At 45.7% G+C, this 72089-nt stretch overlaps 1 protein-coding gene across 1 annotated transcript; it reads left to right on the top strand.

Annotated features, from left to right (window-relative positions):
* Positions 1 to 1015: 1015 nt before the first annotated feature.
* Positions 1016 to 51085, top strand: LOC147100389 (lachesin-like). The gene is made up of 8 exons (XM_085968234.1): positions 1016 to 1081; positions 2574 to 2808; positions 39518 to 39865; positions 41796 to 42146; positions 44900 to 45217; positions 47775 to 47858; positions 48992 to 49016; positions 50801 to 51085. Exons 1-8 carry the CDS (start codon positions 1016 to 1018, stop codon positions 50898 to 50900), a joined length of 1527 nt encoding a protein of 508 aa, XP_085824360.1. The 3' UTR covers positions 50901 to 51085.
* The last annotated feature ends 21004 nt before the right edge of the window (positions 51086 to 72089 follow it).

Here is a 72089-nt window from a genome sequence, read left to right on the forward strand (position 1 = left end):
ACACGTCAGGGAATGCTGGACTGATGTAGGTGCTGTCTTTCAAATGAGATGTTAAACCAAGGCCCTGGCTGCCCTCTGTAAGGTTCTCAAAATTCCCACATTCCCCCAAGGTTATTAATAAAAGGGACCCTGTATGGACAATTTAAAAAGGGTACCCAAAAGATGGCGTCCGCACCTCGTGACCAAAAGCCTGTAAGATTTTACAAGCTTGGACTCTGCAGCACAGAGCAGGCAGTTTTGGGAAATCGGGCCAGGCGACGAGACGAGACGAGACGAGATGAGATGAAATCAGACGAGATGATTTCAAAGAAGATTGAAGAACGCTTCGAATAATCGGGCCTTCAATCCAGCCGACCTTCGACTATCTTCGTGCAACATTCAACCGCCACCCGAAGAAGAAGAACCATCATCCCTGCGAGGTAAAGTACCCAAGCAAAGACTTTAATCTCGGGGTACTTTACCGGGACGACGCCCTTGCCGCGCCCTGAGACCACGTGACGACGGCAAGCTCCAGAGAGCACAAAGAGCGAACCCCAAAACCGCACAACCGTTATAACTCAGCAGATTTTGACTTGGTGAGCATGAATTCCTGGCCCCTCATAGCTTAATCTAATTAGGTATTATAGGTGGGATAAGGGTTAAGGGATTTTGTTAATGTATGTTGTTCCCTCGATGTGCTGTGTGTTCCCCATTCCCATTTGAGTATATTCTTTTGATAAGCTTGTAACTACATAGTGATTTTTTTCCAGTATTTGTAATTCTTATTTCTGTTTTAATAAAATCTTGGTTTTCTCACATCCAAACCACTTGTCTACTCGTTTTTCTGTATCGCCGCCTGTACCTAAGTCTGGTGTCGAGAACCCAGGGGTGTGGGAGCGATTCGAACCGCTCACAGGCAGTCAGGGGCATAACTGACTGGGCACACGCCACCCCCTACACCTTTCAGTGGACATAAAAGACCCCATGGCACTATTCAAAGAGAAGAGTCCTCTTGGTGTTCTAGCCAACATTTAGTATGTACATGAGCAGTAATTACATTGTTAAAACATCGGAAATAGTCAAACCAGAGCAGATACAATTGGTAAACTATAGAAGTTCTCCTCCACCACACTCAAACATAAAAATACACATTCAGAATTGAGTTCAAGACTTAGGGTAAAAAATGTTAATAACAGAAAATATTTTTGTGTCAACAATAGAGATAAAAAGACAGGCTGCAAATGCTGTTAATCAAAAAGAAATGAATATAAAATGCTGGAAATACACAACAGATCAGTCACCATTTGCAGTGAGAAAAAATAGGGGGAAACATTTGGTGGTGCCCCCTTTGGGCGTGAACTTCACCAGCGCGCTACTTTTAGTGCACCGTAAAAGTTAGCACCCCGTGCCGTAAATTCAGTGGCAGCGCCCGAAGTAGGAGGCAGGGCGCTACTGGAAGCGCTCCCCCTCATTCCTGGGGCGCTACCATTTGATATCGCGCGCTAGGTGCAACAGCGCCACGTGCGTCGGCAAGTAGCTCCGCGGTATTACAGGGCTCTAGCGCTGAGCGCACCGGGGCCCTGCTGGACCACTGGGGAGCAGGGTGCTGGGAAAACAGCTCGGCACTCAAGAGGAGTGCTGGGCTGACGATCACGGTCGGCACCCCGAATAAAAATGCGGAAGGGGGCAGGTGCTGGCAGTCGGCCAAAAAAAAAGGCCGCCCGACACCTACCCTTTAATTAGCGCCGCTGCAGCCGCAATAGCGCCGCCTTGACCCTGTCGGACATATCACCTGAGAGGAAGTGGAGTGCCCGAGATTGCGCTCTGCTTCCTTGCCGGGGCGGTAAGCCCAATTTATCAGCCGGGACGGTACTCCTGCGCCGGGCGCTAAATGGCTGGCGCTAATTCAGTTACCGCCCACAAAAGGGGCATAGCTGAATTTCTCCCCCATTGTGAATTAGAACTATTTCGTCTGGTAGGGGAGTCCAGAATGAGGGGTTATAATCCTAAAATTAGAGCCAGGTCATTCAGGGGTGATGTCAGAAGCACATCTTCACATAAAGGGTAGCGGAAATCTGGAACTCGCCCTCAAAAAGTTGTTGAGGCTAGGTCAATTGAAAAATTAAAATTTGAGATAGATAGAATTTTGTAAGCTAAGGTTATTAAGTCATATGGAGTAAAGGTGGGTAAATGGAGTGGTGGTACAGATCGGCCATGATCTAATTGAATGGTGGAACAGGCTCAAGGGGCTGAGTGGCCTACTCCTGTTCCTAGCCTGTAGTCTGTCTAAACCTTTGTGTTCTGTGCAAAGGGGAAACATTCGCACAACCAGAGACTAGGAACTGCATCGTGTGAAAGAAAGGCGAGCATCAATCCCCTCAGTAGTCATGAGGTGGAAACCCTGCAACTCCTGGGAGCCTGTGCGAGATTGAGGAATTGGGGGAAAGCTGTCGGGTTTAGATGGGAGCGCTTGCACAACTGTGAATCCTTGCTGTGTGTAGACATTCTGATGACTTGAAAGGCCTCCTGCTATCTGCTGATTCACAAGTCTGAGAACACCTTCCTAAAATGAGTGTTCTTTGTGTCCTTTGCAGGTACTGAAAATTTACAGAACAAAGCACCTGATAGACACCGCCAGAGAGATCCTTGCTCCACCTGATTTATCCACTCCATCAAGTCACATTACTTATTCAAGCATCAGCCCATATATACCTATTGAGGATGAGGACATTACTGAGACAGAGGGGATATCACTGGATGAATCACAGAGCACCAGTGAGCAAGAAGAGCTGGGAGGAAATGATGATGAATCAATCACCTGTCTCGAAAGCAAGCAGAGACAGCTGCCTTGCCTTGGCTAAGGTGCCCAAGGACCAAGATCTTGGGCCCAGTCTTTAGGAGATGTATGATTCAAGAGCAGAGATGTCATGTGCAGACAGTGGAGATGGCCTCCTCTCCTGTGATGCAAATGGTGGAGGAGTTGGCGAGGTCTCCAACCCACATCTGTAATACTATTTGTCATGTGCCTTTTCCCTTTTCTCTCTCCCACATGGCAGCTGTCTTTCACTCTACCAGCGCATTTCACACTTCATCTCGAGCCATTGTCTGTTTCTTTACCTGTCCTATTACCATCTCGTCTCACCTTGAATATCTCTTAATGTCTCTTCTTTCATCCCCTCCCCCATTTCCCAGCCCCCAAACTGCCTTTTAATCTTTTCATTTCCTGCCTTTTTTCTCAGTCCTGACGAAGGGTTTCAACCCGAAACGTTGACTCTGTTTCTCTCACCACGGATGTTGCCTGGCCTGCTGAGTTTTTCCAGCGTTTTCTGTTTTTATCTCTATTGTTGACACAAATTTTTTTTTCTGTTTTTAACATTTTTTACCCTAAGTCTTGAACTCAATTCTGAATGCGTATTTTTATGTTTGAGGGTGGTGGAGGAGAACTTCTATAGTCTACCAAATGTACCTGCTCTGGTTTAACTATTTCCGATGTTTTAACAATGTAATTGCTGCTCATGTACATACTAAATCTTGGCTAGACCACCAAGAGGACACTTCTCCATGGGGTCTTTTATGTCCACCGAGAGGGCAGCCAGGGCCTTGGTTTAACATCTCATTTGAAAGACAGCATCTACATCAGTCCAGCATTCCCTGATGTGTCAGTTTAGATCATGTGCTCAAGCCTCTGGAGTGAGGCTCAAACCCATGCCATTCTGATTCAGATGCAACGGTGCTACCACTGAGCCAAGGCTAGCCCCGAAGTTGTCTAGGTACATGATCTATTTGGGTGGTAGCTGTTAGGGTACCAGCTAGTGAGGGAAAAGAACACAGAAAGATTAGGTTCAAGTTTTGCAGATTTTGTACAGTAGCATATTGGGTGAAGAAGATGTTCTGCAAATAGCCCTTACATTGCATAAAGGATCCAGTGAAAGAGATTCCTGCTTGATTTCCCACATACCCGTTCCGATGCAGCTAATTAGATATTCTACTCTCTCGTGTTTTCATAGTAAGGACTACAAGATAAAGAACACGAAAAATGTAATTCAGTGCACGTCAAGTATGATTTTCTGATCGCAATTCTTAATCAGAAAATCATGCACACCAACACATTTTCTGAACTTCTGACACACAGTCCCAGCATTAAGCCTCACTGGCCAGGACCATGATTGGGAAACTGCCCCTTAATTGGCTGCCTGTTTTTTTGCATATAGCCAATGCAGAGATCGTTTCATGTCTCAAATGCTTAAGTTTTTGCTTAATTAGCATAGCTCAGCAGAGGTACAACTGGTGCTTAGTATTAGAGTGAAATGGATTATTTTATGCTTCAAACTATCACAGACCAAAAGAAACAGTATTGCCAACTACTCCACCCATTATTGACTAAATAAGGGCCATTTAAAAAAAATTCATACCAATCATATCCTTTCATGGAGAGTTCTCCCCAATGATCTATCTAATATTTATCCCTCAACAAACATCACTAAAACAGATGATCTGGTCATTATCACATTGCTGTTTGTGGGACCTTGCTGTGCACAAATTGGCTACTGTGTTTCCTACATTACAACAGTGACTCCACTTCAAAAGTACTTTGAGACATTTTGAAGTCGTGAAAGGCACTATATATAATTTTTTGTCTTTCTTTTTTATACTTTTGACCAAAGGTTATTTTTCAAAGAAGAGCACTTTTAGATCAGGGGTGTGTGTGGATCAGCAGCCATGTTGGTGTACAACTATTCCATTTGACCTGAAACACAGCAACTCACTGATGAAGTAAATTAAACCTTTGCAGCTTAGTCCTTTTCTGCTGGATTATGGCCTGAAGATGAATTAATTTCTACTAAGAGTCGATCTCAGGGTTCTGAAAATAGAGCAAGTGTTGATAAAACTGCTTTGTGGTCACAGAGACCAGTGGACAAGGAAAAATGTGTAATGAGTAATTTGGCAGCTTCAGTGATCTAAGGATGTTCGAGACATTATGGTCGGAAGTACGAGCTATCAGCTCTGCTGTGGACAGGGAGCTTTTTGATTTGCACTGATAGCACAATCTTGAGAGGAATTTGTTTCATATCTTTTGCATCACAGTTATTTTTGACTACAGTAAGATGAGTAATGCTTCAGTTAGAAGACGTTCTCCTGTGGTCTAACTATCCTGATAATAATGACATTTTATCTAAATATTTTAGGTATTTGCATGCTATTGTCTGAAACAACTTATATTTCAGTAGTACTCACAGAAAGCCATCTGAAAGCACTTTACAGAGCACAGAAAAATAGGATGCCAAGCAGGGGGGAAAAGGGAAGAAGAGAAAAGGAGCTTGGTGGAGGCAAAAGCACAGTTTGGGAGGGTTTTATTAGAGGCTTAATAAAACCAGGATAGGAGGTGAGGAGCTAGAGGGGCTTCAGAATGAGGTTCCAGTGGACAAAGGCATAATGACGTAAAGGGTGGAGGAAAGGAAGTAGGGGGTGAGGAGCAGCCTGGTGTCTGAGGAGTGTGGGAGCGTGCAGGGCACATAGATAGAGGCGCTCATGGGTGAAGGGTGGGATGAGGCCAATGAAGTTGAAAGTGAGGATGAGGATCTTAAAATCAATGGGAACCAGTGAAGCTCGGCAAGGACAGAGGTCAGGCAATGTGGAATTTTGTGCAGATGAGGACATGAGAAGTGGTTTTCTGATTGAGTCAGAATTTATTGAGGTGGAGGCTAACTTGGAGACCAATTGAGACATTGAGCAGCAAGGTGATGATTAGGGTTTCAGCGATGGTGGGGCAGAGGTAGAGCAGCGGCAAATAATGTTGCCAAGGCAGAAGAAAGTGTGCTTGGTAAAGCAATGGATGTAGGGATGGAAATTCAGCTTGGGATTAAGCAGTATGTCAAATGTCTGTAAACTCCAGAGTTATCCTGAAGTGGTAGCTAGACAAATTAATGGAGTCAACTCCAGAGGCACCCAGCATTCGGTGGAAGCTGAAGAGGAGGACTTTGATTTTGCTGACATTTAGCGGAAGGAAATGTCAACTCACGCATGCCTTAATCTCGATTGGGCAATCGGAGAGTTTAACAATAATCTTAGGATTGATGGGGGAGGTGCATTGTTAAAGTTGAGTGTCATTGTCATATATGTGGAAGCTGACACTGTACTCCATGTACTATTGTTACCATATAACTGATGAACAGGAGGGGACCAATAATGGAAAGCTAGGGTGCGATGGAGGTGACTGTAGGCATGGAAGTAGAAACTTTTGAAGGAAATATAGTGTTTTTACTGTGCGAGATATGAATGGAACCAAGAACAATATCATGGGGGTGGACTGACCCATACTGCAGGGTAGCACCAGCAATGCACAGAAGAAACAACAGTAACATTTGCCATTGCCCCATGACATATGAACAGTGAAGTTCATATGAAGAATGTGGCTGTGATCTGTTGACACAGCTGGCTGCCATGAAGTAATGCCTTATCCACAGCAGACACATACTTGGCCCCTCTTCATCCTGTTTATCCTCTGAAATCTGAGCTCGTCAGTAACACACCATTACTATCTTGGACATCTTTGCTGGAGCAGGGTCTAAAGTGCCACTGGTCTTCATCAAGTCAAACAAGGACAGACGGATTCTTCCAGGAACCATCCGACCAGCCTACTATCTTCATAGAACTGATCTTGAATGTTCTCTCAGGATGCAGGAGTCCTGGCAGCTCCAAGTACACTTGGCATTAATGTGGAGGAAGCTCAGTCTAATTTCACACTCTAATTACATATTGATTAATATCCTTTTTAATTTTTGTAGAACCTGTTTGGTCTGATGGAGCCCAATTGGTTACGGGTGTGCAATTGATGTTGTCCTACTCCCTTGGAAAACTATCAAAAGAGCCTTGCATCCTTGGTCTCTGGTACTGTAACTCGGTACTAAAATGCGGTCATGCCTTGGTAACATTTTGAATGCACCGAGGAACCTGGCAAAACCTTTGGAAGGACCCTGAAACCTAACAATTCAGGGCGATGGCCATTTTAAGAACCATAGGCAGAGCTGTGCTCATGGTGAATTCACACTCCACCTGGGGTGTTGTAAGATTGGACAGCTCAGTCATTATCTCCTGAAGTCATAACATGGCGCATTAATTGCTTTGCTGTCTTATCCTCATGGATGTCTGATGCCAGGGGCTGTTACGAATCTATGCAGTCAAAACTTTGTTTCTGCATCTATGCACCAAGTACAAACATTAGCAGCTCTGTTCATTGTGGTAAATTGTGTAGCATTTGCTGCATTCTCATTATTTTAACTCCAGTTTACAGAGAGCAGACAACAGGAGCAGTTAAATAGAAGTCAGCAAGGGCAGTACCAGTGGACCCACTTATATAACAAGTTTGACAGTGACAAAAAAAATCCCACAAAGGATTTTAGCTCAAGATGGAAGCAACAGAGCAATCAAACTAATCAGCAGCAGATGTTACTACCTCCGTTTTTGGTTGGGATAATAACCTATGGGTTGGGCACTAGCCAAAAACACAGCAAGAAATGAGCCCTTGATAGATCACTGTGTTCTCTTATTCTTTAAAAATTATAATAGCTCTAAATCCGTATCCCTCCTATAATGAAGCAGCCCATGCCTGCCTGCAGATGGACCTGGATAGCAATTAGGCTTGGACTGACAAGTGGCAAGTAACATTCACACCACATCATTGTCAATTAATGACCATCTCTATTAACAGAAAGCGCAGCCATCTCACCATGACCTTCAATGCAATCCTTCTCCTAATCCCTCACCATCAACACCTTGGGGATCATCACTGACTAGAAGCTTAACTGGAGCAGCCATACCAACATCGTGACTACAAGAATAGGACAGAGGCTAAGTACTCTGCAATAAGTGACTCACCTCCTGTCTTGACCCCTCAAAGACACTTCATCATCTAAGTCAGGAATGTGATGGAATACTCACCACTCAAGCCATAATAACACTCAAAAAGCTCTAGCCTATCCAGAATAGTTCATTTGAGCAATGCCCCTATCACTGAACTCAATATTCAACCCCTTCATCACCAGCACACTGCTATTGCAGTATTTAGGATCTACAGGAAGTGATGTGCCTCAATAATTCCGAGACTCGATGTTAGCGAAACAAAACAAGGCTTTTATTAACTTAGAAAGTAACACGTAAGAGAGAGAGGTATCTTCCTTCTGGAGACTGAGGCCAGACTGAGCTAGCTTACAAAAGGGGCCAGGTATGGGCGGAGCCCTACACACAGCACATTCCAGCACATTCCAATAAACAATACAATGAGGACTGGGGGAAGGGAAATGACACTGAAACCGACCACAGTCACAGGCAGTGATGAATGGAATATTTCATCACATTCACCCCTTCTATAGATTTAGTCTGTTCGGGGGTTTGATAGTCCTCTGCGACCGACGTGGCTGTTGTGGTGCCGCGGGTGTCGGCTGGGTGTCCCCGGTAGCCTCCTGGGTCTCTGCCGGGGGTGCCGCCAGGGTTGTTGAAGGGGTAGTTGGTGGGGGTGCCGTTGGTCGATGTTCTTCCGGGGGTGATGAAAGAGTAGTGGGTGGGTAAGAGTTGCTGTGATCGTTGTTGCTGCTATTGCCGTGGTTGTTGTCGATGCCGGCTGGGGCGACGTCTTTTATGGACACGGTGTCCTCCCTTCCGTCGGCGTGCCGGACATATGCGTATTGGGGGTTGGCGTGGAGTAGGTGTACTGGCTCCACGAGAGGGTCTGTCTTGTGGCCCCTCACATGCCTTCGCACGAGTACCGGACCTGGGGTGGAGAGCCATCACGGCATGGATACGCCTGAGGTGCATTTCCGGGGAAAGACAAACATTCGTTCATGAGGTGTGGCATTAGTGGCCGTACACAATAGTGACCGTATCGAATGGAGCACATCCGAGAGGACTTCCTGCCAGCAGGAGATAGGGAGGCCCTTGGTCCTTAGAGCTAGAGTGACTGCTTTCCATACTGTCCCGTTCTCTCGCTCCACTTGGCCGTTACCCCGGGGGTTGTAGCTGGTGGTACGGCTCGTGGCGATCCCCTTGGACAGCATGTACTGGCGTAGCTCTTCACTCATGAAGGACGCCCCCCTATCCGTATGGATGTAGCTCGGCATACCGAACAGGCTGTTGAGGCGTTTAATGACCGTGGCGCTGGTCATGTCTGGGCAGGGGAAGGCGAATGGGAACCGGGAGTATTCGTCCACAATGTTCAGGAAGTAAACATTGCGGTCGACGGACGGGAGGGGGCCCTTGAAATCTAAGCTGAGCCGCTCAAAGGGCCGTGTAGCTTTGATTAAGTGGGCTCTATCTGGGCGGTAGAACCGAGGCTTGCACTCAGCGCAAGTGCGACAGTTCCTGGTCAGGGACCGAACTTCCTCAATCGAGTAGGGTAAGTTACGGGACTTTATGAAGTGGAACAGCCGCGTGACCCCTGGGTGGCAGAGGTCGTTGTGGAGGGTCTGTAGCCGATCCCCGGTGGCGCTGGCACACATCCCTCGTGAGAGGGCGTCAGGGGATTCGTTATGGGCCCCTGGCCGGTAAATGATGTCGTACTCGAAGGTGGAGAGCTCGATCCGCCACCTAAGAATCTTATCATTTTTAATCTTCCCCCTCTGTTTATTATTGAACATAAACGCTACCGACCGCTGGTCGGTAAGTAGGGTGAAGCGTTTGCCGGCTAGGTAGTGGCGCCAGTGGCACACTGCCTCCATGATGGCTTGGGCCTCCTTTTCCACGGAGGAGTGTCTGATCTCGGGCCCTTGGAGGGTCCTCGAGAAGAAAGCTACGGGCCGCCCCGCCTGGTTGAGGGTGGCCGCCAAGGCGAAGTCAGACGCATCACTTTCCACTTGAAATGGAGTGTTCTCGTCCACTGCCTGTAGCGTGGCCCGCTCAATATCCTGCTTAATGCTTTTGAAGGCGGCGTGGGCCTCAGCAGAGAGCGGAAAAGAGGATGCTTTCAAGAGGGGGCGGGCTTTGTCGGAGTAGTTGGGGACCCATTGGGAATAATAAGAAAATAACCCCAGGCACCTTTTCAGGGCTTTGGGAGTGTTGGGCAGGGGCAGCTCCCGTAGGGGGCGCAATCGGTCGGGGTCTGGTCCGATTTCCCCATTCTCCACCACGCTGCCTAGTATGCAGAGGCGCGTGGTGTTGAAAACGCACTTGTCCTCATTGTAGGTGAGGTTGAGTTTTTGTGCGGTTTCCAGGAACCTCTCGAGGTTCGAGTCGTGATCCTGCTGATTGTGGCCGCAGATGGTGACGTTGTCGAGGTAGGGGAAGGTTGCCTGCAAGTGGTGGTCATCGACCATGCGGTCCATCTCCCTCTGAAAGACCGAGACCCCATTCGTCACCCCAAAGGGGACTCTGAGGAATTGGTAGAGGCGTCCGTTCGCCTCGAAGGCGGTGTACGGGCGGTCCTCTGGTCTGATAGGGAGCTGGTGGTACGCTGACTTGAGGTCGATGGTGGAGAACACCCGGTATTGGGTGATTTGGTTCACCATTTCTGATATGCGGGGTAGCGGGTAGGCGTCTAGTTGGGTGTACCTGTTGATCGTTTGACTATAGTCGGTCACCATCCGTTTCTTCTCGCTACCCCTTACCACTACCACTTGGGCGCGCCACGGGCTATTGCTGCGTTCAATAATGCGCTCTTTCAGGAGCCTGTCTACCTCGGTCGCGATAAACCGCCTGTCCTCCCAGCTGTACCTCCTGCTTTTGGTCGCTATTGGCCGGCAGTTAGGGGTAAGGTTCGCGAATAGCGAAGGTGGCTTTACCTTCAGGGTAGCCAGACCGCACACTGTGAGGGGCGGCTGGGACCCACCGTACTTGAGCGTGATGCTTTGGTGGTTGCACTGGAAATCCAGGCCCAAGATCACGCTCACACATAGGTTCTTCATGATTAATACTTTAAAATTATCGTATACAGTTCCGTTAACGCCCAATTGTACCGTGCAGTAACCCAGAATGGTCGATGTCTGGGTTTTATCAGCCATAGAGATGGTACCCTGAGCAGGGACCACCTTTAGGGAGAGTTGTTGTGCCAGTTCAGGGTGGATAAAACTCTCCGTGCTTCCACTGTCAATTAAACATTTAACCCGGCACCCGTTTACCTCGATGTCCACCATTGATTTGGATAGCGGGTGCGGCCTGGTCTGGTCCACTGTGACCGATGCCACTGTAGGGCCCTGATCGATACAAGATGGCGTCCACGCTGTCTGCTCATAAGATGGCGGACCCCACGAGGTCGGGCAAGATGGCGTCCAAGATGGCCGCTCCCACGGCGCACACGCGGCGGTGGCGGGTTTTCCGGCGGTTGGTTTTCTGGCGGGGTTCCCTCTGCACACCTTCCCGAAGTGCCCCTTCTTACCGCACTTAAAGCAGGTGGTGCCTTTCGCCGGGCACAGGTTTCTGGTGTGTTTTGGCTGCCCGCAGAAGTAGCAGTTGGGTCCCTGACGCGTCGTGGCTGTCGTAGGGCTTCTGGGGGGAGAGCGGGGCCCCGCCGGTGTCGGGCTGCCGGGCGGGGAAGATGCCTTCCAAGATGGCGGCGCCCTCGGTGCACACGTGGCGGCGTGGACGGCGCGGGCTGAAGAGTAGGCGTCCGAGTTTCTCTGGGCCACATCCAGGGATCGCGCGGTGTCCGCAGCCTGTTTCAGGTCCAACCCCGTTTTTTCCAGCAGTCTTTGCCGGATGTAAGTGGAGCTGAGGCCTGTGATAAAGGCATCGCGAACAAGCTCGTCAGTGTACACTGCGGCTTTTACATCTCGGCACTTGCAGTCTTTGCCAAGCATTTTCAGGGTGCTTAGGAACTCCTCCACCGATTCCCCAGGTCGCTGTGCGCGAGTAGCGAGCAGATGCCTAGCATACACCTCATTCGTAGGCTGCTGGTAATGCGGCTTTAAGATGTCGCAGGCGGCCAGGTATGTATCGGCGTCTTGGATGAGGGGGTAAACCCGGTGGCTTACCCAATTCCGCAGAATTCCGAGTCTCATCCTCGCAGCGTCCGTAGCGTCTTTGACGGCTGCGGAATTGTCCAGGAAGAATTCCATACACTCAAACCAGTGTCCGAAGCGTGCTGATGCGTCCGGAGCATGTTGATCCAAATCCAAATGTTCGGGTTTCAGGAGTTGATCCATAGTGTTGAAAAATAAGTTAATAAAATTGATGTGCCTCAATAATTCCAAGACTCGATGTTAGCGAAACAAAACAAGGCTTTTATTAACTTAGAAAGTAACACGTAAGAGAGAGAGGTATCTTCCTTCTGGAGACTGAGGCCAGACTGAGCTAGCTTACAAAAGGGGCCAGGTATGGGCGGAGCCCTACACACAGCACATTCCAGCACATTCCAATAAACAATACAATGAGGACTGGGGGAAGGGAAATGACACTGAAACCGACCACAGTCACAGGCAGTGATGAATGGAATATTTCATCACAGGAAGCACTGCCATAATATATCAAGATTACTTCAACAGGACATCCAGCCACTGTGTCCTCTCGTACTGAGAAGGACAAAAGCAGCAATGTCATAGGAACAGCATCACTTGCAAGTTCCCCTCCAAGTCACAGACCACCCTGACGGATATAAAACGTTGTTCCTTCCTCATGGCTGGATCAATATCTTGCAATGCCCTACTTCAAGAAGAAGGCTTACCACTGGTCAGGGGAGCGAGATGGTGGTCGGGGGGAGTGAGATACTGGTCGGGAGTCCGATCGCAGGAGGAGGAGGTTTACAGAGTAGCGTGTTGGGCCAGGGAAAAAACTCCTGCTCCTCCTGGCCCACAAGCAGCGCTGTAAAGGCACTTACCTTCAGGATCCAGCCCTTCTCGCCTCCTTTTACCTGCTGGGTTTCCCCAAAGTTCGGGAAACTCGGCCAGCATGCGTTAAAAATAAAAACACGTTAAAATTAAGGCACGCAGCCTCTTTGAAAGATTTCAATGACCGACTTGCCTGCTGAGAGCAGATTGGTCAGCCGCCGCCCCCGTTAAAACCGGAATTGTCGGGTTTAAGGCGGGTTGGGTTCCTGCTTCAGATTTTTTACATTTTAACCCCCCACCCGACCCAAATCCACCCATTTTTTATGTTTAAAGTTACCCCCGTTAACTGTTTATCCAACATTTTCTGTTTATATTTCAGATTTCCAGCATCTGCAGTATTTTGGTTTTGATTAAATATACAAAGGTTCTTGCAGCAGAATAGTGCTCACAGAATGTCATGATACATCGCTGAGACTGTTGGTTTGTTGATCTCTGTTGGGAAAAGCATCCTCTATTTTTACAATTCTCCCCCCTCCGCCCACCTACCCCACACAAGCCCCCCATCAGGCCATGTCTCTCCTCCACCAAAGAAAGTCATCTGAGCAGCCTACTCCTAGAACATTAGGAATGCTGTTAACAGCTGGTAAACAAGAGATGGTGAGGCCAGCCAAGTTATGGAAACAAATAACTTGGAGGTTAACAGGAGACGGCGCACCCTCAGCGTGCACTCAGAATCAAAATTTACTGCAATTTTTGTCGTTGATTTTAGCAAATGCTTTTGTCCTGCTTTGTAGATTAGGAGTGTTCTACTGCCCAACATTTATCTCTCAACCAACATCACTAAAACAGATTATCTGGTCATGTATCTCATAGTTGGTTGTGGAACCTTGCTGGATGTAAATTGGCTACCGCCATTCCCTACAGTGACTACGCTTTAAAAGTACTTCATTGGCTGTAAAGCACATTGGGGCATCCGGAAGTTGTGAAGGGCGCTATATAAATGCGAGTCCTTTTTCACCTTTGAGTGGGGCCACTCGCTGTGTTCTGTGCCTTCTCATATATTCTGAGTGAGTATGTTTCATTAAAATTGAGCAAAAGTACTTTCCATTTCAGATAGAAAAAAATGCAGTGTCCGAGTTCACTTTAGATTCCAAAATACTGAAATATTCTGAGTGAGCTCTTTGGCAGATGTTACTTTGTTTTACGAAATAGTTGTCATTATGCCTTTGCTCACTGGAACTTTCTTCTTAATACACCACTTTAATGTAAAACATATTTCCTGAGATTTTTCCACAAGCCCTGAAGCCTGCTTAAACTGTGTCACCAGTTGGGGGAGGACTGTTAGCATTCTGAAGTTGCTGCCTGCAGCCCTGACTGCAATGATTCAGCAATCACTAATACAGGACTCCAATCCCCTATTGGCTATTAAGCAATTTTTTTAATGAAAATCTTTCATTTAAACTTTTTCCTTCCCAATAATCTCTTCTTCTTAGGCAGTCCCTTGGAACCGAGGATGACTTGTTTCCACATTAAAAATTAGTTCTCAGGTGACTGATGAGTCCAATGCAGGGCCTACAGTCTCTGTCAGAGGTGGGGCAGACGTTAGTTGAAGGTGCGGGTGGGTGTGGTGCTTGGGTTGACGTGCGCTCCTTGCGCTGTTTGCGCTTGGCTTCCGCTTGCTCCCGGCGAAGTGACTCGAGGTGTTCGGCGCCTTCCCGTATGCTTCTCCTCCACTTTGTGCGGTCTTGGGCCAGGGATTCCCAGGTGTCGGTAATAGAATTACTTCTGCTACTGATAGAAAAAGGGGCTTTGCAATATAAAAAAACAAATTACCAAAAATGGCAACTGAGTATTTTTTCATTAAAATTGAGCAAAGGTACTTTCCATTTCAGATAGAAAAGAATACAGTGTCCGAGTTCACTGTAGGTTCCAAAATACTGAAAATTGCACCGTTTAATATCAAGATTTTCTGGCGGTCATGCCCCTCAAGACCCCTCCTCCCTCCTTAGAAAATAAATATTTTGCCAACCATACTTTCAAATCTTCATGTAGTTAGAATAAGGGAATGTTAATTAAATCTATTCTAAAGTTACAAGCCACCTTGCTTGTTTAGCTGGAGGGAGTTGTAGTATATTCAATATGTCGGACAAGCAGTCTAACACCACAGAGGCATTGGAGAAATTAATCATCTTCTTCTTCTTCTTCTTCTTCTTAGGCAGTCCCTCGGAACTGAGGATGACTTGTTTCCACATTAAAAATGAGTTCTCAGGTGACTGATGAGTCCAATGTGGGACCTACAGTCTCTGTCACAGGTGGGGCAGACGGTGGTTGAAGGGGCGGGTGGGTGGGGTGCTTGGGTTGATTTGCGCTTCTTGCACTTGGCTTCCGCTTGCTCCTGGCAAAGAGTCTTGAGGTGTTCGGCACCTTCCCGGATGCTTCTCCTCCACTTCGTGCAGTCTTGGGCCAAGGATTCCCAGGTCAGAAATGGGGATGTTCGCTGATGTCTGCACAGTGTTCAGCGCCATTCACAACTCCTCAGATAATGAAGCAGTCCATGCCCGTATACAACAAGACCTGAACGACGTTCAGGCTTGGGCTGAGAAGCGGCAGGTAACATTTGTGCCACAGAAGTGCTAGGCAATGACTATCTCCAACAAGCGATGGTCTAATCACCTCCACTTGACATTCAACGGTATTACCATTGCCGAATCCCCCACCATCAACATCCTGGGGTCACCATTGACCAGAAACATAACTGGACAAGCCACATAAATACTGTGGCAACAAGGGCAAGTCAGAGGCTAGGTATTTTGTGGCGAGTGTCTCACCTCCTGATTCCCCAATGCCTCTCCACCATCTACAAGGCACAAGTAAGGAGTGTGATGGAATACTCTCCACTTGCCTGGATGAGTGCAGCTCCAACAACACTCAAGAAGCTTGACACCATCCAGGACAAAGCAGCCCGCTTGATTGGCACCCTATCCACCACCTTAAACATTCACTCCCTCCACCACCGGCGTACCGTGGCTGCAGTGTGTACCATCTACAAGATGCACTGCAGCAACTCGCCAAGGCTTCTTCGGAAGCACCTCCCAAACCCACGACCTCTTCCACCTAGAAGGCCAAGGGCAGCAGACACATGGGAACACCACCACCTCTAAGTTCCCCTCCAAGTCACACACCATCCTGACTTAGAAATATATCACCGCTCCTTCATCGTCGCTGGGTCAAAATCCTGGAACTCCCTCCCTAACAGCACTGTGGGAGTAGCTTCACCATACGGACTGCAGCGGTTCAAGAAGGCGGCTCACCACCACCTTCTCAAGGGCAATTAGGGATGGGCAACAAATGCTTGACCTTGCCAGCGACGCCCACATCCCATAAACAAATTTTTTAAAATGAGTAATTTAAGGCATTACATATGATAAGTGTAGATTGGGAGGAACAGGTGACTGGGCTGAAAACAGAAAATGCTGAAATACTTAGCCGGTCAGGCAGAATCTGTGGAGAGAGATACAGAGTTAACGGGCTGGATTTTAATTCGCAGATGCGGGGTGGAGGGGGGTGGGGAGGCGGGGGGCAGTGCGGGCTCGACAGCGTGTGGGAAACCCGGAAGTAAGTGCAGCCTGCCTGTCAGTGGCTTTTAAACTCAGCCACCTCATTATCATTTTACTTCCAGGTTTCCAATCCAATTAGCATCAGCGGGTGTGATAATGACCCACATGACGCGAATTGAACGGCAGTATTTAAAGGGACATTCCAAACATGCAAGTTGAAGCAGTCGGAGTTAGGAAGGAGAGACAAAGCACTAGTGCAATGGAGTCGAGATGGTCAACGGCTACGCCTGGCTCCAGCAATGACTCCCTGGATATGCTGCTGGGAGGGAGATACTGTTCCCTAGTGACGGGAGGAAGAAGCTTGCAACCGACACAAAGAAGGCGTGGTTGGAGGTTGCCCAGGAGGTCAGCAGCAGGAGTGTGGTGCCACGCTCCTGGATCCAATACAGGAAGTGCTTCATTGACCTAAGCAGGGCAGGAAAGGTGAGAGCAATGGTACATTGCCCTACATCCTGATGTGCGTATCACCCTACCCTCCGCACTCTGCCTTCTCAAGCCTACTCCAGCACATCACTCCTCACACCAACTTACCTTGCAGGTGCACTTATCCCTCTCTATCTATGCACCTACTCACATCCCCATCTATCCACCCATCACTGACACTCACCCTCATCCTTATGCAATGACATGCCTATCACTCATCGTAACCCTCAACAAATGCCCTCCATCCATCGGGTGAACCCATGCCATTACTCTCACTCATAGGTCTCTTCTTGCTCTCCTTGCAAGAAAAAAGAGCACAGATCACCAGGGACAGGCAGGTGGCCCTCCCGCCATCTCGCAAATAACACCTGCAGAGGAGGAGGCGCTGGAGCTCAGCAGAGTCTTGGTGTGCCTGGCCGTCGGAGATGGGGAGATGGGGGCCTGCCATCTACCTGGTGACAGAATTAAATATCAGGCAGCCACATGGCATACAACATTCAGTCATGTTGACACAATGTCAAGAGCAACTGAAATATGATCATGTGCATAATGATAATTTCAAGCATTCTTACCTTGACAGTACTCGCTCATGTCTTTTATCTCCCAGAGGGCCTTCACGCATCTATCAGGAGGTGATTGAGGTTGCCCACGACGAGGACAACTCCTCAGAGGAGCTCACTCCCTCTGAGGGTGCACCATCACAGGACTTATGCAGACCATGGAAGTGGGAACCTCACTCAAAGCGCTTCCACTTCTCACTCATTGGCCCCTCCTCAGTCAGTACCCGACATGCTGCCGCGTGTGCCGATGGCCGAGTCTGCCCCTGCACAGGTGGCGCAGTCTTTGGCAGGGCCCTCACGGGCTCCAAAACCCAGGGGATGTTGGTCAAGAGCAACTCAGCAGTTAGAGAGTAGGGTTCTGAGCAGCCTGCCTCTACCTCTGCTCAAACCACAGGGGTTGCACCATGTTAGGAAAAGGAAGAGTAAAGATTTGTAGTTGCACAAGGGTATGCACATAGGGGTGTTGCACATTGTTATATTGTTAAATTTCTGTTGTCTATTTGAAGCACGTAAATATTATTAATTTGCACCACTTTCTCGTCTTGCCCATTCTTGGTTGCTGGCTGGCTAGTGACCTTTTCAGTTTTGTGATGATGAATGGGAAGACACGAATTGCCGGTGACCAGTGGGAAGCTGTGAAAGGGATGTTTGGCTCTTTGTAGGACTGCTTTGTGTTCGTGGCATTTGGGAGGTGGAGGGGGGGGAGGGGGGAAAAGTGGCTTTTGCATGTGTTTGTTAGATGGGTGCACCAGTGGAACCTTAGTGAACCTCGCAATAATCAGGGCATCCTGCGCAATAATGTGCACCGTTGTTGGTTTATTTCCCTCATCACCTTCCGCCTCCTGATCTTCCTCCTCCTCCTCCAAATCTTCCTCCTCCTCCACGGAATCCTCCGAACAGGCTCTGTGCTCTGCGTTTTGTTCCTCCTACAGGTCCAAACTCCGCTGCTGCACAATGTTTTGCAGAGTGCAGCACACCACGACCATTCTGCAGACCCTGGATGGTGTGTACTGAAGGTTGCCTCCAGCTCTGTCTAAACACCTGAAGCGCATCTTCAGCATGCTAATTGCTGGTACAATGACACATCTGGTGCTGATATGGTATTTATTTTACTCCTGGGCCTCATCCCTCAGATTTCTGAGTCATCAGCCATGTTTTAAGTGGGTATCCATTGTTTCCAAACAGTAAGTCTGCTCCCAGGTGTGAAGAGATCAGGAAAGGTTCACTCCTGCAGGACAAAAGCATCGTGGCAGCTGCCGGGGAATCTTGCCGACACTTGCATAAAGATCTTTTTGTGGTTGCACACCAGCTGCACATTGATGCGGAGTGGAAGTCCTTGCAGTAGATAAATACTTCTGGGTGATCTGGGGGTGCCTTAATTGCCACGTGTGCAGTCGATGACATCCAGTATCTTTGGGAAGCCAGCCAGAGCCACAAATCCGAGTGCACATGTTATGTCTGACATTTGGTGATAGGTACTCGATTGCCTTGGCCTGAGCACATCGAGTTTGATAGTGCTGTGATCATTGTATTGTGTATAGGTATTCGATTGCTTGTGCCTGGAAGTGTGTGTGTGTGGCAGCCATATTAAAAGCAGCATGAACTGAACTCACTGACGGTCTCTGGATTATCTTTGCAAACACAATAGCACACTCATTGACTGGCGTTATCACAGGCAAAGTTGATATAATTGCCAGCACTGGCAATTAAGTTATCAGTCACCTGTCTTATGCATTTGTCTGCCACTGACTGTGAGATCCTACAAATGTCTCTGGCAGAGCCCTGAATGGATCCAGAGGCAAAAATGTTGAGGGTGGTGTTGACTTTGACAGCCACTGGTAAAGCATGGCCACCAGGGCTAGTTGGCAGCAGGTTTTGTTCCAGCAGGCTGCAAATGGCTGCCACCACCAGACATGACTCCCTGAGCCTCCTGAGAAACTGGTGTTCAGACATATTGAGGAAACTTATCCTCTGCCTGTAGACCTTGTGTGCTGGGTAGGGCCACCTGCAAGCTGCACCTCACTGCTGCTCCCCTCTCTCCTGTGGAGCTACATGTCTTGATCAGCAGTCTGTTGCTGGTCCTGGTCATCTTCGTCGTCATCTGAGGTCCAATATAAGGCAGCAGAAGCGGCATCATTTTGATCTGATAGATCAGAGCTCCAAAGTCCTGATCAAACCGCCAAACCTCCAAAGTGTAGATGACACCTCCAAAGTGTTGAAGAAACCTCAAAAGTATGTAGAGTTACCTCTCAGGACAAGTACGGTGAACAAACCCTTTCCCACAAGCAGATAAGAAAGCAGCTATGAGTACCGAGTACTTACTGGCATATTTCCCTGATGTGACTTCAGCCCCCTCAATTGCCGCTGTGTTCTCATCTTGCTTTCACTGGCAAGTTCCAGGAAGCCCGGGAAACCCATGGATCCAAAGTTGAAGTAGAAAACCCATGTGAATATCGCTCTAATTGAGCGATTAACATGTTTTAAGTGACAACCTGCCTCTCCCGAGGAGGTTGCTCGCACGCAGCCTAACACGCTGCAGTGAAATGCGGAAGTCGGTGGTGTAATGTATTATGGTATGGTTTGTCACATGGTTTAGTATGAGCATGCTCAGTTCGCTCTGGCCTAATATAGCAAGCACCTTGACTTGCTTCTCATCGTATCTCTGTCCTTCATTTGTTCTACCCACATATATTACATTTTGGCGATGAGGATGGGATCCCAAAGCCATTATTTGGGATCATGGAAGTGTTCAAACCTTCGAGTGGGCAAGCTTAAGGTGAATTTATGACATCTAAACTGAATTTTTGCGATGTTTTACCATTAATGCTCATGCAGAATCGTCTGTGTTTTGCTTTCACATGTATATATACACAGCAACAGCGGCGTTGATTATCACAGGTATACAGGTAGCATGCTGAGTCACTGTTTGATGGACTTGGGACAATCGTGGCCACACCTACGGGATTCATCGGCAGCCTCGGCATGTATGACCGAGCTCGCAAACCATTCAGTTCTTACATTGAGCGGATGGAGATGTTTTTTAAGGCCAATAGCATTATTGAGACCGAAGGTGCAGATAAGAATGTTCAAACTGTAATTAAAATAATTCGCGAATGGAAGAAAGCAATTTTTCTAATGGAGATCGGGCCAGATGTCTAAGGAATGTTGACAAACCTACTTGTGCCAGAGAAAGTGAAGGATGCGTTGTTTGAAGACATTGCCGAGAAACTCAAGGACCAATTCGACCCAAAGCCATTAGAAATAGCAGAGAGCTATAAGTTTCCAGAAACCAAAAACAAAGTCAAACCATCAGTGAGTACATTGTCGCTCTTAAGAACATGTCTTTGCATTGTGACCTCGACACATTTTTGGATCGTGCGTTGCGAGATAAGTTTGCCTGTGGACTGGTTGATGAGCGCACAGTCCAAATTACTGAACACTCCGAATCTAACATTTGACATAGCATGCAAAATTTCTCTATCTATGGAGAGGGCGTCTAAGAATGCTAGGGGGCTGTGTCCAAATCAAGTGACTAGTGCAGCTGAGATCTACAGTCACAAGGCCACCACCAAACCTAAAGCTGTGAGACCAAGTCAAAAGCATGTCGGTGAGAACAGTTCAGTGAATTGTTATCGCTGCAATGGAAATCACTCACCACAGTCCTGCCAATACAGAAATGCAAAGTGTTTTCGCTGCCAGAAGCAAGGCCATATTTCAACAGCTTGCGGAGCTAAATCTAAAGCAGGAAGGAAAAGGTTGATGCTGTCATCAATGCTCCAAAGCCACAGAATGCGTCTGAGTTAAGATCTTTCCTTGGAATGGTTCAGTACTACGCATGTTTCTTACCTGAGTTAGTGACCTTGTTAGGAAGCTGAGAGAGACAGAGTGCTAGTAAAAACTGACAAAGGTGAACGGGCTATTGCACAAGCTCCTCCAGAAGGATGTCCAGTGGAAGTGGACAAAAGTGCAACAGGAAGCTTACGACGCTTGTAAGAGAAGTCTCTCAAGCGATGCTCTACTTGTGCACTACGACACAGAACGTGAGCTTAAGTTAGCGTGTGATGCTTCTCGTTACGGTGTGGGAGCTGTCATAAGCCACATAATGGATGACGGCCAAGAGAAACCAATCACGTTCGCATTGCGAACCCTCACAAAGAGCGAAAGAAATTAGACACTAATTGATAAGGAAGCACTCGCCATAGAGTTTGGAATCAAGAAACCTGATTAACAGAAAGTTTACCCTGAGACCCAATCACAAATATTGGGGCCCAAATCCCTACAATGGCCACATCAAGAATGCAACATTGGGCAGTGTTGTTGTCACAATGTGACTAAATGATTGAATATCGCACTTCAAAGCAAAACGCAATCACAGATGCCTTGTCCAGGTTGCCACATGAAGACTCGTGTTAGGAGGGAAAGTGCAATTTTCATGCTAGGTGCAGTTGACAAAGACTTTCCTGTGAATGCAACGGAGATTGGAAATGAGACTCAAAAGGACTCAGTACTGAAAAGAGTGTATGAAAACACCTTGAATAGATGGACTGATCAGTGTATGGACACAGAATTGAAACCATTCCATAACCGTCGTACTAAATTGTCTTGTGAGCAAGGTTGTATCAAGTGGGGAAACAGAGTGGTGGCACCTACTTCGAGACAGAGAATTCTGGCCGAACTTCATACTGAACATCCAGGGATCGTCAGTATGAAATCACCTACTAGAAGCTTTGTTTACTGGCCTGGATTGGACAGTGATCTTGAACCACTTGATCATGAACACGTACATGAGTTTGATTCAGTTCAGACTTCAGTAACTGAAGTACCAGGTTCAAACAAGTCTGAGATAGAAAGAGGATCATCTTTGAGTTCGGAACCAAAACAAAACAGCCGGAAATTACCAAAACCTTCTGTAAGGGGATGAGGAAGGCTCCACAAACCTGTTATTAAACTGGATTTGTAGTTCATTTGTAGGATTTGTAGTTCATTTAAAAGAAAAAAAACAGGAGTTTTTGTTATGTGGTACATGTAATACTGGGAAAGGTGGGACCATAGTTTTGTTGTACTTGAGAGGGGAATATATACATTTTTTTTAAAGCAGTATAATGTATTATCACATGCTTTGGCACGTGGTTTAGTATGAGCATACTCAGTTCGCTCTGGCCTAGTAAAGCAAGCGCATGGACTAGCAATTCATCCTGTCTGTCTTTTAGTTGTTCTACCCACATATATTACAGGCGGGTTGGAGCCGGCTTCCGATGCGCTGTCAATTTCGTCGGTTTTTAACACCCCACCCACTCTAAAAACCCACGCGCTCATGCAGATTAATATTCAGCCCAATGTTTTGGGTCGATGGCCTTTCATCAGAACTAGGAAAAGTTAGTGATGTAACAGGTTTTAAGCAAGTACAGAGGCAGGGAAAGAGCGGGGGTGGGTGGAGCAAAGGACAAAAGGGAAGGTCTGTGATAGGGTGGAAGGTAGGAGTGATTACATAACAAAGGGGGTGATGGTGCAAAGCACAAGGGGTGGTAATGGGATAAGAAAGGAAACAAGAGATGGGGCTAGAGGAACTGTAAATGACAACAGCAAAATCATTACCAGCAGATTCTCTCCAAAGAATGGTCGCAGTGGTTATGATCTGAAATTGTTGAACTCAGTGTTGAGGTCGGCAGGCTGCAACGTGCTTAATCGAAAGGTGAGGTGCTCTTCCTTGAGCTTCTGTTGAGCTTCAATAGAACAGCGTCGGAGGCCGAGGACAAAGAGGTCCGAGTGGGAGTGAGACGGAGAATTAAAATGACAGGCGACTAGTACCTCGTGGTCATGCTTGCAGACTGAATGGAGGTGTTCCACAAAGCGGCCACCTAATCAACCTTTTGTTTCCCCAATGTAGAGGAGCCCGCATCGTGAGCAGTGAACACAGTATACTAAATTGAAAGAAGTACAAGAAAATTGCTGTTTCAGCTGGAAGGAGTGTTTGGGGCCCTGGACGGTGGGAAGGGAAGAGATAAAAGAGCAGGTGTTGCATCTTCTGCACTTGCACAGGAAGGTGCCGTGGGGAGGGGAGGAGATGTTGGGGTGATTGAAGAGTGGACCAGGCTATCGCAGAGGGAACGGTCCCTTCGGAATGCTGAAAGGAGAGGGAAGATGTTTCATGGTGGCATCATGCTGGAGGTGACGGAAATGGTGGAGAATGATCTGTTAATGTGGAGGCTGGTGGGGTGAAAGGTAAAGACTAGGGGAACCCTATCATGGTGCTGGGAGGGAGGGGAAGGGGTGAAAGCAGAATTGTGGGAAATGGGACGGACATGGTCGAGGGCCCTGTCACCACAATGGAGGGGAATCCTCGGTTGAGTAAAAAGGAAGATGACCCATGACCAAAACTTTCCACCACTGGGGGTTCTCCTTGCCTCATGTCTGGATCTCTTGTAGACTAATTGATAAAGATTGATTTGCATGATTAGTCACAACTCCATTATTACTGTATCATACGACTAACAGGAGGGTAGAAGACAAACTAGATGGACCGTGATCTTGTCTTGTCGAGCATTTCCTATGTGAGTCTTTAGCAGCAGCCAAATTATTGGTTACCTGATCTTACCCGATTTCTGCTCTGACATAGAAAAAAAGTATAAAATAAATGTGATTTTTAAAAATTCATTCTATGGAAATAAATTATTCACCCTAACAGTTCACTGTTACTCTAATTCAATGGAAAATGGAATTGGTCTACACAAAATCAGTGGTATCTGTGGGGAAGATGTGCCTTGAATATCATGTGTGCTAATTACAAACCATCAACACACCAAAATGAAACACATGCATTTCCTTCCTGCCTTCAGTAAACCTAGTTGATCAAAGCGGTCAGATCTGTCTCTTCAAACACGTAAGCTGAAATAAACAGTCTTGAGGAGACACCGTTCATGATACAGGATTATTTACCAAAGAATTGTGTATAAATAAGGTAATTTGAAGATAGAAACAAACTGAACTGGATTAAGAGGACGTCGAATGGAGATCATATTACTGCAGCTGATAGTGTTCCTTCTGACACAGACTGGTGTAACAGGTCAGTGCTCTGATTAAAGTCTTTTAATCCAATCTCTTTATTACAGATTTGTTTCCAACTGCAGCTCGTCACAAACGAATACTAAACAGTTAAGAGTAACACTACGGGATCATTCAAAGAAAATGTCTGTAGTAGTTATTAGAACTTAAATATATTAATTTCATACAAAGTTTCTACTTAGTGGCCCATGTTTTAACAGAATAAAGTGTTGGAAAATTCCTTACTGATGAAGTACAGATATGGCCAACATTACCAGAGTGCGGATTTTGCTGGAATCTTCTTGTAGATTGAAGTTTAGAGGAAGGGTCGGCACTAAAATCCAGAATGTTCACAGTGTAACATGTTTTGTAGCTGTACAGAATCTTTAGAGTGAATTTAAAGGCTATTACTTAACTTCTGTCAGCTGTGGCTCAGTGGGTAGCACTCTCGCCTCTGAGTCAGAAGGTTGTGGGTTCAAGTCCCACTCTAGACCCTTGAGCACAATAAATCTAGGCTGACATTCCCGGGTAGTACTGAGGAAGCGCTGCACTGTCGGAGGTGCCGTCTTTCGGATGAGATGTTAAACCGAGGCTCCGTCTGCTCTCTCAGGTGGATGTAAAAGATCCCATGGCACTATTTCGAAGAAGAGCAGGGGAGTTATCCCCGGTGTCCTGGCCAATATTTATCCCTCAACCCAACATAACAAAAACAGATTATCTGGTCATTATCACATTGCTGTTTGTGGATCCTTGCTGTGCGCAAATTGGCTGCCATGTGTGATGAAATATTCCATTCATCACTCACCAGTATTCCTGTGACTGTGGTTGGTTTCAGTTTCATTTCCATTGTGTTGTACTGTGTGTAGGGCTCCGCCCATACCTGGCTCCTATGTAAGCTGGCCCAGCCTGCAGCACATCCAGTACGGCAGACCTCTGGATGGAAGATACATTCTCCTCTGTGTGTTACCTTCTAAGTCAATAAAAGCCTTGTTTTGTTTCGCTAACATCGAGTCTCGGGTTTATTGAGGCACATCAATTTTATTGACTTAATTTTCAACACAATGGATCAACTCTTGAAACCCGAACGTTCGGATTTGGACCAGCATGCTTCGGACGCATCGGCACGCTTCGGACACTGGTTTATGTGTATGGAATTCTTCCTGGACAATTCCGCAGCCGTCAAAGACGCTACGGACGTTGCGAGTATGAAACTCGGAATTCTGCAGAATTGGGTAAGCCACCGGGTTTACCCCCTCATCCAAGACGCCGACACGTACCCGGCCGCCTGCGACATCTTAAAGGCGCATTACCAGCAGCCTACGAATGAGGTGTATGCTAGGCATCTGCTCGCTACTCGCGCACAGCGACATGGGGAATCGGTGGAGGAGTTCCTAGGCACCCTGAAAACGCTTGGCAAAGACTGCAAGTGCCAAGATGTAAAAGCCGCAGTGTACACTGACGAGCTTGTTCGCGATGCCTTTATCACAGGCCTCAGCTCCACTTACATCCGGCAGAGACTGCTGGAAAAAACGGGATTGGACCTGAAACAGGCTGCGGACACAGCACGATCCCTGGATGTGGCCCAGAGAAACTCGGACGCCTACTCTTCAGCCCGCACCGTCCACGCCGCCACGTGTGCACCAAGGGCGCCGCCATCTTGGAAGGCATCTTCCCCGCCCGGCAGCCCGACACCGTCGGGGCCCCGCTCTCCCCCCAGAAGCCCTACGACAGCCGCGACGCATCGGGGACCCAACTGCTACTTCTGCGGGCAGCCGAAGCACACCAGAAACCTGTGCCCGGCGAAAGGCACCACCTGCTTTAAGTGTGGTAAGAAGGGGCACTTCGGGAAGGTGTGCAGAGGGAACCCCGCCGGAAAACCCGCCACCGCCGCGTGTGCGCCGTGGGAGCGGCCATCTTGGACGCCATCTTGCCCGACCTCGTGGGGTCCGCCATCTTGTGAGCAGACAGCGTGCACGCCATCTTGTCTCGATCAGGGCCCTACAGTGGCATCGGTCACAGTGGACCAGACCAGGCCGCACCCGCTATCCAAATCAATGGTGGACATCGAGGTAAACGGGTGCAGGGTTAAATGTTTAATTGACAGTGGAAGCACGGAGAGTTTTATCCACCCTGAACTGGTACAACAACTCTCCCTAAAGGTGGTCCCTACTCGGGGTACCATCTCTATGGCTGATAAAACCCAGACATCGGCCATTATGGGTTACTGCATGGTACAATTGTCCATTAACGGAACTGTATACGATAATTTTAAAGTATTAATCATGAAGAATCTATGTGCGAGCGTGATCTTGGGCCTGGATTTCCAGTGCTACCACCAAAGCATCACGCTCAATTACGGTGGGTCCCAGCCGCCCCTCACAGTGTGCGGTCTGGCTACCCTGAAGGTAAAGCCGCCTTCGCTATTCGCGAACCTTACCCCTAACTGCCGGCCAATAGCGGCCAAAAGCAGGAGGTACAGCTGGGAGGACAGGCGGTTTATCGCGACCGAGGTAGACAGGCTCCTGAAAGAGCGCATTATTGAACGCAGCAATAGCCCGTGGCGCGCCCAAGTGGTGGTGGTAAGGGGTAGCGAGAAGAAATGGATGGTGATCGACTATAGCCAAACGATCAACAGGTACACCCAACTAGACGCCTACCCGCTACCCCGCATATCAGAAATGGTGAACCAAATCGCCCAATACCGGGTGTTCTCCACCATCGACCTCAAGTCAGCGTACCACCAGCTCCCTATCAGACCAGAGGACCGCCCGTACACCGCCTTCGAGGCGAACGGACACCTCTACCAATTCCTCAGAGTCCCCTTTGGGGTGACGAATGGGGTCTCTGTCTTCCAGAGGGAGATGGACCGCATGGTCGATGACCACCACTTGCAGGCAACCTTCCCCTACCTCGACAACGTCACCATCTGCGGTCACAACCAGCAGGATCACGACTCGAACCTCGAGAGGTTCCTGAAAACCGCACAAAAACTCAACCTCACCTACAACGAGGACAAGTGCGTTTACAACACCACGCGCCTCTGCATACTAGGCAGCGTGGTGGAGAATGGGGAAATCGGACCAGACCCCGACCGATTGCGCCCCCTACGGGAGCTGCCCCTGCCCAACACTCCCAAAGCCCTGAAAAGGTGCCTGGGGTTATTTTCTTATTATTCCCAATGGGTCCCCAACTACTCCGACAAAGCCCGCCCCCTCTTGAAAGCATCCTCTTTTCCGCTCTCTGCTGAGGCCCATGGCCTTCAAAAGCATTAAGCAGGATATTGAGCGGGCCACGCTACAGGCAGTGGACGAGAACACTCCCTTTCAAGTGGAAAGTGATGCGTCTGACTTTGCCTTGGCGGCCACCCTCAACCAGGCGGGGCGGCCCGTAGCTTTCTTCTCGAGGACCCTCCAAGGGCCCGAGATCAGACACTCCTCCGTAGAAAAGGAGGCCCAAGCCATCGTGGAGGCAGTGCGCCACTGGCGCTACTACCTAGCCAGCAAACGCTTCACCCTACTTACCGACCAGCGGTCGGTAGCGTTTATGTTCAATAATAAACAGAGGGGGAAGATTAAAAATGATAAGATTCTTAGGTGGCGGATCGAGCTCTCCACCTTCGATTATGACATCATTTACCGGCCAGGGGCCCTTAACGAATCCCCCGACGCCCTCTCACGAGGGATGTGTGCCAGCGCCATCGGGGATCGGCTACAGACCCTCCACAATGACCTCTGCCACCCAGGGGTCACGTGGCTGTTCCACTTCATAAAGTCCCGCAACTTACCCTACTCGATTGAGGAAGTTCGGTCCCTGACCAGGAACTGTCGCACTTGCGCTGAGTGCAAGCCTCGGTTCTACCGCCCAGATAGAGCCCACTTAATCAAAGCTACACGGCCCTTTGAGCGACTCAGCTTAGATTTCAAGGGCCCCCTCCCGTCCGTCGACCGCAATGTTTACTTCCTGAACATTGTGGACGAATACTCTCGTTTCCCATTCGCCTTCCCCTGCCCAGACATGACCAGCGCCACGGTCATTAAATGCCTCAACAGCCTGTTCTGCCTGTTCGGTATGCCGAGCTACATCCATACGGATAGGGGGGCGTCCTTCATGAGTGAAGAGCTACGCCAGTACATGCTGTCCAGGGGGATCGCCACGAGCCGTACCACCAGCTACAACCCCCGGGGTAACGGTCAAGTGGAGCAAGAGAACGGGACAGTATGGAAAGCAGTCACTCTAGCTCTAAGGACCAAAGGCCTCCCTATCTCCCGCTGGCAGGAAGTCCTCCCAGATGTGCTCCATTCGATACGGTCGCTATTGTGTACTGCCACTAATGCCACGCCTCACGAGCGAATGTTTGTCTTTCCCCGGAAATCCACCTCAGGCGTATCCATGCCGTCATGGCTCTCCACCCCAGGTCCGGTATTCGTGCGAAGGCATGTGAGGGGCCACAAGACGGACCCTCTCGTGGAGTCAGTGCACCTACTCCACGCCAACCCCCAATACGCGTATGTCCGGCACGCCGACGGAAGGGAGGACACCGTGTCCATAAAAGACGTCGCCCCAGCCGGTAACGACAACAACCACGACAACAGCAGCAACAATGACCACAGCAACTCTTACCCAATACAATACAATACAAATCGCTTTATTGGCATGATAAGGTACATCTTATGTTGCCAAAGCATCAAAATACATTTATGGTTGAACACATAAACGCGGTTCCATTCATACAGTGTATAAACAGGTATATCCCTGAGTTTATAAAGATACATTCGCCTTGTTAATATATACTCTTGTCTTAGTTTACTGGTTGTCCCTCTGTTCATGGCAAGCTGTAACATAGTGTGCCGCCAGTGTTACACAGCTTCTCTCCTCCCCCAGTAGGAATGGGAGTTTTTGGTTGTCAGTCAGATTTCTGAATTCAGGGCATATTTGTGAGAATTTTTGGTAGAAATTCTCTCTGATGCCCTGATATTTTCCACAGGCTGTGAGGAAGTGCATCTCTGTCTCAACTACTCCCTGACTGCAGTGAGAGCATATCCTGTCTTCTCTTGGCAGCCTGGTCTGCCTGTGTCTGCCTTTTTCGATCGCTAGGCTATGTTCGCTAAGTCTGTACCTTGTCAAGGTTCTTCTCAGTTTGTTATCCTTTACCATGGTCAGGTAATCAGCTATGTTGTATTGTCTGTTTAGGGCCAAGTAGCAAATGAGTTTGCTTTGGGTTTTTGTTGTTTCTGCCCAATATGACAGATATTTTTCCTTTTGCTTAGCGACGATTGTGTTGGGTCGAATTCTTTGTGTTACCCTGTCACTGTCCTGGGACTGGTTATTGTTAGTATTGTTATTAGTTACTTTATTGAGTCCCAGGACTAGTTGACTGAGGGTATTCTTCTTTATGGTCAGCTCTTGGCATTTCAGGGCGTCGCAGTGATAGCATTGGGGGTTGCTCATTTGTAGGTGATTCCAAAATTTGGTGGCTCTTTTTTGGATAGTGATTATTAATGGGTATTGGCCTAGTTCCGCCCTGCATGTGTTGTTTACTGTTTTCCTTTGAGTCCGGAGGATACCCACCCACTACTCTTTCATCACCCCCGGAAGAACATCGACCAACGGCACCCCCACCAACTACCCCTTCAACAACCCTGGCGGCACCCCCGGCAGAGACCCAGGAGGCCACCGGGGGCACCCAGCCGACACCCGCGGCACCACAACAGCCACGTCGGTTGCAGAGGACTATCAAACCCCCGAACAGACTAAATCTATAGAAGGGGTGAATGTGATGAAATATTCCATTCATCACTCATCAGTATTTCTCTGCCTGTGACTGTGGTTGGTTTCAGTTTCATTCCCACTGTATTGTACTGTGTGTAGGGCTCCGCCCATACCTGGCTCCTATGTAAGCTGGCCCAGCCTGCAGCACATCCAGTACGGCAGACCTCTGGATGGAAGATACATTCTCCTCTGTGTGTTACCTTCTAAGTCAATAAAAGCCTTGTTTTGTTTCGCTAACATCGAGTCTCGGATTTATTGAGGCACATCACCATGTTTCCTACTTCAATTAGTATATTGACTGTAAAGTGCTTTGAGACGTCCGGTGGTCATGTATAAATGCAAGTCTTTCTTTTCTTTTCTAACATATTGTGCTTTAACAATGATTTAGTTTGTGAACTGAGATTATATACTGTAAAATTCACGCAAACATTCGGGCGCATTGGGAGCTTGGAGGGGAGGGGAGGGGGGGGGCCCGATATCGCGTGAGAAACCTGGAAGTACGTTCGGCGGGTCTGCCAGTGGCACTTTAACACAGCCAACTCATTATCATTTTACTTCCGGGTTTGGCGTCGAATGCACGGCAGCGGGCGTGCTGAGGAGCCGAATGACAAAAGCTCGACTCCAGTATTTAGCGGGCCAATCCAAAGATGGAATTTGGAGGCGTTGCAGTTGGAAACAAGAGAAGACAAGGTGTGACAATGGATTCCGGACGCTCCAAGGCTGCGCCCGCTTCAATGACCCCTCCCATGATGTACCGGTGGAGGCTGTGGGGAGCCGGAGAGAGATGCTCTTCCCCAGCAATGGGAGAAAGAAACCTGCTGCTGTCACAAAGGTGGTGTGGCTGGAGATGGCCAAGGCGGTCAGCAGCAGGAGCATAGTGCCACGCTCCTGGATTCAGTGCAGGAAGTGCTTTCATGACCTAACCAGATCAGAAAGGGTGAGTACAGTTGCACATTCACCGACATCCTGCTGTGAACCACCCACCCCCTCACTCTGCCTTGTCAAGCCTACTCCATCACATCACTCCTCACACCCACTTACCTTGCATGCACACCCATCTTTCTCTTTCTATGCACTTCCTCACATCCCCATCTATCCATCCACCATAAGAACATAAGAACTTAAGACATAGGAGCAGGAGTAGGTCATTTGGCCCCTCGAGCCTGCTCCGCCATTCAATAAGATCATGGCTGATCTGATCGTGGCCTCAACTCCACTTCCCTGCCCGCACCCCATTACCCTTGATTCCCTTACCATTCAATAATCTGTCTATCTCCACCTTAAATATATTCAATGACCCAACCTCCACAGCTCTCTGGGGAAGAGAATTCCAAAGATTCACGACCCTCCGAGAAAAGAAATTCCTCCTCATTTCCATTTTATTCTGAAACTATGCCCCCCCAGTTCTAGATTCCCCCACGAGGGGAAACATCCTCTCTGCATCTACGCTGTCAAGCCCCTTCAGAATTTTGATCCCCTCTCATTCTTCTAAACGCCAATGAGTATAGGCCCAACCTGCTCAACCTTTCTTCATAAGACAATCATAGGACTCACATTTAAGGATTCGGAGTCAAAAATTTTGAAGGCGATGGTCACTTTCACAGCTACTGGTAATGTCTGGCCTCCAGCTCCAGCAGGGAGCAGGTCTTCTTCTAGGAGGTTGCAGACATCTGCCATCATCTGACGCAACAACCTGAGCCTCCTGAAGCACTGGTGTTCCGACATTTCAAGAAACTCAACCTCTGCCTGTGAACCCTGCATCGCGGGTAGTGCCTCCTGCGAGCTGCACCCCTCTGCTGCTCCCCCTCTCTGCTGCTCCCCCTCTCTGCTGCTCCCCCTCTCTGCTGCTCCCCCTCGCTGCTGCTCCCCCTCGCTGCTGCTCCCCCTCTCTGCTGCTCCCCCTCTCTGCTGCTCCCCCTCTCTGCTGCTCCCCCTCTCTACTGCTCCCCCTCTCTGCTGCTCCCCTTCTCTGCTGCTCCCCCTCTCTGCTGCTCCCCCTCGCTGCTGCTCCCCCTCTCTGCTGCTCCCCTTCTCTGCTGCTCCCCTTCTCTGCTGCTCCCCTTCTCTGCTGCTCCCCCTCTCCGCTGCTCCCCCTCTCCGCTGTCCAGCTGCAGGTCTCTCAACAGCAGGCTGCTGCTGGTGCTGGTCATATTGCTCCTTGTCCGAGGTCCAATCTAAAGCAGCCAAGGCGCCTCCCTGCTGTGATTCGGAAAACCTCCAAAGTGTAGAAAGTTCACTCTCAACAAAAGCACTATGAACAAACCCTTTCCCATTAGTAAGTAAGAAAGCAGCTGTGAGTACTGTTTATTTATTGCAGTATTTCCATGAGTTTTAATCAGCCCCTTCAATTGCTATTGTGTTCTCGCCTTGCTTTCAATGCTGAGTTTCAGGAAGCCCGGGAAACCCATGGATGCAATGCTAAATTTAAAACTGTGTTGAAATATCGCTCCAATTGAGCGACTACCATATCATAGAATTCATAGAAATTTACTCCACAGAAGGAGGCCATTCAGCCCATTGTGTCCACACCAGCCGAAAAAGGGCTCTCCAGCCTAATCCCACTTTCCAGCTCTTGGTCCGTAGCCTTGTAGTTTAAGACACTCCAAGTTCATGTTAATAGGCAACCCTCTTCTCCCGAGGGTCTTGCGCACAAGCAGCCTAACACGCGCGAGTGAAATGCAGAAGTTGACGGGTTAGAGCCAGCTTCCCGACGTGCTCGCATTTTTGCTGGTTTTAACCCCCCACCTGCCTCCAAATCCACGCGCTCCTCCAGGTTAAAATTCCCCCCTCTGTGTTCATGATGTTCCTTGTTTTTTTTTAAATGTTGTCATTGTGATTTTCATTGGCCCAGAAATTCGGATCGGGGGCTTCCCGCGGGTGCAAGCCCCCGACCTGCACTTACCTTGCGTGCCAGCCGTTGAGCTGTGGGCCCCGTGGAATTCCGATCCGGGGCCTGGTCCAACTGCCGGCACGCAGTGCTTGCGTATCCCAGGGGCGCAGTTAGTTCGATGCGTCCCCTGGGATCACGTGGGCCATGGGGAGCCAATCGGAGCAGGGAATGCTCCATTCATAAGTCTGACAGGAAGTGTGGTCAAGACTTATAAATACTACGGCCCCTTCTTCTTACAAAACATCACTAAATCTTCAAATAAAGTTTTTTTTTTAAATCACATTTTTTTAAATGAACTATAAATTAAATGAAATAACTATTTTAAACAATAATTTAAATTTTTGAAAAAAATAAGTTTACTTTCTAACGGGGCTAAAAATAACCTTACCTTGCTTTAAAGTATTTAAAAATAATAAACCTGCGGAAAAAATGTTTTAATTTTAATTAATTCACCACTTACCTTGTAAAAAGCAGGCCTTATGCCTGCCTTTTACATTTCTAAATTCTGCAGGCTTACTCTCCCGGGAAAACCTGTGAAAAAAAACGAAGTTCGATGCGCACGCGCAGCCTCCCCTGCGCACGCGTTCGACCTCTGAACCCCTGCTTCCAGGGGAACAGAAGTGCCGGTTTCCCGTGCATGCGCAGTGCATGCAGGAAACTGGCACTTCCATTGGGCTTACGGGTGAGTACCCCGTGCGTACTCACCCGTGGAGACCCGAATTTCTGGGCCAATATTACAGGTAAAAATGTGCAATCAGGTCTCAGATTATGTTCAGCAGATGAGACATTTTATCCCATCAGGTGTCCTGGTTGTTGGGGAGCTGACTCTGCAGCATCTAGTCAGTGTCCTTGAGTGTTCAGTTTGTCACATTGAACTGTATATTTAATTATGCTGACTGGATCCACACAGCCTGGTACAGGGGCTTCACTTTGACAATTACGCATCAATCTATTTTAAAGGGGAATAGCATGACCTGCGTTTCTGACCTTGAATCAGGTGGTCTTAGCAGCAATTGTTGGCTTGCTGAAGATTGACACAGTTTATTTCCAAGACTCTCATTATACATACAATGTGTGGTAAGTATTTTCCTGGCCAACGTCAGGTCACTGGAGAACAAAATGGATGAGATCAAACTGGATCTCTCCACAAAGAAAAGGACAAAGGAATGCTGCGCAATGATCTTCACAGAGATCTGGCTGAACAACGGCATCCCTGACGCCACCATCCAACTAAAAGGACGCACGGTCTTCCGCGCCGACAGAACTGCAGACTCCGGTAAGAGCAAGGGAGGCGGTTTGTGCATTTACACTAACAATGCCTGGTGCACTAACACTGATATAATTGATAGATCCTGCTCGGCTGATTTGGAATTCCTCATGGTAAGGTGCAGACCCTTCTACCTGCCTCGGGAATTCATGGCTGTTATCATCACTGCGGTCTACATCCCACCACACGCTAATGCCAAACTAGCACTGAAGGACCTCTACAGGGCCATCAGCGAACAACAAACTGCGCACCCAGACGGAGCTTTTATCGTCGCGGGGGACTTCAATCACATAAACCTAAAAACTGTACTACCGAAATTCCACCAGAATGTCTCCTGCCCCACAAGAGGGGAGAACACACTGGATCAAGTCTACACGAGCATTGTAGACGCTTATAAGGCCATTCCGTGCCCCCACCTTGGGAAGTCTGACCACCTCTCCCTGTTTCTAGCCCCGGCATACAAACCGCTCATCAAAAGAGGGAGAACATCAGTGAGAGCAGTGAAAGTATGGCCAGAGGGGGCAGTATCGGAGCTTCAGGGCTGCTTCGAACGCACTGATTGGGGCATGTTTGCCCATAATGACATCGAGGAATACGCATCCACAGTGCTATTCTACATCAACAGCTGCGTTGAGGTCGTCACGACCCATAAAAATATCAGGACATACCCCAACCAGAAACCCTGGATGAACGGAGAGGTCCGCTCACTGTTGAAAGCACGCGATGCAACATTTAAATCTGGCGACGCGGCGGCTTACAGTGCAGCTAGGACCAACCTAAAAAAGGGTATCAGGACTGCCAAAAGGAAACAGACACTGTGGATAGAGGATCACTTCCGCAACAACTCGGACCCCCGGCGCATGTGGCAAGGCATCCAGTCCATCACTGACTACAAGGGCAAAAACACCAGCCCCCCGGTTAGCGATGCCTCCCTTCCGGAGGAGCTTAACAACTTCTACGCTCGCTTCGACAGGGACAACAGGGAGCCGGCTACCAAGGCCTTGCCACCCCCGGAAGACCAGGTGCTCTCTCTGTCGACCTCCAACATAAGGGGTGTTCTACGCGGAGTGAACACACGAAAGGCTGCTGGACCGGATAGCATCCCTGGACGGGTACTCAAGGAATGTGCTGATCAGCTGGCTGATGTCTTCATCGCCATCTTCAATCTGTCATTGGCCCAGGCAGTAGTCCATACATGCTTCAAGACCGCTACCATTATTCCTGTGCCAAAACAAACGGCTGTGACGTGCCTGAACGACTATCGACCTGTCGCACTCACACCCATCATAATGAAGTGTTTCGAGAGACTGGTCTTAGCCCACATCAAAGCCAGTGTTCCTGCCTCTCTTGACCAACACCAGTTTGCCTATCGTGCAAACAGATCAACGGAGGATGCAATCACAACTGCTCTGCACTCGGCACTGAATCACCTAGATGGTAAGGAGACCTACATCAGAATGCTGTTCATAGACTACAGCTCAGCATTCAACAAGCTGGCCACCAAACTCTTGGCCTGAACACTTCCCTCTGCAACTGGACCCTGGACTTCCTAACAAACAGACCCCAGTCTGTCAAATTAGGTAACCACACCTTCCCCCCCCCGACCCTGAACACGGGGGCCCCACAAGGATGTGTGCTGAGCCCCCTCCTCTACTCCCTCTTCACCCACGACTGTGTGGCTGTTAATGGTTCCAACACCGTCATCAAGTTTGCGGATGACACCACGGTAGTAGGCCAGATCACCAACAACGATGAGTCAGCCTACAGGGAGGAGGTCCAGCATCTCGTGAAGTGGTGCGCCAATAACAACCTGGCCCTTAACATCAAGAAAACCAAAGAAATCATTGTGAACTTCAGGAAGTCCAAAGGCGGAAGTCACACCCCCATCCACATCAATGGGGCTGTGGTGGAAAGGGTGGACAGCTTTAAGTTCCTCGGAGTCCACATCACGGAAGACCTCTCCTGGTCCCTCAACACCTCCTCTCTGGTGAAGAAGGCCCAGCAGCGCCTATATTTCCTAAGGAGGCTGAAGGGATGTAACCTGTCACCCCTGATCCTCTCTAACTTTTACCGCTGCACTATAGAGAGCATCCTGACAAACTGTATCACAGTATGGTATGGCAGCTGTAGCTACTATGACCGGAAAGCCCTGCAGCGGGTAGTCAAAACTGCCCAACGCATTACCGGCACCCGGCCACCGACCATAGAGCACATATACCAGAAACGCTGTCTACGGAGGTCACGGTCCATTATCAAAGACCCTACCCACCCCAGCCACAGTCTGTTCGCCCTCCTGCCATCTGGGAGACGCTACAGATGCATTCGCACCCGAACGACCAGATTTAGGAACAGCTTCTTTCCCAGGGCTGTCATCCTACTGAACTCCACAAATAAACTCTAAAGCCTGCACATCTGCCAATGCACTTTATTATGGTTATGTTAATGTTAATATACTACAAGCCAAATGTATGTTGAATGTTTAAATGTCTTAATCCAAATGTACACTCTCGGGAGCCGCAAGCCTACATTTCGTTGTACTGCACTTGTGCACTAACAATGACAATAAAAGTTGATTTGATTTTGATTTGATTTTGATTTTGTGATGATAATCAATGCCCTTTCTGACTGTAGACAGAAGAGGACATGCTTAGAGATTTATAATTATACAATTGTTTTGATCATTAACATCAAAGGGTGCTGGAATACCACAGGTAGCACTCAGACCGTATCTATAGAGTGTGATGGTCAGCCAGCAGATCTGCGATACACTGCTGACTGCACCTCACACTGTAAATTCACTACAGCCGAACTGTGTGCGTGTATGCTTGCACAGAGCTCTGTTCACGGATGATTCATTTTTAACATTATGAGAGCACGGGCAGGGTGGTGAACATTCTCAAGCCATTAACAAGATTTTAAAAAGCTGTTTCTGAAGTTCCCAGGAGATTCAATGAAAGGCCTGGGTACTTTCAAAATCTGACTTTGCACTGGGCTGGAGTTATACTGCAACTCATGTAAGCGCCAAACAAACTGTGACTACCTACTGCACAGTGTTTCAATTCTTACTTTAGTGTGTTGGGGAGTCGGATGCTGATCCAAACCAAGTTATACGTCCACTTTTGTGTTGTTACGCCCTGAAACCATTTCCCCATTGATGTGAAAGTGGCAGTATAATTATACTTGGGAACAAGAGTAGGCCATTCAGCTCCTCGAGCCTGTACAGTCATTCTATTAGATCATGACTGATCTGCAACACTACTCCATTTACTTGCCTTTGCTCCATGTCTCTTTATACCCTTACCAAACAAAAATTTATCGACATGTACTGATCAGTGCCTCAATCCATCATTAGTGCTACAATTTAAATGAAAATATGGGGGAGAAATTCATTATAGCCCCGTTTGGGGCGCTAAATTTTAAAAGTTTGGAAAATTAGTGCCAGGCGCTAATGTTTCCAAACTTTAAAAAAATTTGGTTTTGCTAAACCGCTAAACCGCTCCACTTCCTTCTTGGAGCGCAATCAGCAGCAGGCGGGGCGGAGACTTCAGCCGCGCTGCACACTGGGCCGGGCAGCGCCGCCGCATTCAAAGGCTCCTTCCCTCCCTTAAAGGGAAGGGCCATCGCTGCAGGCTCTGCAATAGAAAAATGACCTGCCTGGACCACCAAGGCAGCCGCGATCTCGCGCGATGAGCCCAGCACACAAGCAGAGTGCCGGGCTGATCGATCGCGGGCAGAAACCCACCAAAAAAACTGGAACAAGAAAGGTAAGTTTTTTTTTACTTACCTCGGCCACCTCGCCTTTAATCATCGCCCCCGAAGCGGCTGGCCGAATGATGCACGCCTCTTGCAGCTGTCGGTGTTTTTGCCTGGCGCTGCTGCAGGGGGGCAGAAGTCCATTTCGGGTCCGGGGCGATGTGCGCGGCGATGATGTCACAATTTCTGGGCAAAGGGGATCGGGGCACAACGCTGTAGTGCCGCCGCAAAACTCCCACCGAATATGGCGGGAGTTGATGTCAGCGCTGCGTCCGGTTGCAAAGCCATTTGTGCCCCCTCAAGGGTGCTAACAGGAGGCGCAAAGCACCCAATTTCACCCCCATAGATTGATGCACAATTCTTAAAATTGCTACATAACTCTTAAAGTTTATGAGTTAACAGCTGTAGTGACTTCCAGCTACAAGTATTTAATAAAACATGTTGTAGGCTACTATTTCAAACCCTAGAGATGGCCTCCATGTATAAGCTACAGTTTCTTCACACAAAGAGTGACCAATGGATTTCAAGGCAGAGTTGTGGAGACAATAACCCTGGAACCAACCAACAAACAAATAGATGCCTTATGAGAGTGAGGGAAGGAAATTTTTAATGAGAGGAGGTCTATTTATTAAGATATACACTTAGGACTAGCGTCACCAGGTTCAGAATTTAAGATGGTGTAAAGAGAACAATATTAGTCGATATATTTTCTTGAAACAACCAAACAAACAACCACACAAGTATTTTCATCCCAGACAATGTCTGGCTATAGATGGGAATACAACTCACCCACATAACTGAGGGAAATGGTGAAAACGTTTCTCTGTCATCAAACTGAGCCATCGGGCCCTCACAAACTTGTGTGTGTAGGACGAGCACAGTAGACAAGTTCTCCTGCCTACAAACTTACGGTAGGAGTTTTTGTATCTATTGCTACACCCCTACAAGGGATTCTCCAATTACAAGAGATGGATCAGCTTAACTCCCCCATTCTGCCCAAACTAGTGGAACAGCTCTTGCCCTGAACCCTGGAACTGACTGCATCTGGAACACATTTACTGGCAGTACCTTTCTTCCTCTGCACAACATACAACACTATTTCAAAGCAACCCAACACATCAGGAAGATACTGTTCCTGCCTTAATGGCTCTACCCTTTAGCCCTAATACAATATACTGCTGGACTATAAACACGACATATTATTCTTATATAAGCTAAATGCACATTAATAAAGCAGGGGATTAACTCTGCAATTTAAACACTGTTAAATTCACCAAATGTGTTTGACGATTTTTTGCTGTAATTTTCTTTATTATGGGATAACTTCCTCTCTTCATAGCAATATTGTGAACATGTAAATTATACACATTTACAATTTCACAATAAGTAATAAATCTTCCCCATTATTTTTAGATGAGCCTGACTGGGTCTAAGATTACATTCAGCAATTGATACATTTTGTTCCATAGGTCATCCGGTGATTGGGGAGGTGACTCAGCCACATCTGGTCAGCGTCCTGCGAGGAAAGTCAGTCACGTTAAACTGTACCTTTAATTACACTGCAAATGAGAGTGATTGGATCCATACGAACTGGGACAGAAGCCCTCCAGGTATCGCTGATACTCCCGATGAAAGTAATGAGCATAACTGCATTTCTGATATTGCGCTGGGTGGTTTTAAGCACTGTGCTACATCATTGAAGATTGAAAATGTTCCTTTCAAATTCTCTGATTATAATTATACCTGTGTGGTGAAGATACCAACTGTCTACCCGCCATTAGAGAGAAGAGGACCAGGAACACGATTGCATGTCGATGGTAAATTGGGTGTATATATTATCATAAATGGACAATAGTTTTATATGTAGCTACTGTTGCATGTAAATAATTTAATATAATAAGTACAGGTAAAGATAATGGAACACAGTGTCCAATATGATCATTTCTGAACTGCTGGGACCATGAAAGCTCAATTAGTCAAAAATAATTAATCTTGGATGTAAGGTTGGATATGCAGTCTAGAGTTCTGTGTGATTTACCTTTTGGGGCTTTATTAGAGGATTCAGTGAATTCATGATGGGGCAAATGGCACTTGGTATTTGGAAAGAACTTGGTGGGCCACAGGCCTTTTCTCATTCTATTCTTTCTTATTTACTTTTCTACAATAGGTATTCTGATCAGTGCCTCAGCCAATTATGGGTATAATAATATGTGGATCTACTCCATTACAATTAAAAACAGGCCTGCAGATACAGCTTCAGCAGAGGGGATTCAACATTGGTAATCCACAGTGCCATCCCTGAGGCATATTTCTTCTCCATAGTCCAGGAATGCTGAAGCCAACTGCAGTATATCAGCCTCAACTGCCATTGGCTAATTCAGCACAGGGATTGGGCCTAGGCCCTTCCTCATCTGTACTGTCCAATTACTTTTTATTCTTGGAATCCATAAAGGCCCAAAAAGACAGTTTAACTGAACCAATCATTTGACTCCCCTCCCCTACAAATGGGACTGAAAGCAAAATAATAATTGATAATTAACTGCCTGTCTGACATCAAGTTGTGGATAGGTTAGCACTTTCTCCAGCCCAGCATCAACAAGACTGAAGCCATTCTTTTTGGCTCCCACCAGTCTTTGTGCCTCCACCAGTGATCCCAATCCGCTTCCCAAATGCTTGCTTAGGCTGTAACCAATTGAGTGCCGCCTCAGTGTCTTGTTTGACCCAGAGCCAAGATTCAAACTCCACATGGAGTCTACTGACAAGGTTACCTACCTCCACCTCCATAACATGTCTATGTTCCTACTTCACCCCCAAAAGCACTGAAACTCTCGTCCACTCCTTTGTCCCCTTTGACCCTTTTGTCCTTGCAAACCACAGGCCCATCTCCAACCCCCTGACCTCGCCAAAGGCCTTGAATGCGTGGTCACTTCCTAAACTGTTTTTTTAACATTAGTGATATTTGCACCTCACTGGGAGACTGCACATTTTACAACTGGAAATATATATGTAGCTTCTTAGAAAATGCCAGCTTTAACTGCAATAACTCCATTTAGGCATCTTATAATATTAGTGTTACCTGTAATATAATATACATATAATTTAGGTTCTTCATTTCCAATTCTTATTTTTTCCCAATCATACATAATAATTCAATTTAACTTAAGATCTTCTAAACAAAACTAATATAATTTCAGATCCTTCATTGCTTGAAAATTCAGTAAAAATGTTGAGGCATTATGCCACAAATCCTATGTAATTTCAGGCTATCTGTTGGCATCTTAAAATAGCAACATAAATCACAAAAGCATCACTACAATATAAAGAGAATATAGATACTTACTGCGCCTCTATCACAATAGCAGTGATCCATGGCACAGGAAGAGGTGATGTCCACATTGATATGCATCTACTGAGTTTGGGCCTAAAGAGGTGAAATCGCACAATTCCCATTGAAAAGAACATTGGGCCTCATGCAAAATTAGACCGATTAGACAAAATCATTAAAACGAATAACTGAAATAGCATTCTTATCACTAATGGGAAGTCCCTTTATGCGACTCTGCCACTCAATGGGTTACGCGACCTTCACCAATCATGAGATACAAATTATATTCATGCTGCACCCCGAATATAATTCCCTTAATGAAATGGAATTGCTACATGCATTGAGTTTGTAAAGCTTGCTTGACATTGGTTTGCTTTAGTATTTAAGTACAACATAACGTTATTTTGTATTGTATGTTACAGTCCCACCATCTCCTCCAGCAATTTCTATTACTCAGGAAGAATTAGTAGCCGGACATGAGTCTATTGTGAAGTGCCTCGCTGGTGGATTTTATCCTCAGAATATCTCTATTAAATGGCTACCCCAAGATCAAAACATTTCTCACAATGCTCAATCTTCAGAAGCAGATGATAAAATTAGATATACGACTAGACTGCCCACCTTAAGGAATTCGGATGGCACATTTAACGTTACCAGTCAAATGATTTTTAAGCCCATCTTGCAAGAAGACCATGGGACAATCTGTACTTGTCAGGTCTTTCATACGACAAGTAAAGAGTGGATAATAAAAAATATAACCCTAAATGTGAATTGTAAGTATGTTAAATTAGTATGTTTTTTGATGGCCTTTTGTTTTTAATTTTTGATTATGTAGCACACTTCTAATGAAAGTCTGAGGTGGCCTAGATGCTAACTGCTTCACTGAAGCTTTAAAAGGTAATTTGGAAATGTCAGGCTGCAGTGTCCATGTGAATGGGCAGACTGAGCTTGGAGTGTCCAAGTTAGCATACTGTCCTTTCGGCTCTGTGATCTGGGTCTGAAATCCAGCTCAGATGGTTGGGATGAAGCCCTTCTGTCTTTTGTGTGTGTAATAGTCTTACATTAGTTGAGCAATCTTAATGAAACTGGCCCTGCAGATGGGGTTGCTCTTCTGTAGTTGGGGCAAAGGCACATCGTTTGGCAGAGTAGGGAGAGTTTGACTCTGAAACTGGCTGTGCTGTACTTGACTTGGGAGTGCTTGAAGCAGACAGTGATTGATTAAAATCAAAAGGTGGTCCACTCTTTGCTAAAATTCCTTGCCTTGATGAGAACGGAAAATTCACCAAAACACTTTTGGGGAAAAAAGGGAAACACAGAACAAGGAAGGGACAGCAAGAAACAAAAAGTGTAGAAATCTAATTTTATAACATGTAAGATGGACTTAAGGTGATGTATTTTTCAATAGAATATATTTCTCTTTAATGAATATATTGGAACCTAGTAGACTGCTCATTGAGGATGTCTGCTTTTCCTGTAGAAATTGTTGATTTCAATGTAGGCTTATAGTCTATGGATTTCATGTTGGTAAATGACACTCCTAATGGGTAATCAAAGCAGAAAATGCTGAAAATACCCAGCAGGTCAGGCAGCATCTGTGGAGAGAGAAACAGAGTTAAGGTTTTAGGTCAATGACCTTTCGTCCTAATTGTATAACAGGTTTCAGCAATTTATGTTTAAGTTTACAAAACAGCCGAAATGATATTTTCAATAATGGCCCAGTAATTCGGGTCCCAGCGCGTGAGTACGGAAGGGGTACTCACGCGTGGGCCCGATGGAAGTGCCGGATTTCAGGATGCACAGCGCATGCGCTGAAAACCGGCATTTCCTGTCCTCTGAACCAAGGGGTTAAGAGGCGGAACGCATGCGACGTATCAGGCAGCGCGTGCGCGCTGAATTTCCTTTTTTTGTAAAGAGTTGCCCGTGCGTAAAGACCTACGGTTTTTACGCTTGAAACAACCAGACGTAAGTACTTAGTTTTACAGGTAAGTGGTCGATTAATACAATTTAGAATTTTTTTTCCACTGGTTTATTATTTTTTAAGAATTTACAGTAAGGTAAGTGTATTTTTAGACCCGATTTGTTAAAAAATTATTTTAAAAAATGTGATTAATTGTTTAAAATAGTTTTTTTTACAGTTATTCATAGTTCATTTATTTAGTGGGATGTTTTTTTAACTTTTATTTGTAGTTTAAGTGCTGTTTTGGGTGCCCTGAGTTTTCATGAGTTTGACAGTTCTTACTATCAAACTCATGAATGAACTTTTGCAACCTCCCATTGGTTGCCCAGTGCCCATGTGATCCCAGCCGGCTCATCAAAATAACTACGCTTTAATTCTGTTTAAAACTACTTTACATTCTTCCAAATAATGTAAAAGTATTTAAAACTTTATAAAAGTTACCTAAAGATTAATAAAAATACAAAATATTTATTTAAAATGCTGCTCTGCATGTAAAATTGCTTTGCAGCTTGTGTTAAAAATTGGGGGCGTGGCCTATGTTAAGGAGACCTCAAGGGGCGTGTCTAACTTAGACTCCGCACTCGAAGCTTCGTGCTGGCTGCACTCCTGGGTGGCGCGACATCAGACGCTGCCCGGGAGTAATCAACTGAAAACAGGAATTGCAAGCGTCCCGGGAGCAGAACGGCAGGCGCGCCGGGTAAGTGCACATCGGGGGCTTGCACGCGCGGCAAGCCCCCGAACCTAATTTCTGGGCCAATAAACCTGATCTGTGCAAACTATTCACTATGGTGAAGGGCTCAAATACCAAGGGATCCAGATTAAAAATGAGAAAGGTAGGAATAAAAAGGGGAAGTCAGTGGGACATTTTCAAACAAGGGGTATAAATTCATGAAATAAAATACAAGGAAAGACTTCTGAATTATAATATAAATGATCTCAAGAACCTATTAGATGTATTTCTGAAGACACAGAGATTGAGGGAAATCTTGAGAAGGTGATGCCCATCTACTAAAATGGGCCTGGTCAGTTGGGCTTTTTCCTATTCATAAAAATTCTTGTCAGACCGATTTGCTGTGTCAGTGTGGTAGAATGTAGTTCTCCATGTATGGCTTCACATGTTCCTGATCACAACATGATGGTAAGGAGAGATATCACCACAAGAAGGAAGGGAGGGGAAATTGGAGGGTAAGTCAATCTGTGTTATTCTTGCACATTACAGAGACTGGTTTGCGAGTGGTGTCAACTTGGGAGTGGTTTGTCTGCCTGTCTTTTGGTTAGGAATACACATTTAATAAATGTAAATAGAATTCCATTTTAACAATTAGTCCTTTCATAAGTGTAATCAAGAAGAACAGTTACCCCAGTCCTTTTCTGTTACAGTTTTGTGCCCTTGGATCAATATTGTAATGCACAATACATATATTTATACATAAAGGACATACCTACAATTGATGTTTCAATTTCCAGTCAGCTTTGTCTGTTCTCTGAAAAGATGTACACAATTCTACAAGGCTTTATCGAAGCTGCCTATATGACTAATTACTTTTCATTTCCATTGTTCTGATCCAGATGGTCCACAGCCCATCATACGTTACAGGACCTCTGATTCAGATCAGCTTCAACCACTGCTCCAAGGCAGCATCCATGTTACGCCCCAGTCATTCCTTGAACTAAAATGTACAGCGTACAGTAACCCAAAACCCACAGTTATCTGGCAAAAGAAATTATTGGGGCAAAGCATACAATTGGATGCTGGAGTAAACAGTTCTGGCTTGAAGAAAAGGAGTGTTGATGATTCAGACAATGGAGAGTATATTTGCAGAGCAGAAAATAAATATGGCTTTAAAGAACTTGCTGTAGGAATATACATAACATCTGGTTGGAAAAGTAAGTGCAATGATGCTACCTGCAAAAGGGAATGTTTCTTCATTATGAATTCTTAGTGTAGAACAAACTGAAACAAGATTAATTTATTATAAAGTTAAAACATTAACTCATCTTTTGTCTTTCTAATGCCTTTTCACTTCAAATTAAGATGATTTAATTTTCCAGTATACAGACCTATAAGAAAATTAACTCTGTGATCAGTAAGGCCATAAACCATGCAAGATATAGGGGGAAAAATTCAGTTGTTTGCGCCTCCCGTTAGCACCTTAAGAGGGCGCTAATGGGGCACAAAGCAACTAGCGCCCGGGCGCGGCGATGTTTGCGCCGCTCGCGAAATTAACTAGACATTTTGCGGCGGCGCTAAACACTACCACTACGATCTCCTGCGCCGGCATTTTGTAACGTCAGTCGAGTGTGCAACGCCCCGTTAGCGCCCCGGACTGGATATTGAGTGGTGCCCCCTGTCTTACCGCCTGCCGCTAGCAACGACAGGTTGAGGGGAGCGTTATGCTGTCAGAAAGGGACTAGGGGAGCGCTATTTAAAGGCGACCACTTCCTGCCTTTTTTTGTTGGTGACATTTTTGCACCACGCATTCAGAGAGAGAGAGAGACTTCTGGAGAGATTCAACGCTGTGTGAAGGAGTTTTGAGTACTGAGCAGCACTTTGCAGGTTTATTTTGACTTGCCCTTCCTTGCTTCGCCAGCGCTCCGAGGTAGCGCCTCGCTCCTCGGCCTTTGCGCCTTAAGACAGGTGTGAAGCGCCTAATTTAGCGCTCCAATCACCTCCAGGGGCGATAAAAGCCAAGTTTGCTGTCGGAGGCGATAATTAGCGCCAGGCGCTAAACTTTGCGCACGGCCGATAATGGCGCCCCAAATGGGGCGATACCGAATGTTTCCCTCATAATATCTAAGAAAAGGATCAGATGACTCCTTAACTCCTTCACCTTCACTCCCCATCAAAAAAAATCTGGTGATTTACCATCCATGACTAGAGGATTACCACCCTTCAGAGGGCCAGTACACTACTGACGGAAGGAGATAACCTCAAAGAGAAAGTTAGGCAATGAAATCATGAACTAACAATTCATTATTAATATACTTATGATAATACAAATAGCAGCATTTTAATATTAAACATTATGAGTACACAAGGTACTTGAGTAGATGTTATTAACTGACAATTAGTATGTGAGGTTACAACAGCAGTTTGAATGGATCACAGTAAATCAATATAAGTTGGGCTCTACTTATTAGAAGTTGATATTACACTTAAGGTCCAAGATTAAGGGTTTTTTAGGCTAGATTTCATATATAGCTGCCAAGTTAACAGCTTTGAATAGTTAGGAGTTCGGATATATTAAGACTAGCTAATTCAGTTAATTGCTGATAAGCTCGTAGTTTAACAACATTAGCAATATTCCTTCATCTTTTCCAAACTTGTTCTTTCAAATCAACATAGTAGAGTTTGTGGTCTCATCTCTCTTTGAGCTGCTTGTGCTGGCCTCAGAGACCTCAGTAGTAGTATTTCATCCTTCTTCTTTCTCAACACTAACTTTACTTGTGTTCTCAAAAACTTAACTTACCTACAAGTTAACGTACAATCTCTAAAATCCTGAGAAAATTAGGGGCATCAACTCATCTTGATGCACAGATTGCATGTTGGACAATTCTGCCAACTGCACATGCTCAAAATGCACAGATGAGGTTGAAAATGTTTCCATCAAGTGTGAGGTAAAATTAAAAAAAGTCTCATTGATTCCCAGGCCTTGAAGGAAAAACTCAAATAAGTCAACTTAGTGGGTAAAGTTAATTATGTCATTGTGAAATATGTAATTTTAATCTTTTTTCTTTAAAACTTTACTTTGGACATTAGAAATTTTAGTTACAGAGGGGAAAAAAAGTGGATGAAATTATTTTCAAAAGCATTTTGAATGATTTGATTGGTTCACAACAAATTGTTAATGGTGAATTGTTTATATTTAGGTAAAGCTTTGCCATTATAAATGTTGACTTCCATTATAAATATTTCCTATGGATTTTCAATGTTAAATGTTGATATTAAAAGTGTGATTCAACATGTATGGAAGTGTGTATCATATCCAAGATTCTAGAATATGTATATAAATATGCCCTGGATCACCAGGCACAAATGTCACAAGGGCTGAAGTCAATATCTCAGCATATCAATCATTTCTTGAACAGAATAGCTGGATTGATGGAAAGCAACTCAAATACAAATAGGTTAGCAGTGTTGGTGAATATAGCTTTATCTGTAATGCAGGTCTGAGGCTTGTACCAAGCTTAAAACAGTAATATTACGTGGCTAAGACCTACTGAATTGTAGAAATAGGGACTGACCTATTCCTACCTCCTGCACAGTGCGACGGAGATCCTGCACTGGCACTAATGGAGAAAATGAAATTTAATTCACAAATCTTGAAGATATTACTATATTGAGTCAGTTCACCAGGAATGCAATTTAGCTAGTATTTGTCACCATTCTTTTACACTGAAGCGGATCATGAGAAGCTCAAACTACTTTTCTGTTCCTTCACAGGTAGTTTTCCTGTCCGATCTGTATCAGTGCCAATCTTTGCGGTGTCTGTAATTTTATTACTGACCTGGGGCATTAAATGGAAAGGTAAATTAACCAACAGCTGACGAGAAGCACAAATGCGAAGTGACAGTCTTAATAGGCATTAACTCATTCACCACTTGATGTGATTTGGTTTAGTTATGAGAACTTGGAATGAGCAAAAAAAATCAAGCCATCAAACCTGCTCAATAAGGTATTCCTACAATGATTGGTCATGGGAAAATGATAGTCAGCACCATTATTACAGTTGTATAGAGTGGTTGCAAGATGTAGTAAATGAAGTGTCACAGAGATAGCATGTCACGGGTGATGGATGAGCATGCTATTCAGTACTGAATCTCTGCATCAAATGAAATGGTCATTTAAATGGATGGTTGTAAGCATAAATATTAATAGAAAGGTGTAGATGTTCAATATGTTCTGAAATACAAGGGCTTAAGCTGGAATAAGATTGTAAAAAAAATACACATTTCTGAAAATTATTAGCAATGCACAGTCATTTTGGAGGTGGTTAAGAGATGTGCTTACTTGTAGTAAGCCAATTTATTTCATTAAAGAATTCTGAGATTTCATCCGGGCTGTAGTATCAACTGGTGGCTTGGAAGGATATGATAGCTTTTCATTTCATTTCTATGCCCAGCAGAGCTATCCCTGTATGTGGAGGTCCTGGTCAAGACGACCGCATAATTCAGTCGTAGTCTCTATCGTGAATTATAGACAATAAAGGTAGATAGGTTTGGCAAGACTTGAACATGTAGCTCCTGCAACAAGGACAAGAATGGACCAAATGCCTCAGGTGAAAGTATGCCTGATTTTCTTAGCTTCACGTAAATGTTTCCTCTTCTAAATATAGGAGCACCATAGGAATTCCGAAAAGGAATTCTCATGCTGAAAATTGAGCACACGGCCTGTAAAATAGTAGCAGTCAGCAAGAGTGTGGTGGGCAAAGGATTCTGCAGCAACAGTGTTGCAATGCAAACAAAAAAACACCAAACACCAGCAACAACTAATGCATCAAGACAATGCAGAAACGATAACCAGAAGTGCATAAAAGAGGGCTTTCAATGCAATAATAATCAAACGGACCTTTAAGAAATAACCTCCCAAATACCACAACAATGAAGCAAATAAAGAGTGCAGAATTTTCTTAATAATGCATAATTCTTCTTATTCCCCAGATCGGGACTGCCCTTGCAACTGTAGGTAAGTCATAACCGTGCTTGTTACTCTTTTCAGTATAAATGATAGATTGAACAACTGTTTGATATAATTTGCACCAAATAACATGCACATATACAAACACCAAGCAACAAACCTTTATCATTGCAGTGTACAGTTCAGGAAGTTCTAAACCTCAGACTCTGAATGACCGTGGTTGTCTCCACAGCCTGGCTTCCTTTTGCACTTTGCTAGACATCAGAGTTTGGATGAACTGAAGTTTCCACAGAGTGAAGCATGGAGGACCAGCCAGGAGAGTATTGCAATAGTCCAGTCTGGAAGTAACAAAGGCTTGGACGTGAGTTTTATCAGATGGTGGGTTAAGGCAGGGGCAGAGGCGGGCGATGTTATGGAGGTGGAATTTAGGCGGTCTTTATGACGGAGAGGATATGGGGTTTGAAGCTCAGCTTTGGGTCGAATAGGAAGCCAAGGTTACAAACAGTCTGGTTCAAACTGAGACAGTTGCCAGGGAGAGGAATTGAACCTGTGACCAGGGCACAGAGTTTGTAGTGGGGCCGAAGATTATGGCTTTGTTCCTACTTAGACTGGATGTCAGATATGCAGTTTGACAACACAGAAGCAATGGACGGTTCGCGACAAATGTTGGAGCTGTATCTCATCAGTGTACATGTGGAAGTTGACCACATGTCTTCAGATGGTGTGCAAATGAGGAAGGGGATGGGGTCAAGGATAGATCCTTGGAAGGGAAAAGGAAGGAACTGTTAAAGGGCTGGAAGAGAAGCCATTACTGGAGATGCTCTACCTAAGATTGAATAGGTAAGAGTAGAACCAAGCGAGGGCAGTCCCACTGAGCTGGATAAGGTAGGAGAGGTATTGGAAGAAGATGATGTGATTGATCATGACAGAGGCTGCAGAGAGATCAAAAGGCTTGAAGTGCGATAGTGCACGGTGGATGTAAAAGATCCTATGGCACGATTTTGAAGAAGAGCAGGGGAGTTATCCCTGGTGTCCTAGCCAATCCTTTATAAAGTCGGCAGAGTACATCTAGACTGCGAATGCCGACTCAACCGAGACAAGACAAGGCATGAACACAGGACAAGTGCACTTAGAGGTGTTACGCAGTATATATAAATTACAAATGATGCATTTGGGATGTGAGTCCTTACTGGAACTTCACACTAACAAAGCACAATACAGTGTGAAAGGAGAAAACCTAATCAACAGCTTTACTGGAGACTGTAGCATAAGACACAAAAAATCCAAACAATTATCTGCTCTCAGATGCACCACCAAAAATAATACTCATTTCATTCCCCTCAGAGCACAGACCATTCAGCTTCATGTTATAACGCAGAGGCAGATGTAATAAGCATCATTGTTTTAGAAGCAATAATTCATTTTCAAATCTACCAGACCTCTGAGGATTTGATAGTTAATTAAATAACTTGGTTGGATTGTCATAAAGCCATTTTTTCAGCCAATCTAGTCCTAGAACTTTATTACCAAAAATGTGGACATGTCAAAGACAGCGAATCATCCTTTGACATGAAAGCTCGAGTTAGCGCGGGAGCAGAATTGGCAGCTAATCATGGTGAAATAACTCATTGTTGCCGCAGTAAAGATGAAATGGATTAGGTGGAATCAATGGCAGGGTAAGGTTGGACTATGTCTGTGGAAGAAGCTGATTCAATAGATCAAATTACCTTGCTCATTCTGTACTTTATGTTCTTAGGTCGATCTCGACTAAGCTTCACTGCAGCAGATGATAGAATCATCCCTCACAGCTGTGCCATTTTTTTTCTCATTAGGAATTCAAAGCAACACGAGATCCAAGGGAGATTGGTCGAAAGTGCCACAGTAGAAGATGTTGATGCCCATAAGGACAAAATAACAACAACAGAATTCTGAGCACCTGGGGGTTTCTCATCCACAAGCTGTTAATCATTTTTACAAAGTATCATTTAGACCAGAGGCTCTTTTTTTTTTGTCACGCCCCCTTTCAGAGGCTCATGTCCCATGTGTACCCTACCCTTTTCTAAAAAAACGGTATTTATGCAAGGAACAGGTGGATTTTATTTTCTTGGCGTATCTAACATATTGTTAAAGACCACTCACCAACCCCAACCTTTTGACAAAACAAAGTTTCCCTCTAAAAACTGCAAATGCTCTTCTCATGGCACTGTACTCTCAGCTAAAGGTGCTATAGCGCAACAAAATAATGTTTTATTCCTCAATGATAAGCACAGGCTGATCCTGTTGATTTAATTTTATTTTAGTTCATTTCCAATGCCAAAAAATTAAGTGGAATCAGAGGCTAGTTACAGCACAGAAGGAGGCCACTCAGCCCATCGATTCTAGAGAGGAGATATATGTAAGGGGCCTAACACCAGGGACCCCTGAAAAATTGCCCCACCCAATATAGGGTTGGACATTAGTCCAAAATTGGCTTTTGTTACGTCCATTTTACATAAAATGAGTGCAACGAGGTCCAATTTCTACCCCATAAACTTTAATGTGTGGAAGAGGTTACAATGGCCAACAAACCTATTTTGCATTTGCTATCCTGTGGATGTCTGACAGCCTGATACAATCATGAGCGATACATATTTGATTTCCTTTGTTACTGGATGTGACATATATCTCAGGCAGGCTTGCCCTAATTCATAAGGCCTTCTGAAACCATCAGAAATAGAGGGAAGGTAGGGGTGGGGGGGGTGGGGGGGAGGGGAGGGGGATGGGGGGAGGGGAGGGGGATGGGGGGAGGAGGGGGGTGGGGTGGGGGGTGAGGGAGGAGGGGGGGAGGGGGGGTGGGGGGGGAGGGGGGGTGGCGAGGGGGGTGAGGGGTGGGTGGGGAGGGGGGGGTGAGGGGGGGAGGGGGGGTGGGGGGGGTGGGGGGGTGAGGGGTGGGGGGGGTGGGGGGGGTGAGGGGTGGGGGGGGTGAGGGGTGGGGGGGGTGAGGGGTGGGGGGGGAGGGGGGAGGGGGGGGGGGGTGGGGGGGGAGGGGTGGGGGGGTGGGGGGGGAGGGGGGGGGGGGTGGGGGGGGGAGGGGTGGGGGGGGTGGGGGGGGAGGGGGGAGGGGTGGGGGGGGTGGGGGGGAGGGGGGAGGGGTGGGGGGGGAGGGGAGGGGGGGAGGGAGGGGGGGAGGGGAGGGGGGGTGGTGGGGGGGAGTGGGGGGGGTGGAGTGGGGGGGTGGGGGTGGGGTGGGGGGGGAGTGGGTGGGGAGGGGGAGGGGGGGAGTGGGGGGGGTAGTGGGGGGGGGAGTGGGGGGAGGTGGGGAGTGGGGGGGGGGTGGAGCAGGGAACAGGAGAGCCTTAAGCAGGGAATTCCATGCAAGGTCATTGTTAAGATGTTATCAGGTCAGGTTTTATGGCAACCTTTAGTACAGGAAATGTGGCTCTTTGATATTGCCTATATTCTGAGGAAGTAAAACTGTTTCAGAAGAAACACAGTGACATTTACATACATTACTACAAATTTACTGTTATCTTTTGTGCTGTCATGCTTCACGATTTTTTTGATAATATTTCCACTGAACAGATTTAGAAAAAAGAGTTACTTTTAATGTTTTTTTTTAAAGCAATGTGGCTCTGGGAGTGCTCAACGATGACTTCAGACCCCATGAAAGCTCATGGCTTCAGGTAAAGCATGGGCAAGGAAACCAACTGCTGATTATCACAGACCGCCCTCCCTCAGCTGATAAATCAGTAGTCCTCCATGTTGAAGACCACTTGAAGGAAACAAGCATACAAGGCAAAAGGATAGCAAGGGCTCAGAATGTACTCTGGGTGGGGACTTCAATGTCCATCACCACGTGTGGCTCGGTGGTACCACCACTGACCAAACTGGCCAAGTCCTGATGGGCATAGCTGCCAGACTGAGCTTGCAGCAGGAGGTGAGAGAACCAATATGAGGGAAAAACTGACTTAATCTCATCCTCACCAATCTACCTGTCACAGATGCATCTGTCCAATATTGCTGGAGTGAGCACCGCACAGTCCTCATGGAAACCAAATTTTGTCTTCACACTGAGAACACCCTCCATCATATCATGTGACACTATCACCATGCTGATGCAAGAAAACTACTAGGCACTTGGTCTAAGCGTTAAACAAAGCTTTAATCAACTGTTTTACAACATGGAGGTCTAGTTGTGTCCTTCACTAGTTCCTGTTAAGAATATCCTGCGCAAGCTGGGCCCGTGCCTGAGTATTTATACTCTCCCTGGACAGCGCCACCCGCAGGCCACTCAGTATTATTTTATGTCTTTCTTTCATGAACGACTGATTCATGTCACATGCTAAGTGGGATAGATTAAGAGTCTATCTAGCAGCTCAAAACTGGGCATCCATGCGGTGCTGTTGGTAATGAGCAGCTGCAGAATGTAACCCTTGACACTCAAGGGCATTACCATTGTCGAGTCCCTCACCATCAACATCCTGGGGGCCAGAGGCTGGGTATACTGTGGAAACTGGCTCACCTCCTGACTCCCCACAGCCTCTCTACCACATACAAGGCACAAGTCAGGAGTGTGATGGAATACTTTCCATTGCTGGATGGGTGTAGCTCCAACAATACTCAAGAAACTCAACACTATCCAGGACAAAGCAGTCCGCTTGATCAACTCCCCATCCACTGGCTAGACCATCCACGCCCTCCACTATCAGCGACCCTGGCTGCAGTGTTTACTATCTGTAGGATGCACTAAAGTAACTCGCCAAGGCTCCTTTGGAGTACCACCCAAACACCTAAAAGGACAATGGCAGCAGATGCATTTGAATACCATCTCCTCCAAGTTCCCCTCCAAATCCCCCACCATCCCGACTTAGACCTATATCCCTGTTCCTTCATTGTCGCTGGGTCAAATTCCTGGAACTCCCTACCTAACATTGTAGGAATTCCTTCACCACATGGACTGCGGCAGTTCAAGAAGAAAGCACACCATCACCTTCTCAAGGCCAACTAGGGCTGGCCAATAAATGCTGGCCTTGCCAGCGACACCCACGTCCTGAAAATGAATTAAAGAAAATAATCCACACCCATTATGTTAGAAAGCCTTTTAGTCTGTGAAAACAGTATTGGGCTCGATTTTAACTTACCAAAATTGGCATTAACGGGGCGGTAAAGGCCTCCAAGTGGAGTCAGTAGGCTGACCACCCTGTTAACACCAATGATCAGCCCACTGCCACTTTTAGTGGGGCCTATTGTTGGGCGGCCAAAGCGCCTGCCTGTTCCAGGCAGTAGACTCCTTTTAATTTGGAAATCGGGGTCCTATGGTGCACATAGGACGCTGATTGCTAATTTAGGATAGAACTGGCCAGAGCCTGCACCACACACTCTCCGATCAGTTTCTCAGTTGATAAAGTCAAAGCGGCCCTGGAAAGATAAGTTTTAAATTATTCTGGCACCAAGAGGAGCAGGAATGCTTTTCAACCACATTCTCAGGGGAGAATTTTCATCGTTTTGAGGCAACAATCCAAATGGAGATTAAGAGAAGTTCCTCTACCTGGTTAAAATTAAGATGTTCCCAGGTGGTGGACAACAGCTTAAGGAATGTAAAACAGCAAATGATACAAAAATGGTCAGCTTTATCCCAGAATGTTAACAGCTGTGTTTTTTATTTTTTGCTTATACCAGGATTGTAAAGCATTCAATAAAAAGATGGTTCAGAATTAACTTCACGGGGTGCCTCTGCTAATAAAGGTACAGAATAAACGTGGCACAATCGTTTTCTTCCAAGACAAGTCTCTGCATTTTATTTCCACTTAAATTCTATCAATGCATATTTTAAGAGTCAGACGTATAATCAGACTGAGGGAAGCAAGCATGCAGGTGCAGCAGGCGGTTAAGAAGGCAAATGGTATGTTGGCCTTCGTAGCGAGAGGGTTTGAGTACAGGAACAAGGATGTCTTGCTGCAGCTAGACAGGGCCTTGGCGAGACTGCATCTTGAGTATTGTGTGCAGTTTTGGTCGCCTTATCAGAGGAAGGATGTTCTTGCCATGGAAGGAGTGCAGCGAAGATTCATCAGGCTGATACCTGGGATGGCAGGAATGACGTATGAGGAGAGATTGGGATGATTGGGCTTATACTCACTGGAGTTTAGAAGAATGAGAGGGGATCTCATTGAAACTTATAAAATTCTGACAGGACTAGACAGACTAGATGAAGGAAGGATGTTCCCGATGGTCGGGGAGTCCAGAACCAGGGGTCACAGTCTAAGGATAAGGGGTAGGCCATTTAGGACAGAAATGAGGAATTTCTTCACCCAGAAAGTGGTGAACCTGTGGAATTCTCTACCACAGAAGGCAGTAGAGGCCAATTCATTAATTATATTCAAGAAGGAGTTGGATATATTTCTTAAGGCTAAAGGGAGACTAACAGCTGCCGTAGTTCTTTGAGTTCTGTGAAACCAGTGAACTTCAGCCTCTTAATAAGGTACTGTTCATAATTAAAAGATTAGGAGATCCTTTGTTGTACGTGCAAACAAAAATGAAGTGATCTAATTTATGTAAATACATCAGCTTCATCGTATTGCATCCATGCTGTCTGCCATAGACTCACTCATCCATTATGATTTGGACAGGTTGGGTGATTGGGCAGATGCATGGCAAATGCAGTATAATGTGGATAAATGCGAGGTTATCCACTTCGGTGGCAAAAACAGGAAGACAGATTATTATCTGAACGTCAATAGATTGGGAAAAGGGGAAGTGCAACGAGACCAGGGGTGTTCTTGCCATGGAGAGAGTGCAGCGAAGATTCACCAGACTGATACCTGGGATGGCAGGAATGACGTATGAGGAGCGATTGGGTCGATTAGGCTTATGTTCGCTAGAGTTTAGAAAAATGAGAGGGGATCCCATTGAAACTTATAAAATTCTAACAGGACTAGACAGACTAGATGCAGGAAGGATGTTCCCAATGGAGGGGGAGTCCAGAACCAGTGGTCACAGTCTAAGGATAAGGGGTAAGCCATTTATGACAGAGGTGAGGAGGAATTTCTTCACCCAGAGAGTGGTGAACCTATGGAATTCTCTACCACAGAAGGCAGTTAAGGCCAATTCATTAAATATATTCAAGAAGGAGTTGGATATATTTCTTGAGGCTAAAGGGATCAAGGGATATGGGGAGAAGGCAGGGACAGGGTACTGAATTTGGATGATCAGCCATGATCTCATTAAATGGTGGAGCGGGCTCGAGGGGCCGAATGGCCTACTCCTGCTCCTATCTCCTATCTTCTATCCATGGGCTTGCTAAATGAAGGAAAATATAAGTTTGCAAGTTTAGAGTACAGTGGTCATTGTGTAAGCAGATTACCTTGAACACAGATTGGCTTTCAAAGCAGGGCAGGCTTTTCAGAGTTTAGAAGAAATAAGAAAACATGTTATTTTGTTTTGACATGAAGCCCACAGGCGGCACATCTACTTAGTGCCTGTAACGACAATGGCCCCAAAATTGTTGTCAACATAACGGTGAGGCTAATAGCGCTCGGCGTTATTTATGTGCAAATGCCACAGCAACTTCAGGCGAGGGCAGATGCGTGGTTAAACAAGGAAATCCAAAGGTTTCTGCCGCTCCACCTTTAGCTTCAGGAAAACAGCATCTCGCTGTCCAGCACACCATTCAAATGCATTGAGCAGCATGATGTTCCTGTACTTGCGTGTTAGAGACAAAGTAAACTGGCCTCAGAAAGTTAAATCAAGTCATTTCAAGTCTAAGTATCCTTTTAACGATGTGTTAAGAGTTAATTACTGCCAGTCAACCTCGCTGGCACTGAAAATTAACTATGACAAGTGTGAAGTCTCATTCTTTCAGGTTTTGATTGTTGTTGGAGATGTAAAAAAAAAAATTAAATTCCTTCTAAAATGTTTATTTTGTCTCTTTTTTCTCTCTCTCAATCCAATCTTTCTTTCCCTCTCTTTATTTACCTGATTTGACATTGCATTCTAACTTACACTTCCTTCTCAGTCTTTGCGCTGTTAATTTCACAATACTTCAATCTGATTGGTTAAGAAGAGACACAGTTCACTGTTCACTCAGCTCCCAGACGCCCTGTAGAGGGCACCGCGCTGTTTCTGTCTTGCACTTCCAGCGATTTGCAGAAAAAAATGTCATCGACATTTAACTGCCAAAGGCAAGTCTAACTTGTTGACCTGCCACAGGAAACTTTGGGCCTATATGTTGAGTTTATTACGGAACAAGATGATTAAGTACATTTTGCAAGTTCTGCAGAGGAATCAAAGGAACTTGTGACTGGTTTCTCTGTTGAAGCCTTTGTGAACTGACTGCTGTATTTGGAACGGATTTCAAATCTACCCCAGAGGGCAGTAGAGGCTCAGTCATCAAGTATATTCAAGACCGAGATCGATAGATTTTTAGATACTAAGGGAACCAAGGGATATGGGGATAGTGCGGGAAGGTGGAGTTGAGGTAGAAGATCAGCCGTGATCTTAGTGAATAGCGGAGCAGGCTCAAAGGGCACAATGGCCGACTCCTGCTCATATTTCTTATCTTATGTTCTTCTCCTGGTCTCTGCTGCAAATGATTTTTTGGGAATGTTAATTACTACTGTTTGAGAAATTAGCTTGGAGATTTTGGGCTGGATTTTCATTGAGGAGGCAGGTAGGAGGCGGGACTACAACATTTGGGGTTGTAGTCCCGCCTCCATCGAGTTCTAGCCAACCCACGTGATTTTGACTTGATTGATCTTGTTGAGCCCGCCCAGCGGGCTCAGCAGGCCAATTAAGGGCTATCCGGCAACAGGTGACGTCACAGATTGAAATTTCATCTGCCAAGACCTTTTGACAGATGAAATATCAGTGTTTAACAGCTCTTTGAAGCTGTCAAACACTGACACTCTGTACTCCAGGTTAATTCCTTCCTCTCAGGATGATTTAGAAATCTCCCGGGAACAGAAAGCGGAGGCTGCAGATTTTGACAGCTGGCGGCCATTCTGCTTTCTGTGCCGGTGAGATGAGGGACTCCCGCGACCTGAAGGAAGGAAGGCTGTAAAGGTAAGTAAAGGTTAGTAGAACTTCTTTAAACACTTTACACAGACCAAACACACTTACCTCTGCACTCATGCACCCATCACTCACCTGAACACCAGACATCTCGACCCCTCCAAGCCCTTCATCCCGACGGCCCGCCTCGCTAACTTGGCGTGGTTTGGAGCTGTCGGGAATCCCACATTTCAACAATGAAAATAGGGATTAGGCTAAAAGCTGCCTGTTAACCACCTGTTAACAGGCAGTTAATTGGCACTAATCCCCTTCCCACCTTGGGGAGGCAGGTCCCAGTGCGGGGCGGGTACCCGCCTCCTTTGAAACTGGCATGGAGGCGGGTTGGGGGCGGGATGGGGTCGGGACCCCCGATTTCGGGATTTAATACCCCCACACGCCTCCAATCCCGACTCCACGGCCCAATGAAAATCCAGCCCTTTGTCTCTGTTCCATGAATTAAGGCTCTAAACACAGAGGCCTCAATTTTGACCTGGGGTGGGTGGGAACGTTGCATGTGAGCCCAGTAACGGACGGCACACCTGGAGACTTCGGGGACATGGAGACCCTGTCGATCTTAGTTGGAATCAGTAATTGCACCAATTTTTCCACCCAAACCAAGCATCCTGGTCCCTGGGGAATGTCCCGTATCTATGATTATTGAAAATACAATAGATTAAAAATAGAAGTGACTGGGATTTACATCAGGTAACTTTGCAATACAGCTGTCCTTTAATAGGTCACTGAGCGACTGCCCGGAAGAGGTCATTAACACATGGAAACTGCATTTTTTTGAATCTGTTTCCCCAGTTATCTTAGCTACAGGATGATGCAGAATTTATTTTTTACAGTATTGCTGTTGGGCCTATCAAAGGACAATAGAATTCATTATCTTGCAGCACATCTGCTGTGTGCCACTGATGGCTGTGAAGTCACTCGGTTTCTAAGTGATTATTCTGCTGCTGCGTACTTGCTGTGCTTTAACAAATACTAATTAAAACTAACCAAAATAAACATCCCATGAAGGGTTGGAAACAAAGATGAGTCAGTAATTGTGTGCCTGCTGGGCAAGTGTCCACAGTATATCTGATCATCAGTGTTCCCTGCAAGCTGTGCTTTGCTCTGCGCCGCCTGTTTCTTTTAATGCCCGGCCCCTTTAACTTTCTGTGCATGCGCGATATTTACAATGGAAAAGCCGGTGAGCAGCCTGCGCGGGACCTTGCAGATTGCTGCGCAGCTTAGAGGGAACATTGCCGATCACTATCCTCAGCTATGCATGTTCAAGCTACGAAAATTAGAATATTTTTTGGGGTGGAAGAGCAATACTGAGGTCAGAAATCCCATTTCAAATATTTAGGAAAGCAGTCCAAATCGTGCCACAACAGTCCATCCCTGGAACATGTCATTTCATGCCAGCACCGGCTCAGCTATTCCCATAGTTCAGTACACTTCCATTCACTGGAGGACTGCCAGCATTTCACTCAAGCAGTCAGTCTTCATGTACAAACCTGTACAGCGAGCGAGCAACTCGCCAAGGCTTCTTCGGCAGCACCTCCCAAACCCACGACTTTCACCACCTAGAAGGACAAGGGCAGCAGGCGCATAGGAACACCATCACCTCCCTATTCCTCTCCAAATAACTTGGAAATATATTGTTGTTCCTTCATCGTCGCTGGTTCACAAACCTGGAACTCCCCAAGTAGTATAGATGCATTTAAGGGGAGGCTAGAAACGTATATGAGTGAGAAGGGAATAGAGGGTTATGTTTATAGTCAGATGAGGAAGAACGGAAGGAGGCTCGAGTGGAGCATAAACGCCGGCATAGACTTGTTGGGTCGAATGGCTTGTTTCTGTGCCGTATATTCTATGTAATCTATGTAATGTGATCAGAGGCTGATGTTATCTTCTCCCAATGTGCACACAGATATATTTATTTGTGAGGGTCACTGAGTAACGATGACATATTACTCGAGTCGTAATCTGAATCGTGATAAGCACATAGCAAATGCTCCTCCAACCGTGGCTAAGTAACTTAGCTGGGGTTAGTCTGTATTGGGCTGTGGGGCAGGGAATGCTACACCTGGGAAATAAATAAATGGTTCTTCTCCCGACTGACAGGAGTAGTGACTTTATATTGATGTCTCACTGGTAAATGTCAGGGGGGCACCTGATTGGACCCATGGCTGAAGACTCAAACACTGAAGCATGGCAGGACTACCAAGACCAACTGAGCCTTCCTCAAGCAGGAATCACAACTCCCTGGGGAGGATGAGAAAAAAAGCAAACTGTTACAAAGTATGCTCGGATTGACTGATATCCTCTTAGGCCTATTCTGTACCTTTCATTTGATCGTCTCTGAACAGATTTATTTAAAGTTCGTACCATAACCTGAAGAGGATCAGGTGCCTAAAGCACGAAGTCACTGAGTTGACATCACTAATCAAATGGTTATTAACTAAGGACATTCAGTAATTTAAGGCTTAAGCTGTCTATTAATTCAGTTATCTACCGATGTCAGAATCTGTAAGGGTCGCCAGCCCTCCAGGATTTCCCTGGAGTCTCCAGGATTTCCCTGGAGTCTCCAGGAACTGAAAATTAATCTCCAGGACACTGCAGCGAGCAACCTGGGAGAAAAGTCACAGCAACATTAAAAAGAAAGTTGTGGATTTTTTTCATTTTCTTTGTACGCTTTAATTTATTAGTTATAAAAATAATGCCAATGAGGGAAAAAGGCTGTTTCACTAACAGTCAAGGTTACTCCAATTGGGTAACAAAGAGCCTGCTCCCTTTCAAATTGACATGGGAAGGCAGTGCGCCAGGATGATGGACCAATGGTGGGACAGGGCGGTTTGAGGTCATGTGATGAAAGCTCCAGGAGTATACCCAGAGCTGACAACCCTAGGTGGAAGGAACCTAAAGACACAAGCACGGTATGGGACTCAGTCAGACAGACCAAGGACGCATGCCCCTCTGTTGTGTTGAGATAGGCCAAATATATTATCTATTGATAAATTTCGATTTTAAAAGTCTTCTGTATAGCTCCAACTTACTGTAAGTCGCACTTTAGCACACACTCTGACTCACCAAAAACCACAAAGTCCCAGGAGGCCTAAATAAGCTTCTCGCAGATGTTAACCTTATTCCTAGAACTGCAAAGCTTATTCATGCAAGAGATTAATGAAAGTAATGGGGTAGGGTGGGGAGGAGAGGTCAAAGCCACAATTAGTCAAACAGATCAAACAAGGCTAGAAAAGTTGAATCTGTCAAAGTTCAATGTGTCAAAACATTAAAAACAGACAGTCATTTCATCCAGCTTCCTTCTGACCAGATAGCACGAATTCACAAGCGCCTGTCAATCTGCAGATTAACTTTACCAACCGTTGTCATCTAATTGGCCTCAGGACGTCTCTAACATTTTGGGATACACTGACATCTCCTGAAGTTCATTATGTGAATTTACAACATTTCTTAAATATTAAATGAAACCTTTTCTTAACTTAAAGCCAACCAACTTGACATCTAGATTGCTGCCACTGCCATCCTGAATGTTAATTTGGAAATAATGGGAAATCTTTTGAGCAGATTCCGTAACAGTTCTCAGCCTGGTGATAGTATAGCTCCCTGGAATACACCCAACCAGATTTGGCAACCCTAGGATTCACAAAATGTGGAAGCGGGTGGGGGGGGTGGGGTGGGAGGGGGTTAGTGGGTTGCGCATAAGACAGACCAGTAATCAGACTGTTTATATGTTACATCAGCTTTGAGAATGCATCTCAGTCAAGATCCGAACTCACTGGCACATTAGACGTGTTGGAATTCTTACATCCGCAGAACCTTTGAAATACAGTCTTGCCTTTGATAAGCCAGTCCTCGAGACAGAGCACTTTACTCAAAACACTGGCCAGCAAACTCCATTACACATGTGAAAGCAAGCCGATGGCTATCTGTGGTGTTTGACAAGTAATAATGACATCAGGGCTTACTGGCATTAGGTCCATTAATAGCTGGATGATGTGGTTTGGCATTTTTTATCCCAGATACATAAGGCTGTTAATAACTAACTAGAATTGTCTTGACCGGCATTTTGGGGTTTTTCAAAAAAAAACGTCAAGGTGAGCCAACAAAATGGATGCCATTCTTCCAGCATGCAGAAGCCATATTGAAGGCGTTACCTTTCTTACAAGCCCATTTTTTAAGCTAAAGAAATGTTTTAAGAGAAAACCCTTCCACTATGGACAATCATTCTCCATTTTTGTCACACGAGGTTCAAACATTTTTGTATAACTGCAGGAAGAAACCTCTGGTCCCATTTCATCTCCTTTTAGTCAAAAATGGGAAATGGGAAAACAACATTATGGTATAGATTCAAAAAGAACATTCACACAACAGTAAGTTTCAATATTAATTTTATGGCTGCAGAATTGTCAAGACATGATGTGGCAACAGATTAATCTGAAAACATGGGAGCAAAATTTGAAATACAACCATTCCATTGCTGTAGAATTTAAATCTTAACTAGTATTCTGTTGGAACAGGGAATCCAAACACAAGGAATAATGACAAACATAGAATTGTTATACATTTTAATAACATCGTCCTGTATATATAGTGCAAAAATGCCATATGTGCTGCAATCCTCTGACAATTACAATTTATATTTATATAGCGCCTTTAACATAGTAAAATGTTCCAAGGCGCTTCACAGGAGTGTTATAAGACAAAAAATTTGACACTGAGCCACATAAGGAGAAATTAGGACAGGTGACCAAAAGCTTGGTCAAAGAGGTAGGTTTTAAGGAGCGTCTTAAAGGAGGAAAGAGAGGTAGCGAGACTGAGAGGTTTAGGCAGGGAATTCCAGAGCTTAGGGCCCAGGCAACAGAAGGCACGGCCACCAAAGGTTGACCGATTATTATCAGGGATGCTCAGGAGGGCAGAATTAGAGGAGCGCAGACTTATATATTGCTGGGTAATAATCAAATTTCAGAATAAAGTTTTGTTTTTAAATACTATCTCCAGATTCCAAAAGCAAATTCCTTTAACAAAATAATGAAAACTAAGGTGGGGGGAGGGGAGGGGAGAGAGAACAGAAAAGCAACTGAATAATCAAGTGATTGTTAATATAAAAACAACAGAAGAGATTTTTAAAATTCCCTCCCGGCCTTCCATTAAGTTAGCCCCCGTTAGCCCAGCTGCATAGTCATTTTCTATATCCAGCTGGACGTAAAAGAATGTTAATGCTTCATATTTTTCAGTTAGACTGAAAGAAATTCACAGAATTTTAAATATGGGGTAAACTAGGAGCAATATTTTGTCTCCAATTTGAAAAAAATGACCAGAGGACCTAAAAAGTGACTTCCAAATTTAAGCTTCATTCTCAAAGCAAATTTCCTACACAAATCTGCATTTCCATATTACAAACACGGAGGCCACGATTTCCCCAACCGCAGCGGGTCCGGGGCGGCCAGGGTCGGTGACGGGTTGCGACCCCACTGCTGTCTCCAGCCCGCTGTCCAAAGTCATCTTACGTTGATTGGGCTTGCTAAGTCCAGCCAGCGCGTTTCCCAGCCAATTGAAAGAAGCAGATCTGATGACATCACTAGATGACGCGTCATCAGCCGGTATCCTTAAAGGGACCGTGCGCAAATTGATTTTGACAGTTGTGCTGTCAGTGTTCTACAGCACTGAGGCGCTGCTAACACTGACAAACACTACACAGAGGTGCACAGCTGCACCCAGGCCCTCCCATGACTCCTTCCATATGATTATGGAGGGAGTCACAGCACGCAGGGAGGTCCTCTTTGTAACGATTTCGCAATAATTTCTAAATTTCCTACAGTTCCGAAGATTGATTTTGATTAAAGAATACCTGGGTAATATACCTTTAAAAATCCAGGGATCAAAATGGCCATCAGACCTCGTGGCAGAAGACAAAAGACATTGAAAAGGCAGCTTGTGTGTGTCTGTGAAAAAGGGGTAATCAAAGATGGCTGCCCGACCTCGTGTCAGGACACAGACTGTGGACATATGAAAAGGGAAGATCAAAGATGGCTGACTAAACTGCCACTCAAAGGCAGTTCAGAGAGTTCCCCTCCCTGCAGAGACAATCGACAGAAACTGCTACTATGTTTACACAAAGGATTAACCACTTGAGACTGCGGTTTCAGTTTGACCACAGGGCAATGACTTTTGTTTACACCAACTTCCAAAGCTGTTTACTCAGCAATTATAGAAAGACATGCTTTTTTTCAAACCAAGACAGCTCCATTCAAACTCAGTACGATGAATGGGAACACATTCACAAACCCATCACGATAAATGGGTAATTCATCCAAACCCATCACAGACAATGGGAACAGTTTGGATCCCTTTTGTTCAGCCCAGATGCACCTGGATTTGGGCGGGAAGGTTTCGGCCCCAATTGGGGTATAAGATAGCTTCTCAAGAAGCCATCTCTCTCTCTCCCGCCTCGCCTCTGTGCTCTGCCTACAGAAGAACAGCTCAGAAGCCTGCCTAAAGGAGTGGGATACCAGCAGTTTACTTTTAAATATTGGGTTATTTTCTACTTCGGGGCAGTGAAGATCATAGACTGCAGAGGGCATGGGGCAGGCGTTCATTGGTGAGCATATAATTTTCTGGCCCATTACAAGGCAACTTAGAATAGGTATAGGGGTGGGAATTAAGGGGAATTTTGTTAGAACTGTAATTTTAGTCGATTTTCCCTCGTTGTGTCCATTCTCTCCTCCCCTATTTAAGTAACAGTGTTGCACTAGCAGAGAAGTGCTGTAGTGAACACTGAGTTCTGTATTAAAAGTGCTGTATTTAAATAAAAGTGTTGCACTAAGCAGGGAAGTGCTGTAGTGAACATTAAGTGATTTGTAAGAAGTAAAGTGCTGTATTTAAGTAACAGTGTTGCACTAGCAGAGAAGTGCTGTAGTGAACACTGAGTTCTGTATTAAAGGTGCTGTATTTAAATAAAAGTGTTGCACTAAGCAGGGAAGTGCCGTAGTGAACATTAAGTGACTTGTAAGAAGTAAAGTGCTGTATTTGAGTAACAGTGTTGCGCTAAGCAGAAAGGTGCTTCAGTGGACACTAAGTAGCTGTATTAAAGTGCTGTATTTAAGTAAAAGCCACTAAGCAGAGGTGCTGTAGTGAGCAAAGTGTACTGTATTAAAGGTGTGTTGCACTAGTTAAAGGTGCTGTATTTAAGTAAAGCCACTAAGCAAAGGAGTGCTGCAGCAAATGATAAGTGAACTGTGTTAAGCAAAAGTGCTGTACCAGGCATAGGTGTGTTGTTTCGATTATTTTTAAGTTGTTTCTTTCTTTTGTTTCAATAAATACTGGTCTGTTTTGCACCTGAACCACGAGTCACGTTTTTTCTGTCTACATCGCTACCGATTAAGTCCGGCGGTCAGAACCAGGAATAGGGGAGCGCTTCAAAACCGCACGGGGGTCCCTGGAGCAGTTCAGAGGCTTCTGACTGGCCAGAGACAATAACCATAACCCCAACCCCGCTTGTTTAATTCCTACATCTTCCATTCCAATAGGCGGAAGAGACCTCCCCAGGAGATCAACGCACCTGGTTGCACATTGCACTGGAGGACACAAGCAGGGATGTCGTCAGGGGGACCAGGCTGCAGTGGCGCAAACCTTTCAATGATCTCATTAGATCACGAAACGTTACTGCAAAGCCACACTCAACCTCATCCTGCTGTACCTCTCATCATATCCCCATCACTCTGCCTTCCCTATCATACTCCTGCACATCCTTACTCACACCAACTTACCTTGCACCTCCACCCATTCCTCTCTATCTACATTATCACTTCCCCATCTCACTAGCCACCCCTCACACTCACCCTCATGCTAATCCAATCATATCAACTTACAGCACACAAGGGTAGGCACTTGGGTGTTTTAGCCAATGTTTGTGCAAAGTTTCTGTTAATGTGCTGTCAAACATTGAAATCTTTATTTTCAACACTTTGCATTTTTGGACAGATGTGTGTGTATCTTTGGAAGTGGTTTATTGAGTTGCAGTGAATGGTGAGACACAACGGTACCACCCACCCCCCCCCCCCCCCACCCCGCCATGGCGATGAGTGTGAAAGGAATGGCTTGGGCATTGTAGGGATGCTTTATGGTGTTGGTGTGAGGTTGTGCCAACTCTGCAGCATTTTAAACTAATTTTCGTTCGGGGACTTGCATTAGGTAAGTGCGGGTTTCGTTCAGAGGTTGGCGGCCTATTCCTTGTGCCGCCAACCACAATTTCAGGGTCAATGTATCAATGGCAGTTTCAGTTGCTTCAACCTACAGACAACAAACATAATGGACCTTAAAGGGACAGATGCAAACAATACACATGGGTGTGACCTCCAACTTTCCTGTTCCTAGGTATTTAAAAACTTTTCAAAAGGGAGTAATCCCGTCAATATACCAACTAAAGTGGTTTCATAAATTAATCCAGAAGGAATTTTCATAAGAAAAACGGTTGGCATCTCTATTGCTACCAGTCCTAAAACATCAATTAGAGCAGCAACTGACACAAATACATTATTTTGGTTCAAGTCACTAATGAATTTGCCTATTAATTTGGGCAGTCACAGCTTACAATATAAAAATGAAATACAGGTGATTCTTAAACCCTACTAGACTCAGCCTTGCTGGTCTGTGTAACCATCTTCAGCAACAAGTACCATAGAGTCCTAACGGCACAGAAGGAGGCCATTCGACCCATTGAGTCTGTGCCGGCTCTCTGTAGAGCAATCCAGTCAGTCCCATTCCCCCGCTCTATCCCCGTAGCCCTGCAAGTTTATTTTCCTCAAGTGCCTATCCAGTCTCCCCTTGAAAACATTGAGTGTCTCCACTTCCACCACTTCCATCGGCAGCGAGTTCCAAGTCCACACCACTCGCTGCGTAAAAAAGTTTTTCCTCACATTCCCCCTGTACCTCTTGCCCAAAACCTTAAATGTGTCTCCTAGTCCTTGTACCATCATCTTTCCCCGTCTAGCCTATTCAAACCCGTCATAATCTTGTACACCTCTAATGAAAACAAATCCAGCTTCTCCAACCTGTCCTTGTAGCCAAGATCACATTTCACAATTCCTTGATGGACCTCAATTCCCTTAATCTCCTCAGCTAATTTAATTTAACCGATGCAATAGCAGTATTTTTAAATTTGTGGTGAATTATGCACTTTGATCTGGCTGCAGTCTAGGATCGTGAGGGCTGGATGTGATCACCCAAAGAGTCAACTTGTAACAGAAATGGTGAATGTGTTTTGACATAAAACAACATCTTGTGATACAAACAGAAACCTTTATTGAACAACTGATCTATTACAGAACTGGCATTCTTGCTAATGAGGAAAGTGATTTAATTTGAGGTTGAAAAGAGAAGGGGTGAAGATGAGTTGGAGCAGAAAGTAATGATTGCCAAACTTGAGTTTCAAAGCCTGTAGATTGTAGAAGGAAGACGACATGGGAGGCAAGAAAAATCAACATCGATGAACGTTCATTAAGAATGGGATAAAAAAAAGTTATTTACAGGATCTTTGGTTCCACAGCATATAAACTGTGCTATTAATGCCCAGAAATCTGTTGCTGATAATGTAATTGTATCCTTTCATGAATCATGCAACATATTTACAGTAGTCTACACCCATCTGATGTCAACTAATAACTGGGATAGAATTACAAATACAGAAAAGGCCATTTATGCTCCACATGAGCCCCTTCCCACTCTCTTTACTTAATCTCACCCTATCAATATATTTTTCCATTCCCTTCTCCCTCACATACTTATCTAGCATCCCGTTAAATGCATCTCCCAAACCCATGACCCCTACCACCTAGAATGACAAGGGCAGCAGGCGCATGGGAACACCACCACCTCCAAGTTCCCCTCCAAGCCACACACCATCCTGACTTGGAAATATATCGCCGGTCCTTCATCGTCGCTGGGTCAAAATCCTGGAACTCCCTGCCTAACAGCACTGTGGGAGTACCTTCACCACACGGACTGCAGCGGTTCTAGAAGGCGGCTCACCACCACCTTCTTAAGAGCAATTAGGGATGGGCAATAAATGCTGGCTGTGCCAGCGACGCCCACATCCCATGAACAAATGTTTTAAAATCTATGCTAATTGCCTCAAATACTCCCTGTGGTAGCGAGTTCCACATTCTCACCACTGTCTGAGTAAAGATGTTCCTCCTGAATTCCTTATTGAATTTATTAGTGACTATCTTATATTTATGGCCCACAGTTTGGACTCCCCCACAAGTGGAAACATCTTCTCTACGTCTACCCTTTCAAACCCCGGCCTAATTTTAAAGACCTCTATCAGGTCACCTCTCAGCCTTCCCTTTTCCATAGAAAAGAGCCCCAGTTTGTTCGTCTTTCCAGATAGTTTTACCCGTCCATTCTGCAAGTTCGTCACAGTCTTCCTCAGTATTAACGATACCACTCGAAGTGGAGTCAGCCACAAATTTTGAAATTATTCTTCAGATTCCTGCATCCAAATCATTTATGTAAATGATGAGCAGTGGTCCCAGCACTGATCCCTGTGGACCACGTCCCACCTTCAGCCAGTCTGAGTAACTACCTTTAACCCCTACTCTCCGTTTTCTGGCCTGTTCGATAACCATTCTGTTACCTGTCCCCTGACTGCACATGCTTAGACCGTAGTCATGAGTCTACTATATGCGGCATTATCGAAGGTCTATTCAACATCCATATACATCACATGCACTGCATTACCCTAGTTTACTTTTCCTTTTGTTATTTATGTGTCTATAGAATACCACATTATTCCTTTTTAGATTCTTTGATAATTTCATTTTGTAATTCCTCTTTAACTCCCTAACTTTTTTAACCTTCTTTCCTAACCTCTTCGTATTACCTTTTGTCTTCCTTCCCTTTGTTGCCTATGCACTTAGTGTATGCCTGTTTCTTTAGATTAAATGTTACCCTCATCTCTTTAGTCATCCATGGTGACTCATTATTGGCTAGTCTGTTGTTGCTTTTTTAGTGTAATATGTTCCTCCTGAACTCAACTGATCAGTTTTTAAAAAATATTTCCCACTATTGTTCCATCTCTTTGTCAATCTTTTTTCCAGTTTACCTTCCCTAGTTTCTACCTCAGACCCTCATAATTAGCTTTTCCATCGGGATAGTGTGAATATAAACAATGATGTAATAAAACAGATGTTTATAATTATAGATTATCTGAAAGATCAGATGAGAAGTAATGGTTGTAATTTAGTCTTAAAGTTCTGTTATGAGTTATATTCATGAAATGCCCACACGGTTTAGGACAGTCTAAACAGCATCTATTTTTCTATAGATTAAATCAACTTGTGAATTGTACTAAACAACATAAACCACCCTTTGAATAGTAATGGATCACAATCCCCACCCCCTCCCCACAGGACTATCGCTATAAAAGAGAGATTATACAGTTAAAGAACAGCTTTAGGTATTTTACCTTGTTGCTGTTAATCTTGTTTCAGGAGCCGTTGCTATATCAACCTCACAACAATTTCCTCCCTTGTTTATTTTATCTCTCATGGTGCCATTATAACTGTGCCCTTATGATGACCACGGGGAATACAGAAAGCTATTGTCTGCACATGATCACAATGCAGCAACATCACCATGGTTCTCCATTTCAAACTGAAGGTTTTAATTGGTCAGCTTTGACGCACTTATCCAGCTTCAGATTTTTTGCAGGTCAGAAACAGGCCCATTAAGTCCAGCAGCAGCTGGAAAAGCAAAGTGGGTGTTGGCTTCTGCTGGAACAGAGAGAGTCAGGCTCTTTACAAGTGCTACCAACATTAGGAGGACTACACACGCGCCATCTTCTGCACTCCTCCAGAGGACTTGTAAGGGGTTTTCGATCGACGAGGTCTCTCTCTCGCTCTAGAGGCCTCTCTCTCTTGCACAGTAATTTACCGAGTGGTTCGACCCTCTCACCCCTTAGGTTCTATACACTGGACTTTGAGGCAGGAACTACAATGCAGAGAACACTCTATAGACCAAGTTTAATGAAACAAAATGAAATTTTATTGCATGAAGGAAAAATTGAATGTAAGCCAAAATAAGGTACATGGGCGGGAAAAACAAATCATAATACAGTACTAACCAACATATCTACAGGTATATTATGCTTTACAAGGTTCATCATGAAATAGGGAAGCACACGGAACATCGAGGGACAACAACTCATTATTAATTATCCCCTAAAATGCCCCCCCCCCCCAAACCTAGCTAGATTAGATTATGAGGGGCCAGAAACATGCTCACTAATCCCAGTTAGAAAAACAGAGGTTTTGAAATCTGCATTTTGGTCCTCTCAGGCGTCCTGTCTCCATGTGGTCAGCGGAACACAGCGGGCTGTGACACACTCTTCTCTCCCTCGAGGTGATGGACTCAGACAGGCTGGATGTTAGCAGGCCTGGACGTCAGCGTGGAGAGAGACCAACTGTTTGACCATTTTCATATAGGTTTCTTCTTGTCTCATCAACGTCCCGGGGTTGGTCGATGATCTCCTGACAGTAACCCTGGGGCTGGATGCTGACTTGATCTCCTCTCTCTCCCTCTCTCTCCCTTTCGAGCTTCTCTCCGAACTCAGATCTCGATCCTCCGAACCCAATCCTTTCCCCGATCGTCTCCACTCGAACTCTGCACCAATGAAGCTGATGTTCCTCAATGGCTACCGAAAACCCGATGGTCTCCGATCCCAACATTTTTTCAACGCTACCTCAGGGCTCCAGTTATACTTTTCCATGGAGGCTCTTATCTCCCACCAAATCAAGGTTAGTCTTTGTTTAACTTTTGGCGGGTTTGTAGCACAGCGGGGTAGTCTTTGTGTTTAAAGTATCTTCGGGATGGCCGGTAACTGCCATCTCTGGTCTGGAATGATCTTGTATTGTCTTTAATGTCCCCCTTTGAAGTTGAATCTGTTCCCCTTTGTCTGAGTAAACATTTAGATGGCCTTTATCTACAGGCCGATCTGATCGGATCTGCATCCAATCTATATGTATGGGGCGCTGTCTGGTTTCGTTTTCTCTGAAACTGCCTTCCAGAACTTACTGTGGGCTGAATCCACAAAAGCTGTCTGGGGACTGCAGGAACCATTTTAAAATGTCCCAAAAAGCTGGTCACGAGGTCTGGCGGCCATTTTGTGTGCCTCTTTTGCTGGGCTTCTTTTAAAACAGTCTTTTAAAAATTAAGGCCTTTTCTGCCAATAGTCCTTTATAGGACAATGTTCAATTTTGTGAATTCTACACTCTCCCCTGATGATACTATAACTTGCTTGAAGTATCATAATTCTGGGTGAGCAAAATTTTCTGACTCTCCATAATCAAACCATCCCCTGTATTTACCTATCTATGCCCCACGACACATGCATTTCCCATTTCAGAAAACCCACAGTGTACATTAAGCATCTATAGATGGCAATACATTGGAATTAAAATCTGACACACACATTTCCAGGCATGGAGGGTGGCCTAATACCCCTGCACCACCTGGTTGATACATATTATCTTTTATTAAAAACGACACACATAATAAACTTCAATAAAAATAATAAACAAAGAAAATACACACAAAAATCCCACATGAATACTATCAAAAATAGAGGAGGGAGGGAAACTTTAACTCTATACATAGCAGCAAAAATTTAAATGGGTGCCTCCTCGTCTACCCGCACATAATGCTTCCTCCATTCTCCTCTGTTCTCATACTTCTGGAAACGTTTGTCCCTCTTACAATGTACAAAGAGTAAATAAATCACAATAAAAATCTGACATACTACGAGGATGTGGGAGGCTATCCTAATCCATGAAGGGACTTCTATATTAGTGAACAGGTCCCACCACTGTGGGGTCACTATATCCAATATGTCTGCCCCTATTTCTAATGTCTTCTGCTCCAGTGTGTAAAAATGTTTCTGTGAAACGGCAACGGCTTTTAGTATCTTGGTGAGGTGTTCAGGGAGAGGGGGAATGACGTAGCCAAAATGTGCAACGAATCGTTGCAGATCGGTGAAATTTTCTTTGACAGTGAGGTGAACAGTGGAAGGTTCAGGAATAGGGACAA

Source organism: Somniosus microcephalus, chromosome 26 (genome assembly GCF_052327205.1).
Source record: "Somniosus microcephalus isolate GS21.2 chromosome 26, FLI_Smic_1.0, whole genome shotgun sequence".
Taxonomy (NCBI): Eukaryota; Metazoa; Chordata; class Chondrichthyes; order Squaliformes; family Somniosidae; genus Somniosus; species Somniosus microcephalus.

Coding starts and splice junctions, on each gene's coding strand:
- LOC147100389 (XM_085968234.1), top strand. CDS start 1,016: ATGTACATGAGCAGTAATTACATTGTTAAAACATCGGAAATAGTCAAA. Junction 1,082..2,573: donor AACCAGAGCAGATACAATTG/GTAAACTATAGA, acceptor TGTCCTTTGCAG/GTACTGAAAATTTACAGAAC. Junction 47,859..48,991: donor CTGGGGCATTAAATGGAAAG/GTAAATTAACCA, acceptor CTTATTCCCCAG/ATCGGGACTGCCCTTGCAAC.